Source organism: Talpa occidentalis, unplaced genomic scaffold (genome assembly GCF_014898055.3).
Source record: "Talpa occidentalis isolate TD23 unplaced genomic scaffold, MPIMG_talOcc4v2.1 talOcc4.8, whole genome shotgun sequence".
Lineage (NCBI taxonomy): Eukaryota > Metazoa > Chordata > Mammalia > Eulipotyphla > Talpidae > Talpa > Talpa occidentalis.
Genome location: NW_023605194.1, coordinates 65,664,986 through 65,737,074, shown reverse-complemented (window position 1 = coordinate 65,737,074; position 72,089 = coordinate 65,664,986). Strand labels below are relative to the sequence as shown.

General features: G+C 42.1%; 2 protein-coding genes, 1 non-coding gene and 1 pseudogene across 3 annotated transcripts in view; 3 read left to right on the top strand and 1 right to left on the bottom strand.

Annotated features, from left to right (window-relative positions):
* Window positions 1-9,215, top strand: part of SNAP29 (synaptosome associated protein 29) — a 22,224-nt gene extending 13,009 nt beyond the window's left edge. The window contains exons 3-5 of the mRNA XM_037497927.2: window positions 2,157-2,242; window positions 4,808-4,906; window positions 8,981-9,215. Of these exons, the coding sequence (XP_037353824.1) occupies window positions 2,157-2,242; window positions 4,808-4,906; window positions 8,981-9,138 (343 nt within the window). The 3' untranslated portion in view covers window positions 9,139-9,215. The remainder of the gene's footprint in view (window positions 1-2,156; window positions 2,243-4,807; window positions 4,907-8,980) is intronic.
* Window positions 9,216-26,569: 17,354 nt separating this feature from the next.
* On the top strand, window positions 26,570-28,543 carry LOC119234678 (RNA-binding motif protein, X chromosome-like; annotated as a pseudogene).
* A 9,411-nt stretch (window positions 28,544-37,954) lies between these two features.
* On the top strand, window positions 37,955-66,349 carry CRKL (CRK like proto-oncogene, adaptor protein). The gene is made up of 3 exons (XM_037497926.2): window positions 37,955-38,788; window positions 46,362-46,827; window positions 61,399-66,349. The coding sequence occupies exons 1-3, from the start codon at window positions 38,478-38,480 to the stop codon at window positions 61,531-61,533; spliced, it is 912 nt and encodes a 303-aa protein (XP_037353823.1). The 5' UTR covers window positions 37,955-38,477; the 3' UTR covers window positions 61,534-66,349.
* A 2,286-nt stretch (window positions 66,350-68,635) lies between these two features.
* LOC119234982 (U2 spliceosomal RNA) lies at window positions 68,636-68,828 on the bottom strand. The gene has a single exon (XR_005122749.1). It is a non-coding gene; the product is annotated as a U2 spliceosomal RNA (small nuclear RNA).
* Between the last annotated feature and the right edge of the window lie 3,261 nt (window positions 68,829-72,089).

Sequence of the window (72,089 nt, the reverse complement as noted above, 5' to 3'; positions counted from 1 at the left end):
TAACCTGTGAGTTCTTAAATACCTAAATTTGCAAAAATCATTGTAATGTATAATTCTATAAAATACAGCAAATTGTAAGTAAAATTTTTGTGACCCCATCATAGTCTTTAATCCATAAATACAGGAATGTTATTTCAAAGCTTTTAAAGTAAGTTTCTCCTAGTCAAACTTCTGTTTAGTCATTCATTTCCTGTGTGCATCCTTATCTCACAAGCCCTTTGGCCCTCTCTGAAGTTTTATTTGTCCCGTGATAAGCTATTTTTTCTTGCTGACAAAGTATCATAAGCTGCTTGTTCTAATTTCCATTAGGCTCATGATCATTGATTTAACCATCCCAAAATTTGAAACTCTCTATCTTAATCAAGACTTATTCTGACCAAAAACTACCCTTCCATTAGACTTTTTCCTTTTCTTATCACTTCTATCTTGTCTCTAAAATTAGCTTTTTTTGGGGGGAAGCCATTTTCCATAAACCAAATTTTTCTGCTTAAAGTATTGCCAGTGTGTACATAAGAGCACATGGGAAATCAGCCTTGGGCTGTGCAGGCTGCGTGGTCGTGGCCAGGCAGGCTCGAAAATCACAGATCTCCCTCTTATAGCCAACCCAACAACCTGTAGGCTCACAGTCATGCTTGGAGAAACCAGCTGTGCTCAGAAACAGCAGATCTCCCTCTTCTAGCTAACCCAGCAACATGTGGGCTTACAGTCATGCTTGGAAAAACCAGTTGTGCTTTACAGAACTTCATTTGCTGCTTCTGAGTAACACAATCCTGTTACCAGTTACCAGGCTCACCATGGAGCAGGCTCACCATGGAGCTGGAACCTGCAAAACCTTTAGCCTAAAAGAGTCCAGGCTTTCTCTTAATGGACAAGGAGAGATACATGTCATGATAATGTTAGAAAGATGCCCAGCAACCATGGAGGGCAGGAAGGGTAAAGGTTGGAGAGGTTAGGGGTTTATTCCTGTAAGAATAGAGTGGCATAACACAAGGAAGGGCTGTATTTCTAGGATCCATGGGGAATCAAGAAGGCATTTGGGGGCCTCCCCGGTGGCGCAGCGGTTGAGCGCTGGGTTGCGAAGCTGCCCGCGGCCTCTGCAGCGCCGGTTCGATCCCCGGCTGCTCCCCGGCCACCACAGGAGGGTCCCACATGGCGCGCAGACCTCTCCTGCCGCCCGCTGCTCCCCTCAGCAGTGTACTTCGGTCCTTCTGCCTGCTCTGCTCCCCGCTCTGGCTCTGGTGAATTCTCTCACCCTCCCGCGCTTCTGACTGTACCCAGTGCATGTATAAACAAAACAAACAAACAAACAAATAAATAAATAAAGCATGCCTCTATTAAAAAAAAAATATTAAAAAAAAAAAAGAAGGCATTTGGATTGTGGGAGTGGAGCTATACAGAGGGAGGGAGGGGAAAAAATAGAGAATTGTGAATCCCAGCTTGGTTGATAAGTGTGCAGGCTGCTTTTCAGTGAAGGTGAAGCAAAGCAGACTGTGTAGGAGTCTCAACTCAGGGATGGGGGCTGAGGGATTTAATGGAATGTCAGGTGCAATCTGAGCTTCTCTGGGTTGCTGAGAAACCACTGACTACAGCTAGAGCTGACAAACTTTGTGGGCCAGGAAGCAAAATCAAAGATAATTTGTGGGGACTTATCTATCAAGAGGGGAAAAAAAGTGGCAAAATTCAAAATATGAAAATAATAACAATTTGGGTACAATTTTTTTGATATTATTGAGAAGAAAAAACTCATTGAGGCTAAAAGTTAGTGTTCCTGTCATCTAATCTGTTGCCGTCTATAAAGGCCATTCTCTGCCCACAGTCATATGAAGTCAAGTGGTGGGCAGGATCTGGCCCTCATGTCACAGTTTGCTGGCCCTGGTCTAACTTACCCATTTGATCACATAATGCCTCCCTTCCACTTGGTCTTCTAAAGGGAGGGCCACTAACTAGATTGTATTCTTATAAAGCAGATGTCTTGGAAGTTTGTTGCTGTATGACTGCGGGGCTCATCTCCCAGGAGGTGCTGATGAAATTCCTGCTTGGGTCACAGGAGCTTTGCACAGAAGAGGCATTTGATTTCAACAGCTAGGCACTGCTCGTGTGGGCGTAGGTGTTTTTCCTTTTTAAAACGTTCCTTTTTTCTTAACTTTTGTCCAAAGATTGAAAGAAGCCATAAGTACAAGTAAAGAACATGAGGCAGAGTACCAGGCCAGTCATCCAAATCTCAGGAAGCTGAATGACTCAGGTCAGTGGGGACCCTGTGCTCCCAGCCACATTTGGATTCTCCGGGGAGACCTCTGGATTTAGTGTTAGCCCTGAATAGTGGGAGTTTGGAGGGGATCCACAGGCTAGGTAAAGGATTAGGAACCCAAAGCTGCTCTCAGGAACTGAAGTTGTGCTTCACAATGTCTCATCCCTCACTCTCCCATGGAGAGTAGAATGAGGAAGTGGGGGCCTACATCCCATTGAAAATGAACCTCCCTGCCACTGGTTCCTGCCCAATGTCTATCTAGATCTAAGTTAATATATACCATACCAGTTAAAGTCCCCTTAATTTCTTAAAAATCATATCTTCCAGGCTCAGGGTTATACTTCTTTAGGTTATGAGAAGCCTGGGTTTTACCCTGGGCTTTATATATTTTTTGTTTCTCCCATTTCTGTGGTTTTGCTTTTCCAGGCTCTCCTGGCACTATAAAGGCAAATGCAACAAAATTCCTGTGGTGGGTAGACTAATGACCTCTTCCCAGCAAGGAAGTCCACTCTCTAATCCCTGTGCGCCATGAATATGTTAGGTTACATAGCTAAAAGAGAAATTGTGTTTATAGAGGGAATCACACTTGCTGATCAGCTGACCTTGAGATGCTGACATTATCCTGGATTATTAGTTGAGCGCAGTATAATTGCAAGGTCCTTTTTTTTTTTTAAGATTTATTTAGTTATACAATACCCGAGGTATGGGTCAGATGTGCAGGAGGGTGAGGGGATTCCCCAGAGACAGAGTGGGGAACAGAACAGGCAGACTGACGAAATACACTGCTGAGGGGAGCAGCGGGCGAAACAGGAGAGGTCTGTCGTGCCATGTGGGTATCTCCCCAGCTGGCAGGGATTGAACCCGTGTTGCAGAGGCTGCAGACAGCTTCACAGTGCGGCGCTCAACCGCCTGTGCCACCAGGGAGGCCCGCAAGATCCTTTATAAGAGGAAAGGAAAGCAGAAAAACATCAGAATCAGAAGAAGGTTTGAAGATGCTATCGTGTTGACTTTGAAGATGGAAGAAGGGACCACCCCCTAAGGAATGCATGTGATCTTTAGAAGCTAGAAAAAGAAGCCTCCCTAGTTGGCGCAAGGGATTAAGAAGCAACCTATGAAGCTACCCACAGCCACTGCAGCATGAGCTACCCACATAGAGAGGGAGCTACCCACATAGAGCAGCAGACCTCTCCTGACTCGCCTGCTGCTCCCCTTAGCGGTTGTATTTCAGTTAGTCTGCCTGCTGTATTCCCCATTCTGTCTCTGGTGAAACTTCTCACTCCCTACACCTCTGGCCTGCACCCCAGTCCTTGTATGAAATAAGTAAATCTTTCAAAAAAAAAAAAAGGCTAGAAAAGGCTAGGACTCAAATTCTCAAGAAGCTCCAAAAGAAGCGCAACTCTGTTGACACCGGTTCATTATCCCAATCAGACCCAAATTAGACCTTCAACCATAAGTTTGTGGTAGTGGTAGCAAGCCTGAGCAGGTGGAGAAGCAGTGTGGACAAGGTATATGCGATAGAATGTGTTTTGTGTCAGATGCTCCCATTCATATGAATAATAGGTCCAGAAATCTCCCTTATCTGGAAAGGAATGTGTGCCTCCTGAGGGCATGTTGGAATGATGCGAAAAGCCACATGCTTGCTGTGCCATCTTAAAGGCAAGTAGAACCTCCCACTGCCTTGGTAAACACAGCTAAGGATACCACTGATGGTGGAGCAGGTTCAGGGGAGACGGAGCCTCCATACAGCTCTTGAGTCTGGAAAAACAAAACCACACAAGAGGGAGAAACAAAAAACAAAGCACAGGGAATAACCCAGGCTCCTCATAACCCAAAGAAATATAATTCTGAGCTTGAAAGATGTGATTTTTAAGAAATTAAGGGGAGTTTTAATTGGTATGGTGTATATTAACTTAGGAGAATAAAGAAAAAAATACAGTACTTCTATGTAGGGTGACTTAGCTAGGTTGTACTGAAGGAAAGACACTAGGTCTAGAAAAAGGTGTTTCCCCAAAAGATGTAAGCCCAGACAACAGGACTTTTCTGTGTGTTTAGAATCAACTTCAAGTTAGATTTCTTGGGGGGCAATGTGCATTATTTAACCTTTTCCCCCTTGTTTGTTTTGTGTGAATAGAAAGACGGCATAGAAATAGATTTAAAAAAAAAAAATCACGGTCATCCTATTTCCATAACTAGATTTTGAAAACCTTGGCTTCAGACCTTGTCCCCCAGCCTATCAGTTTCAGATCATTGCAGTTCTGCTGCCTTCATGTTGCTTGTATGAATCTCTTTTTCTCTAGCTTGGGTGCCAGAGTCTTACCAAGTGACCTTAAGTTGAAGGTCTTTGATCTCCAAAGAGCTGCCTGCCCCCACCCTCCAGGAAATAGCTCTCCCTGCCCAAGTCTCCCTCCTTCTGCATGTTATCCCTTCCCACACTCTTTGAACAGCCTCACAATTAACCATTTTGTTCCTTCAACCCATTTTCCAAATTAAGATTAATTTTGTAAACAATTTCAAGAGATGTCTGCTAACTGATCTCCTGCTATTTCTTTCTAAACTCAGACTCCATCCCTGGAGGGGCTGGTTCTGCTATGAGTACCGAGGCTTACCCAAAGAACACATACCTTCGAGCCTACCACCAGAAGATCGACAGCAATCTAGGTAAAACTAGAAACTGCACCAACCTCCACCACTCACATTTGGAACACTTAGCTTCCAGACAGCTTGAGCCTAGCCCAGCCTGTGCATCAATGGCCACATAGTTTCTCAGGACTTCAACCTGATATCTGCCTCTCCCTCACTGTATGTCAAATTCCACCTGACTCTTCATCTCACCCTCTTACTCTCTCTGAAGTTTGTTTACTTCTCTCCATCCCCATCTCTCCTTTGAATCATGACAGCAAGCAGGGTCCAGGATCCCAGAATAACTCCCATGTGAATCAGGCACCAAAACAGAAGCCATCCACTGAAGAAGTCTTTGGCCACATTTTCTAGCTACATTACTAGAAATGGGATTGCAGAGTCAAGGAATAGAATCTGCCTTTTAACCATTAAAAGAAATCTTTTGAAAAATGAGACAGTGATTGTAGAGAATAAATTAAAGCAAGGAAAAGAAATTAAAAACCTGTAATTGTACTACCCACAGCTTATCACTGCTCCCCTCAATGTAAATGTCAACAGTAGACCTGTATGGCCAGTGTCCACTGGCAGCAGGGCAGAGGGCCCATCTCAGCACTCTCCATACATGGGCAAGCCTCCACCCAAACTCTTAACTGCCCTTTGCCCCCGGAGCCCAGGGAAACCCCAGGCAACCACCCCTTGCTTCTGTCCTCTGAACTCTGCCCTGGAGCCAAAGACTTCTCAGGCAAAAGGTACATCTGCTAGGATTGTACCATTTAAGAGACATACAAAAAGGACTTGAATGACCTCTGGCCTCCCCATCATAGGGTTTCCCTATGAAGAAGAGGTATCAGTGGCACCTGCTTGGAGTGAACAGAAGCACAGCCTACCACTAGGGGCTGCAGGTGGTTGGCTTGAGGCTTGGCAGTTAGGGAGTCAGCAGCATGCAGAGTGGTGTGGAGGAGGCCTGGGGTAGAACACAGAAGACTCCACCAGAGAGTCACCAAAGGGCATGCTCAGAGGCTAGTCCATCTGCTCTTGGCACATTAATGCTTCTCTTTTTACACCTCCTCCCCTATTTGAGGAGCTGGTAAAAGCCCCCCTCTGACATCAGTAAAGGCTTGACTTTATGTCTTTTTATCTCAGTGTAGCTATTTGCTTATTCTTTGTTGTCCAGATTGCCAACAAGCTTCCTGAGGCCTGGGGTGACATAACAGATTTTACTCTCTGGAATACAAGATTATAGATTTCAATAAACTCAAGTATAGAACTGTTTTTTTAAATAATCTGATCCTGCTTAGATTTATGATGCCAGTGCCAAGTATTTATGTAGTCTGACTTTTTAAATCTATGATTAAATCTATGTTTTAATCTTATGATTTAGCAATAGGAAGACTTAGAAAAAGCACTGTTTCTTCTCTTCCCTCTGGCTTTCTCCTATGCTGCTATTTCTAGTAAAGAAACAAAGTGTCTCTGGGCATGCCCCCACTGTACTTGCTGTGCACATGTGCTTACACACACATACACACAGAGGAACCTGGGGAAACAGTCTTAGTGCTCACCCTGGTTGTCTCTCCACACCCCCCCCCCACTAATTCTTACTTCTCTTTATGTCTCTGTGCTGAGTACTCCTAAGGCTGACCATGTCCTTATAGAAGTCTTCTTAAAAACAAATATCAGATTGAGTTTTACAACTTTTTAAACATAAGGAAAATATTTATTATAAACAGAAAAGTGTAGGAGGGAAATAGAATGAGTTCAGAAGAAAACTGGCGCCAGAGTGATTTGTTATGACGAGGCTGCTCCCAGAGGCTTTCCTCTTGCAGGGGGCTCCGGGACCTGCCTCTCAAACATGGCTCCTCTTATTTTTCTACTCCGGATCCATACTTGATTTAATTTTAGGGAACCAGAAATGGAAGGAAAGTGGGCACTGTAAAGTGCTGACAACCAACATGGGAATTTTGCCTAAAGAGCAGGCCAGCGGGTCTATTAGGGACCAGCACACCTCTCCCCCTCGTACTTCCTGTTTTCCAGGTCTCTGCTTCTCTTTGCCTTAGGCATTCACTATCTTGCAATATACAGCAACCCACTAGAAGGTTAAAAGGCAGCTGAAAAATTATGTATATCTTATATACATTTTTAAAGATACTAGAAGGACGAACACCATTTTTGTTAACAGTGGTTAAGCACATATTGCTTTTTATTGAATAAACAGATCAGATTTTTAATTTTTTAACATTTTTTTTATTGAACTACCGTTATTTTATATCCTTGTTCATTTTTTCACAATAAAGAATTTCTCCACTCAGGTGTGTCCACCATAGTTCTTCCACCTCCAGGTAACCCATAATTCTCCACCACAGTTTTGTTTTTTTTTTTTTTAATTTTATTTATTTATGTGTAGAAGAACTGGGGTATAGGCCCCAGGTAAAGTGGGGTAAAAGAATTCACCAGAGACAGTAGGGAACTAAACAGGTGGATTTACTGAAATACACTGCTAAGGAAAGCAGGTGGCAAGACAAGTGCGATCTGCTGTGCCATAGGTGGGATAGCTCCTGGCCAAGGATTGAACTCCAGCCAAAGTGGTAATAGTGCTGAGTCTTAACCCCTAGCCACCAGGAAGGCCCCAGTTTTATTAAATTTTTATTGGAGTAATACTCGCTTATTACACTGTATCAGTTTAAAGTGTATAGCAGGGGCCTTCCTGGTGGCACAGCGGTTGAGCCCTGGGTTGCGAAGCTGCCTGTAGCCTTTGCAGCGCTGGTTCGATCCCTGGCTGCTCCCCGGCCACCGGAGGAGGGTCCCACATGGCGCACAGACCTCTCCTGCCGCCCGCTGCTCCCCTCAGCAGTGTACTTCACTCCTTCTGCCTGTTCTGCTACCTGCTCTGGCTCTGGTGAATTCTCTCATCCTCCCGCGCTTCTGACTGTACCCAGTGCTTGTATAAATAAATAAATAAATCTTTAAAAAAAAAAAAAAAGTTATTTTAAAAAAAAAAAAAAAAAAATAAAGTGTATAGCATTATAAGTCAACATCTGTCTATACTACATTATAGTCTAGTTTCCATCAGTCATCATACAATTGCTCCCCTTTACCTGATTTTCCACCACCACTCCCTCTCCCCATCTGGTTATTACCACTTATTTGTTTTTATAACCTAAGAATTTGGTTTAGTTTTATTGTTGGTTTTGTTTTTGCTTTCCCGTTTTTAAGTTTCAGGTGTACAGCTTACTAGCTCAATACCTGTAATACTATACTATCACCACCAAAAGTCTAGTTCACATCCACCACTGTACAATTGATTTCTTTTACCTACTTTACCTGCTCTGCCCCCTATCCTGCCCCTCTACTAACCACCATTCTGTTGTCAGAGCTAAGGTTTTGCTTTTATTGTTTCTTTTTTTTTTTTAAAGATTTATTTATTCATGCATACAAGAACAGGGGTATAGGCCAGATGTACAGGAGGGTGAGAGGATTCACTAGAGACAGAGAGGAAAACAGAACAGGCAGACTGACCGAAACACACTGCTGAGGGGAGCAGTGGGCGAGACAGGAGAGGTCTGCCACACCATGTGGGTATCTCCCTGGCCAGCTGGGATCAAACCCACGCTGCAGAGGTTGCAGACAGCTTCACAGCACTGCGCTCAACTGCCTGCACCACCAGGGAGATCCTACTTTGTTTATTTTCCACATGAGTGAGAGATCATTTGGTATCTTATTTTGTTGTTCTTGTCTGAATTATTTTATTTAGCATAAACCCCTCAAGGTCCATCCATGTTGTTGCAAGTAGCAAGATTTCATCTTTTTTTGTTACTGAGGTAGTTTTCCATTGTGTGTATATATACACCACATCTTTATCCACTTATTCATCAGTGGGACCTTATAGATAATTTCCATATCCTGGCCACAGTGAACATAGGGGTGCATTTAGCTTTCAAATTAGTATTTAAACAGATTTTATTTTCATTTAAATGTATTTTAGAAAATGATTTTAGAAAGCCATAGAGTTTAACCTATCTCATGAGAAAAAGAATTGAATTACGTAAATGTTGCTGAGCTATGCAGTTCCTGATGCTCTGTTTGCTCAAACCTGTATGTCCTTTCCCTCTCCCACAGATGAGCTGTCCATGGGGCTAGGCCGACTGAAGGACATAGCCCTGGGGATGCAGACAGAAATTGAGGAACAAGATGACATTCTTGACCGCCTCACAAATAAAGTGGACAAGTTAGATGTCAATATAAAAAGCACAGAAAGAAAAGTTCGACAACTTTAAAGACAGAAAGATTTCCACTCCCTTGTGATGAAGATTCACAAGATTCTTTAAACTCCTAAGAAATTTCATGTGTTATTTTAGTATTTAATTTAATACATGTTTGCAAATGTCATAAAAGAGTGGGTCTTAAGAGATGTTGTGATGAGGAAATGTGTGTCCCACTTTTTGTTTGAATTGAATGCTTCGTGTTTTAGTATGACCATAGTGGCCTGGCCCTGAGTATCTTGGACCTTTGATTACCATGCTAGAATGAGAAGAACAAGTTACATTTCTTATTTCAATGAGTATATGAAAAGTTGTGAGCAGAATTTCAATGTTAGAACCACCAATCTCTGTTTCTCCATTGGCTGTGTTTCTCATTTGTAGACCTGCAAGCCAAAGTGCTTAGGGATTCCATGTGCCAGATTTTTTATAGGGCAGCTCCCTCCTACACCTTGGTTAGCAGTCATCATCCCACAAACACATATACTGAGCATATTGTGAATTCTCTTAATGCCTCAGAAAAGGGTCAGTGTTAGATTCAGTAAAAGAGGTGTTGGCATTGTTTGCTATTCTGTTGGCAGATGTCACCTCATGATGGGCATTTTAGTAGGAGTTACTTTGACTAACACTATTCCCTGTGACATCTGGGAATGTAAAGAATTGGATAAGCCTTTCTTCCCCACATGTCCTCATCTCGCTCTGCCTATGGTTAGGAATAGATTCCCTACTGACTCAGGACTGCCTGGCTGATCAACTAAGGGCTTTCTGAATTGGGAATACAGCTTCACACAGATGTGGCCTTCCTCCACAGAGCTCCACCCAAGACCTCTCCAGGGATCATCTGGACCAAGTTACAGGTACCTGGAGTCTTGGCCTATCTCTTCTTGCACTTCTAGCAAGGTGATTTTACTCACTTGGTTCTCTGACACCCAATTTTAGGACTATTGTGCCACAAGTGATACTGACTTTGTATAGAAAGGTTTAAGACCAAAAAAAATTTCACACACACAAATGTATATACACATATACATACACACACACAAACACACAAATAATCATTTTAACTGACCCAGCTTGTTCAACTGCTCTCCTTTCACTTAACAAAAGACTAATTAAAAGCATTATTTTCTGTGATTAAGTGAATTTCTTTGTGTTGGCACCTCAAACAAAATAAATGAAGCCACAAGACTCTTGTTTCTTTAAAAAGCAAATTAATTAGAATATTTTGAAGCCATGAAAGGAAGTGATTCTAGTAAGATAGGTTAGTCCAGAAACTTGAAACAGGACATTTCACTTTGAAATAGGGTGAAGAAAGGCACTTTGTGACCTTTGCTACTTTGATTTTCTGGCCCATTAAACAAAGTCTCCCAAAGCAAAGGAAAACTCTTTAACATGCTACAACAATGGATCAGTATTTATGTAGCAATTTGTTTGTGAGAGTCCCATCCTATAATGCATGACCTCCCTAAAAGTACCGACAGCCTTCATTGGCAGACACAACTTTCTGTCATGTATCGACCACCTCAGGGAATCTGATCCATCTGTGTTATTATGCATGCCCCTGAATGTTAGGACATGATTAATGATCATCAAGTTTAGACATTTATCAAGTGAGCTTGTCATGACTTTTCATGATAACTGGCAAAAGGAAACATTTTAAATAGATACCCAACTAACACTAAACAAGGTCACAGAACTTTCAGCAAGAAGACTGCTCAAAGGCATGAAGCCAAAATAAAGAACAGTTCTATATACATTTCCACTCCTAATTTTTCTAGGTTTTACCTCTCTTAACACCTTCCTCCATGTAGGTTATAATATAACTGTTTCTGTTTATTGTTGTTATGCATGGAGTGTCATACCTCAGACCTAAACTTACTTTTTCAAATAAATATATGTAAAGGCCACTGCCAAACATTCTCTTGAGAGGCCATCCCCTGTGTACATTGGGATTAGTGATTTAACTGACTTGAAGCGAAGTAGCATTTATTGTATATACTTTCCCTGTCTGTTGTTAGATTAATGGAGTCAACCAGCCCCCTCTTTTTTTTTAACCCTAAGCATATGGAGTGAGATTTCCCTCACATTTCTAGGAATTTGTCTTCCTCTGAAATATATTTCATTCTGTTATTTGAACATTTTAGGACCTTTGCCAGGATGTTTTCCATCATAAACTACATGCTAAACAGCAGCTTTTTTCTGCTGGATCCACATCCCTGCTCCCATGACCAAAAGGAACTGGTTGTTGATGCTACTTTATAAATCAAAGTTGTTCACATCTTCAGAGAACAAAGGAAGGCCTGAGGTGCCTTTAGAATCTTTGCACTTGATGATTATGATCAAAAAAAAAATTCTATTCTCTAGACTGGACATGTCTCATGTAGATGCCCGGAGGGGCCAGGGCTGAGGTTGGCTTTGGACTTTGGCATCATAGACAAGACCTGTGAACTCATCCTTCCCAGAGGGATCCCTAAGACAGATTTCTGTTTGCATAGTAAAGTTGGAAACAAACTGTGCCTTCAAAAAAAGTGACTTTTTAACTTTATGTTGGGTATATGTTAAGTGTGCTACTAAATTAGTAAGTGCATTCTCTTTCAGAGAAAATTATTTCTAACATCTAGTGATTTTTAGCTTAAAATTAATAGGGTTGCCTTGTGTATCTTTTTCAAAATCTGTTGGAACGAGGACCTGAATTTATCAGGTGGCAAGAAAAAATACACAAGTGTATTTTAATTTCTCTAACCTTTTTTCTGTGAGTATATAATTTTAAGTGTACACTATACCAATTTAATAAAAATCTACTTTATATAGGCCTTTACTGCAGAATTTTTAAAGTTACCAATGTTAGCATCTTCAGCTCTAATGAATGAAATGTCTGTACATAATTATGAACTAGTCATTACTAGTTCATGGGGTGTGGAGGGGAGAGGCAGAATTTTTGTTCAGAGTCTGTATCAGAACAATTCTTAACGTTCTATGCCTTCAATTCAACAAATGACCACAGTCCATAAAATAAAATGCAAAGTTCTTTTTTAATAAAATTCTGTTTCCTTATGGTCATTTTCAGAGTTATGGTCATTTTGGAGCGCTTCCTCCTTGTAGTAATTGTATGCAGGACCGTATGTATTTGATCCTCACTGCCACATTTAGCCCCCAAAACGAGCTTCCTTCTTGATATCCTCTCATCTCCTCTGTTGGAGTGCTCTTCCAGTCTGTCTCCTACCTCCCTACCCACTTTTCAGCATTCTCAAAATCAGTGGTTGGCAAACTGTAAAGGACCAGAGAGTAAATGTTCTAGGCTCACGAGGCAAATGATCTGTTAAAACTACTCTACCACTGTAGCACAAAAGCCAAAGACAATTTGTAAATAAGCAAGAGTGTGCGAACAAAACTATTTAGGGACACTGAAATTTGAATTTCATATAATTTTTACAGTCACAAAATACTATTCCTTAAGACTTTGAAATCACTTAAAAATGTAGGGGACTCCCTGGTGGCTCAAGGGGTGAGACGCAGCACTATGAAGCTATCCGCAGCCACTGCAGCATGAGTTCAATCCCCAGCCAGGGAGGTGACCCACATGGCGCAACAGACCTGTCCTGTCTGCCCGCTGCTTCCCTCAGCAGTGTATTTCAGTAGATCTGCCTGTTCTGTTCCCCACTCTGTCTCTGGTGAATCCTCTCATCCCTCCGCACCTCTGGCCTGTACCCCAGTTCTTGTATGCATAAATCTTAAAAAAAAAAAATTTTTTAAATGTAACAAATCACAGGATGTACAAAACAGTTGGTGGGCTGTGTTGGGCCCATGAGCCATACATAGTTTGCCACACCCTGTCCAGACTGCCAAAAGGGATTCCTGCAGATGAAGAGATAAAGAATAACTGGCTACTTTACAAGTGATTTCCCCCTCAGAGCTCCTGACCTGGGTAACACTACAGCCCCCAAGCAAGGCTAGCCTTGTCTCCACCATCCAGCCTCCCTTTTCATCTAGGCTGACCACAGACCTAGGAATTGCTTCTGGGTCTGAAAGTTCTGAGAAAGAACCTGTAGACTGGATTAGCTCACTTTAGAATTATCTGTTAATGGGTAATAGATAATTATAATAATAGTGGATAATAGATAATTCAGCGCTTGTGTCCCAAAAACCATCCCAGGAGGCATCATAAATAAGGAATGATGAGTTCTGTTTTTTTTTTAAGTTTCAATTCTCTGAGACAAGCTAAGGCTAATCATGTCATTCTACTGCTTAAAAGCGTCTGTTGGTTCCCACTGTGGTGGTGACACAAGTGTCATTTAGGAGAGCCAGAGTTGATGCAGCACATGACAACCTCCACACTCTCAAATGTGGTAACCAGGACCATAGACCCAGAGGCAGCTAGATTCTTGCAGATACTAGCTGATACAGGGCAGCAAGGGACACTAAAACTGGCCACGGACACTGCCCAAATAGTTTACCAGTCACTGTCTGAGTTCTTTACCGGAGCGCACAATTGCAAGACTGCTTAGGCTCAGAAAACAACAACAAAGGAATTTATTTAGCAAACCAGGGAAAAACAAAGAGTTACTGAGGCCAATAATGGCCTTTACCTTAGCCAGAGCCATGTCCAGCATTACTCAGTCCTGTACAAAAGCAGTTAAAATGGTGTCTTTTCGCCACTGAGGACGCAGAGCTCCTCACCCAAACAATGGGCCATGTGTCCAAGAGGGCCCCTTCCTGCAAGTATGGACATGCGGCAGCCAGACTCAGGTTCCGACTCACGAAGACAACAAAAGACACAACAGGAGATGCTCCATGAGCTGCTGGGATGCCCCAGCACAAAACCCGCCAAGCATGACACTCAAAACAATAGCAGCTAAAACAATAGCAGCCAAATGACTCAACAAGTGGCCACACTCACTCATCACAGCAAAATGCCTGGCTCCAGGTCTTTGCCTTTTCCTCCAGTCCGCAGCTTTGTAAGATGCCAGGCTCCCGGGTATTCCCTTTTCCTCCAGGCCACAGCTCAATAAGACACCTGGCTCCAGGTCTCGGCCTTCTCTGCCAGGCCGCTGCTCAGTAAGACAGCTGGCTCCAGGGTCTTCCCCTTCTCCACAAGGCCGCCACAACAGCAAAACCAGAAACCATTTCAGTTGCTCGACTACTTGCAAAGCCCTAAAAAACGGCCACACTCAAGCATCTGAGTAAAAGGCCTGTCTCTGGGTCTCTGTCTTCTTCGCCAGGCCACAAGAGTCTTCTGTGCTAAATTATGAAGATTGATTGCCCCCCCCCCACTCCACCACCACCACCCCCACCCACTGCCCTTCTACAACCACTTATACTACTTCTCAGCCACTCCACCCCACTTTTTAGCATTTTCCCTGGGGCTATCTAGCCTCACCAGCAACTCCCCTCCAAGGGGCACCACCTGTAACAGTCTCAGCCTCCATGGCCTCAAATGTGGTAACCAGGGCCATAGACCCAGAGGCAGCTAGATTCTTACAGATACTAACCAAAGTCACCATCAATTTTAAAATGAGAAGGAAGGCCATAATTATTCATTTATAACAATATAATTACCAAATAAACAATTTAAACAAATATAAACTCTCTGAAGATTGTACTCTAGTACATTGTGCCTAGCACAGAGTAGGCCTTCAATAGGTTTTTATAGAATGCATGGTCAAAAAGGAAATAGGAAAATTGATAGAAAGCAAAAAAGTGAAATTCTCGTCACAACTGAAAAACCCATTCTCTTTTTATAGGATGGCTAAACAAGGAGACAGACTGAAATCAGAAAATCAATTAGTGCTAATTTCACCACTAGACTGAATGCCACCAGACAAGGTCACACTGATGCTTGGTACATATGTGCTAAGTGTATTAATTAACCACCTAAATGTCCATTATCTCAGGATCCTGGGAAGGAATTCTTTTTCTGAATCCCAGTAAGATAAAGTTTTAATTCACATTTGCTTGAGTGTCTATCAGGAGTCATTTTTCTACTTCCCAGTGACCAAACCACAGTCTTGTTTGGTCTCAGTTGGACATGGGTGGCACCATCTTGCCAGTGCGTGTTTTAGGAATGGGCATGTTACCTATGGAGTAGAAAAGGGTAGGAGAATCTCTCAGGTTTCTGGAGGAAGTGCTCTTTGCTCTTAAGAAGAGACAGAGTCCTCTCGACACTGTCATGACTGAATGTAAAGCCGAAGATGACTCCAGCCATTTAGCCACCAACCTTAAGATGAGACCAAAATCTAAAGGTAGTTAGAACCAAGGAAGTTACAGAGAAGTAAACCCAGGGTCTGGATATTTATAATGTGCTGCTCTATTATAGACTTAGTGCTTAGGGAAATGACAAACTATGCTTAAAATATGTTGAATCAGGGTGTCTAGTTATTGCAGCAGAAAGCTTGCCTAGTTAAGATGATTATACCATGACTCAATGATGAGTAAACTTTTGTAAGATCACTGAGTCACTCTGGTGTTGCAGGTATAGACAGAGCTTGATTGCCTAATCCTAAAAGGGTTAGTCCCTGACCTAGGTCATGACTACTTTTTGCACTAGGAATTGAGTGGGAGGCTCCTAGGTGACTTGGGGGTTTAAATAAAAACAAGGATGTCATTTTCAGAATGCAAGATATCCAGAGGGACTGCTATTATGATGGGTGGAAAATAAAAATGTAGAAACAAAGACCTGAGTGAAAAAGAAGTGTTCATGTTTTTGAGGTTTTTGTCTTGCGCTGGGAAAGGGGAACTTGGGATTGAAGTCTTCCTTTTGCTGTCTTCACCATCAGAAGGAGAGTTCACCCTTAAAGAGATACGATTACAATGAAGAACAATTATAAAATAATTTCTCCCTCAAATACAGATGGTGATCACAGGGATTGAAACAAGATTCTTAACACATCAGAATCAAGTTTTGGTTGTTTTTAGACAAAGATTCTAGTTCTCGCTCCATTACAGAAGGATCACCCTGCTTCCTGTCATAGTATGTAAGTTACATAGCATGAATTCTACGGTTGCAGAAAGCAAGTTATTTTATGATGAGAACAAACTATGACTATTATTTAAAAGGCAGGGTCTCAACTATAGGGCAAGTCTCTTGGAGTCAGTCATGAAGGGGAAAAGATGTTTCTCTCCCATGGAAGATCTAAGAAAGCTGGAGTGCAAGTCTGATTGCACATTAGAATTAGCCAAAAGCTTTTAAAAATATTGATAATGGCCCTGAAACACAGGAAAAGGAGTTTCCTTCACTCCTAATAAGAGAAATGCAAAATAAAACTACTTTGAACATTCTTTTTACCTTTCAGAGTGGCAATAATCTAAAAGTTGGATGTATAATTTTTCATCAATATCTGATTCTCTTCTGAGAACTCGGCGGTTATAATTTTATGCTCCTGTTTAATTTATGTTTGGCATGTGACTTATTCTAGTCTATAAAATGGGAGTAGAATTAACATATTTCCTCAGGGCTAATGCATTTAATAGCTTGTGCTATTCAACTAAATCAACTACCCAGTTTTGTTCACTTCAACTACCAAGGGAGAAGGTCAAGTGTGCCACTTGACATAGCCTCAAGATGATGAAGCTTCCACCAGCCTGGATTGCTGAGTCACTGCACAGAACATTACCCTGTATTATTCAGAAATAAACCTTTGTTGTATTAAGCCTCAGCTGCATTAGCCCAACATTCTAAGACACACTGTTGATGAGGCTGTGGGGAAAGAGGCATTCTCTTATATTATTGCTGAAGTACAAAAATGGCACAAACTTTAGGCAGGACAGCCAAATCATATCCATAGATATGCATTTGCCCTTTAAGCTGCAGCCCCACTTCTAGAAAATGATTCTATAGGAATACCTGCAATTATAGGTTGTATGTGTGTGTCCCCCCCAAAAATGCATATGTTAAAACCTAATCCTCAATGTGATAGCATTTGGAAGTGAGGCCTCCGGAAGCTGATTAGGTCATAAAGTTAAAGATATCAAAAATGAGATGCCCTTTCAAGATATACTCCAGAAAAACAAAACGAGAGAGTGTGAGACAGAGCAACCTCAGAGATCTCCCTTCTCCTCTTCTGCCATGTGAGGACATAGAAATCAGAAAGTGGTCCCTAACCAGACACTGAATATATCTGTCTTGCTCCTATACTTCCCAGTTGCCAGAACTGTGAGAAATAAATTTATAAGCCACCCAGGCTATGGTAGCGGCCCATCATAGAAGCCCAAATAGGCCAAGGTACCTGCATACATGTGAATGACATATGCACAAAGTTAGACATGTGGCACTGTTTGTAATGGCAAGAATTTGGAAATAACTTAAATATCTACTTATGAATACTGGTTAAACTACTATACTTCTTCACAATGGAGTAGGGCATAAATGTAAAAAACAAAGAAGTTCTCTACATACCCATATAGGAAATTTCTAGGATATATTAGATTTTTAAAAAGCAAGATGCAGAAGAGTGGACAAAATATTTTCCCATAGTGTAAGAAAGGGAGAAAATGATAATATGATTTATTTTTACTTGCATAAATAATTGTGTAACACACACGAGAAGTATAAAAGTGGTAAACTAGGGCCTCCCCTGGTGGCACAGCAGTTGAGCACTGGGGCTGCAAAGCTGCCCACAGCCTCTGCAGTGCTGGTTCAATCCCCAGCCGCCGGCAAGGGTCCCATATGGCACGCAGACCTCTCCTGCCGTGCCTGCTGCTCCCCTCAGCAGTGTATTTCGTCAGTCTGCCTGTTCTGTTCCCCGCTCTGGCTCTGGTGAATTCTCTCACCCTCCCGTGCTTCTGACTGTACCCAATGCTAGTATGAATAGATAAATAAATCTTCTAAAAAAAAATTTTAAAAAAAGTTGTAAACTATAGGGGCCTCTGAGATAGATGAAGTGGGACTAAGACTTCTCAATGAATATCATTTGTATCATTATTTTATTTGAACCATATGAAAGCAGTACTTTTTTTTTTAAATGTAGTACTCAATTCTCCCCAGTTTGTTAAGTGAATCTATTTTTCATGCTGCCCAGATGAACAAATGTTCAGCAAGGATTAAAAATCATGGCTTTGTGGGCCTCCCTGGAGGCGCAAGGGTTTAAGACTCAACCTATGAAGCAATTCACAGCCACTGCAGCACGAGTTCAATCCCTGGCCAGGGAGCTACCCACATGGCAAAGCAAACCTCTCCTGACTCGCCCGCTGCTCCCTTCACCAGTGTATTTCAGTCAGTCTGCCTGTTCTGTTCCCCACTCTGTCTCTGCATACATGTGAATGACATATGCACAAAGTCATATGCACCACTCTGTCTCTGGTGAATCCTCTCATCCCCCACACCTCTGACCTGTACCCCAGTTCTTGTATGCATAAATAAATAAATCTTTAAAAAAAAAAAATCATTGCTCTGTGCCCCAATCTCAGATGAAACAAAGAACCAGTGTTGTGGGTGTAGTATTAGACCTTTGCTCAAGGAACACATTATGGATAGAATATATACCTAGACGAGGGAGCTCCATCTGGGACAAATGTTGATAATGCTGTGGGATGTTACAGCAGATCATCTACTGAGCTGTCTGGGGCTGAATAGTGTGAAACAGAGAATTGGCCAGGCATAGTGATGGAGTGAAATACAAACCAATGTTGGATTTTCCAGGGCCGTATGATTGTCATCAGGGGCCTTTTTCAGGAAAGAAGTCTATTTGTGGTAGCAACCCTAAAAAGTCCTGGGTGAAGAGATCTGGAAGATGGCAGCAGAGTGAAGATGCCTGACTCACCTCTTCCAAACAATCACAACTAATTTGAAGTAAAACAAAAGCCAAAACCGCTGACAATGAAAGAACCAACCAGGAGCAACTGTTTGGTGGAAAGGGGCAGGAAAAACTTTTTGTGAACTTTCTTGTAGTGATAAAAGAGCAGTACAACCCACAAGAGGGAGTGGCAGCTGCTATGCAGAGTCCCTTATAGTTGTTGACTAGGGCACATGCCAAGAGCACAGACTCCCAGGACCCAGCACTGCACTGCCTAAAGGGGTGTATGAGGTGGCATACAGCACAGAGGGTGCATTGTTGGAGAGTGGCATGGTGTATGGCAGAGCAAGGAACAGTGGCTTGACTCTGCACCTCCGAATATATAACAGATGGAGCTTGACTTGTCAGGGAGAAGCAGGTCAAAGCACCTACGTCTCCTCATAGACAAGGATATCATTCAGCCAAGCCTGGGCCATTTAAAACACCTAGCACCCTGCAACAGCCCAATATTAAAACCAAACCAAAGGAATGCTTGAACAAATTAGAGCTCAAGCACCTGTCAATGAACAGGAGCAAACATCAAGGATTAAGGATCTGTGCTGGAAAAAAAAAAACTCCCAGCCTGTGACCCCTTATCACCTACATCCATGCCCAGTGCTGCATCTAGTGCTTAAAATTAGACTAGAGTGTACACAAGACTCTAAGAAACAATAAAACTGAGGAGCTGACCTAAAAAAAAGCAATTGCTGTGGATCCCTACCACACAACTCTAGCGCCCACAGTGCAAAAGGAAGTTTGAATGCCTGAGTTTCCTGGAGATGACCCTTTGGCTCCCTACTGCCCTAGTCCTCCTTTAGACCTATTACCCCTTGCCCATACCAGTCCTAAGATTACTTCACCTGGTGTGAAGACTGCAGTCTGAAAATCTATTCCTGTTACAAGCCTTACAAAATTTAAAATGGCACCACGAATGCCAGAGCAAAAACACCCTGAGAGGAGCCCCAACCCAGCAGACCTGAACAACATGGCAGAAGGGGGGTTCAAGGTGACAGTTCTAACAATGCATATGGTAATCAAAAAAAAAAAAAAACAGGCTATAAAGCAACAGAGTAAGTTAAAGAAAATATGCAGCAGCTACTATAGCTGACTTTTGAAAAATACCATTGAAAGCCTCAACTGCAGACAAACGGAAGCAATGGAAAGAACTAGTGAACTCAAACAAAGTTGTTTGGGACAACTTCAAGAGAATGTCCAAATCATGGGAGTTGCAGAAGAAGAAAAAGGCATAAATTTCATTTAAAGAAATAATTGCTGAAAAATCATCTCAATCTGGGAAAAAAACAGATATGACCCAACAGACCCAAATACCTCCAAACAAAATACCAGACAGACATACATTAAGACACATTATGATAAAGCTGTTGAAAACCAATGACAAGGACAGAATATTTAAAAACATCAAGAGAAAAAGGACCAGTCAGACTGTCAGCAGACTTTTTAGGAAAAACATTATAGGCACAAAGGGTCTGGAAGGAGTTATTTAAATTACTTATAGAAAAAGATTCTACTCAATAAGATTAACATTCAAGACAGAAGGAAGAGTAAAGCACATCACTGAAAAGCAAAACTAAAAGAATTTATCAACACCAAGCCTCGCATGAAACAAAATCTAGGACAGTAATTATTATAGAGCAACAGAACAGCAAATATCAAGGCTACAGATAACCTAAGTAAGTTAACATAGAAGGGGGAAGAAGGGGAGGAGATGGAAGGGAAGATGGAGATGGGGAGAAGGGGAGAAGAACAATGTGGTCCATCAGAAAAAGTCAGAGACCAGAAAATCTAACAGGTCATTCAAATAACCCATCCTAGACTAACCTCAGTAGAAACTGAAACAAAAATTAATAACAGTAACACATGAAACAGAGGAAATGAACACACAAAAAATATAATAAGAGTCCTCAAAAAATAAAAAAAGATAAGACAAAACAAGAAAACAAAAAAATAACAAAATGAAAATGAGTACTTGAGTCTCAATAACGTTAAATGTAAAAGACCTGAATTCACCGTCAAAAGATGTAGAGATGCAGAGTGGCTGGATGAATTTCAAAACAAACGTAAACCTTCTGTTGTTTACAAGAAACCCATCTTACCAACAAAGAAGAGCAGAGACTTAGAGTAAAAGCCTGGAAGACAGCTATACAAGCAAATTACAACCAAAATAAAAAACCAAAACAGCTATACAGTCCATTTTATTTGATAAAATAGACTTCCAATTAAGAAAGTAAATAAGAGCTCGAGGTGGATATATTATGATTAAGGGTCTAACACATGAAAAAATATCACTCATATATATATGTATGTATGTATATGTATATATACAAAAGATCATATATATATATATATATATATATATGACTGAATGAAGGAACACCAAGATACATAGACAATAACAGAACTTAAGAGAGATAGTGATAACAAAATAATACAAGGAGACTTTAATACCCCAATTCAGCTATGGACAGATCAACAAGACAAAGAATAAATAAGGAAACAATAGCCTTAAATGAGGAATTAGACCAAATAGGTCTAGCAGAAATCTACAGAACACTGCAACCAAAAGCCACTGCATACACATTTTGTACAAGTACACATGGAACATTTTCAGGAATAGATCATATCTTAGGGCACAAGCCAATTTTAAACAAAACTGTAAAGATCAAAACTATACCAATTGTTTTCTCTGACTATAATGCCATAAAGTTCGAAATCAATACAAGGGGAAAAAAGGGAAATGAATACATGGAAACTAAACAAATGCTGTTTAATCGCTATTGGTTAAAAAAGGAAATCAAAGCAGAAATTTAAAAATACCTTTAGACAAACAAGCTACCAGAATCTGTGGAATACAGTAAAAACAGTTTTAAGGGAGAAGATAACTGCAATACAGGCCCACATAAAGCAGCAACAAAAATCCTAAATCAACAATCTAATGTACACCTAAAGCAACTTGAAAAGGGGGAATAAACAAGACCCACAGTTAGAAGGAAGGAAATAATAAAAATAAGAGTAGAAATAAATGAAAAAGATTTTTTTAAATGATGATAACAACAAAATCAATGAAATTAAGAATTGGTTCTCTAAGAAGATAAATAGATAAACCTCTAGCAAAGCTAACAAAAAAAAAGACAGAGGGTCTCCCTGGTGGTGCAGGGGTTAGGGACAGCGCTATCAAGCTGTTGCCAACCACTGCAGCACGAGTTCCATCCCCAGCCAGCCAGGGAGCAACCCACATGGCACAGCAGACCTCTCCTGCCTTGGCCACTGCTCCCCTCAGCAGTGTATCTCAGTCAGTCTGCCTGTTCTGTTCCCCACTCAGTCTCTGGTGAATCCTCTCACCCCCATCCCTCGCACCTCTGGCTTACACCCTAGTTCTGTTATGCATAAATAAATAAATCTTAAAGAAAAAGAGAGAGAGAGCATTAATAAACACAATCACAAATGAAAGAGAAATTACTAGGAACAAATATATGCCAATAAACTCAACAAAAAATAAATGTACAAATTTCTAGATCAATATAATCTACCAAGACTAACCCAGGAAGAAATAGATCAACTTAACAGACAGGTCAAAAGCATAGAAATTCAAATGGTAATTTATTTTTTTTTTATAGAGGCATGTTTTATTTATTTGTTTGTTTGTTTTGTTTATACATGCACTGGGTACAATCAGAAGCGCGGGAGGGTGAGAGAATTCACCAGAGTCAGAGCAGGGAGCAGAGCAGGCAGAAGGACCGAAGTACACTGCTGAGGGGAGCAGCAGGTGGCAGGAGAGGTCTGCGCGCCATGTGGGACCCTCCTCTGGTGGCCGGGGAGCAGCCGGGGATCAAACCGGCACTGCAGAGGCCATGGGCAGCTTCGCAACCCAGCGCTCAACCGCTGCGCCACCAGGGAGGCCCTCAAATAGTAATTTAAAAAAATCTTCAAAAAAAAAAAGACCAGAAGAGATGGCTTTAACATATGATTTTTATCAAACCTTTAAAGATGAATTAATACCCATCTTGCTCAAATTGCTTTTTTTCCCAAAGATTTATTTATTTATGCATACAAGAACTGGTGCAGGCCAGAGGTGCGAGGGGTAAGAGGATCACCAGACACAGAGTAGGGAGCAGAACAGGCAGACTGACTGAAATACACTGCTGAGGGGAGCAGCCGGCGGCAGGAGAGGTCTGCGCGCCATGTGGGACCCTCACCCAGCGGCTGGGGATCGAACCGGCGCTGCAGAACTTTGCAGCCCAGCGCTCAACGCTGCGCCACCAGAGAGGCCCTCAGCAGTGTATTTCAGTCAATCCGTCTGTTCTGCTGCCCACTCTGTCTCTGGTGAATCCTCTCACCCACCCCCCACCCGATTCCTCTGGCCTACATCCCAGTTCTTGAATGCATAAATAAATAAAATAAATCTTTTTTAAAAAATTCTGGGTCAGGGGCCTCCCCGGTGGCTCAGCGGGTTGAGTGCAGCACTGTGAAGCTGTCCACAGCCTCTGCAGTGAGGGTTCGATCCCAGGTCAGCCAGGGAGCTACCCACATGGCACGGCAGACCTCTCCTGTCTCACCCACTGCTCCCCTCAGCAATGTCTTCTGTCCGTCTTCCTGTTCTGTTTCCTGCTCTGTCTCTGGTGAATCCTCTCACCCTCCCACGCTTCTGGCTTGTACCCAGTTCTTGTATAAATAAATACATCTTAAAAAAAAATTCTGGGTCTCAATGGTGCAAGACAAAAGAAACACATTCAGTAAGACTTTGGGTCTGTAGACAACAATAGCCCATGAATCAAATCCAGCCCACTGATGGTTTTTGTATTACTCATGAACAAAAAAACGATGCTTTTTTCATTTATTTAAATGGTTGGGGGTAAGATCAAAAGAAAAAATATTTTTGACAAATGGAAATTAAATGAAATTCAAATTTAGTTTCCATAAATGAAGCTTTATTGGCTAAAGCTTCACTCACACCCACTGGAATCAGGACATATCTTGTTTATGGCTGCTTCCACTATAATGGCAGAGTCCAGTAGTGGTGAGAGACTGTATGTGATGCTCATCCCTTTGCACGATGCTTAGCTTGGTGCATATAAGTTACAGTGATGCAGATATAATGCAATAGTGTTTTGAATACCATCTTTTGTCACTGTACCAGAATATCTTTTTTTGTCTTTATTGTCAGTGCACATGCATTATGAAAAGAAGAAAAGTAAACCTTAAATATCACATTTCAAGGCAAAATGGAGTGTAGATTATTTTGTTCTGAAATTGGATGACAAAACATTGTGTTTTTTTAATGCAATGACACTATATCTGTACTAAAAGAACACATTATATATCAATTTAGACTAAGCAGATAGTATTCACAACTGCCAGGAAAGCAGTAGTTAGAAATATTAAAAATCTCAAATGGACTATCTCACCAGAATTTCTTCACAAAAACAAAAACTGAAAGAAAAAAAAAACTGAAAAAGAGGTTACAAATAAAGTAAGTTTCCAAGTGACTCATCTGTTAGTCAAACAAAGAAAGATGCTACTGATGCTGAGTTAATGAGACTGTATTTGGTTGCAACAGCTGAAGGAATGATCCCAGAGAAAATAAACATATTTTAGACTATTAGTCAGTCACTGAGAATAGTTATTCAAAGATATGATGATCTTGGTACTATATCAGGAGTCAATTAAAAAAAAGGATAAATAATTTTGAGTGATTTTCCCTGGTTCTAGACATCTCTACTGCTCAGTTGCTGATATTTATTTGAGGTGCCAGTGCTAGACATCACTAAAGACTTCAACAATAGACAACAATATTTCCAAAAAATTTGAGAAAACACTAATTAGATGCAACCTGAAGGGAGATCCACTAAGATGTGTTACACTTAATGGAGGTAAAATGTATGAAGTAGGAAAAAGGTTTAGTTAGACAAGTTGCTAAAACTCTAGAAAATGTAAGGCATTTAGAGTCTATGCTTACTGATTGCATTCAAATTACTCATGAAGAGCTAATTTGCATGAAATGCTTCAATCTATCATGTGTAATTGAATATTGAATAATCATCAGGTCTAGGAATTTTTGTGAAAAGTAGAAGCAGAAAATACTTCACTTGCCCTATTACATAGCATTCTGATGACTTAGCAGTGGCTTTGTTGCTTTTATTTTTTCAGTTCAAAGACAAGACTGAAATTTTTTGAAATAGGAAACCATACTAAACCATTATTCCTACGTAATTAATGGCCTTGGAAATTATTTTTTCCTATAGACTTAATACTTCATGATAAATTCAACCTAAGATGACCCAGCAAATAATGCTTATATGTGAAATGTATACTACAGCAGTCAGTTTGACAGCATTACATTTTTAATTTCATTTTTTAAGTTACAGAAAATGTGTTTTCTCTTGTTATTCAAGTGCCTACAAAATTTAATTTTCCTTGTGGCCTTCAAAGTCTGAAATATACATTATCTGGCCCTTTAGAGAAAAATTTCATGGCTTCAGGTCTAAAATGTATAACACTGAACCATTTAAACCTAATTAGTGTCCCCCATTGGAAAGACCATACTATTTAGCATCTTACTAATGACACTCTAGAGTGCTTAGATGTCCAGGGAAACAAGAACATTTGCCTTTCATCCCAAAACAGCTAAGTGACAAGGAAGTAGACATATAAAACAGGTAACAGAGCAATTAAAATTACATTTTAAAAAATGGATGTTAGAAAATAGCAAAGGGTTTACATAACCACCCCTTAAAACCTGGAATAACAAATACCAGATGAGTTCACAAAATTAAAGCAAAACAACCCCTAGAAATCTAACTGTAGAACTGTATATATTTGAAATTTTTCATAATGAAAAATTTTAAGAGTACTTTTCCATTGTTCTTTCCTAGCACAACTGAAATATTAGAATTTTTTTCAAAAAATATTCCCAGGGGCCTCCCTGGTGGCACAAGAGGTTAACTCTCAGCACTATGAAGCTATCCACAGCCACTGCAGCAGGAGTTCCATCCCCAGGCAGGGAGCTAACCAACATGGTACAGCAGACCTCTCCTGTCTCACCCACTGCTTCCCTCAGCTGTGTATTTCAGCAGATCTGTCTGTTCTGCTCCCCACTATCTCTGGTGAATTCTCTCATCACCACCCCCACACCTCTGGTTTATACCCCAGCTTTTGTATGCATAAATAAATAAAATAAAATAATTTTTAAAAAGAAAAAGATAACTGTTGAGAACCATCTCAATCTGGAAGATAAAAAAAGACATGTTGATCCAAGAGGCCCAAAGAATTCCAAACAAAATATTACCAGACTTACACACTCCAAGACACATTATATTAAAACATTTGACAGTCAATGACAAAAACAGAATATTACAGCAGCGAGGGAAAGAAGAGTAACCTGTCTCCTACACAGGACTCCTTTTAGACTGCCTGTGAACTCTATGGCAGAAACCTTAAAAGCAAGAAGTAAATGATAGGAGAGCAAAATAAAGAAAAAAGATTTCTAGCCTAGAATCCTTTATCCTGGATTATCATTCAAGATAGAAGGAACGGTAAGGAGCATCACTGAAAAACAAAAATTAAAAGAATATATCAACACTAAATTGGACATGAAGGAAGTACTAAGGGGACTATATAAAGCAACAAAACAAAAATGTAGAACACATACACCTAAATTATACAATATGGAGGAAGAGGAGAGTATAAATGTGGCCCTTCAAAATGAGTTTGAAATCAAAACACAAATATAGTCCATCAAAGCAATCTCAGCAGGACCTTCAGAAAAAGTCAATGGAAGTAACACATAAAAAATGGAAATAGAACCTTTAAAAAAAGTCAAAAAAAGAAAAAGACTAACTGAAAAATAAAAATGGCCAAAAAACACTTATGTTTCAATAATGACCTTAAATGTAAAAGACTTGAATTCATGAACTGAAAGGTATAAAGTGGTTGAGTGGATTACAAACTAAAGTCAAACTTTCTCCTGTTTACAGGAAATTCATCTTACCCTAAAGACAAGCACAGGCTAATCCTATAAGCAAATGGAATCTAGAAAGGAATCAATTATTAAATGAATTAAATAGAGATATTGACAGCAATACCATAATATTAGGTGATTTTAATGCTCCACTTACTATTATGGACAGATCAACAAGATGAAAAGTAAATAAGGAAACAATGCCTTAATTCAGGAGCTAGAACAAATAAGTTAGCAGGTATCTATAGAACACTCCACCCAAAAACCAGTGTATAGACATTCTTTTCAAGTGCACATGGAATATTTTCAAGAACAGACCATGTGTTAAGGCATAAATCATTGTCAATAAAACTACAAAGATTGACATCATACCAATTAGTCTTTTTGATCACAATGTCATAAAACTGGAAATCAACTATAAACAAGCAAACAAAAAAGGACAATTCTCTTTAAGCTTCCCCTTTCTGCCCTGGCACCAAGCAGCACTCTTGCCTGCTGAGATGCTAGAAAATGCCCCTGCCATGAGCTGTGGGAGCATGACATCTCCTCTCGCCCTTATGACTCATGGGGGGAAATCATTGAAGCAGATGGCCCAGGAAAGCTTCTCATTGGTGGGCTCAATATAGAAAGAAAGAGGAAGTCCTTAAAGCAGTATTTGGCAAATAGTGGAAGTAGACTTGATGAAAGATCATGAAAACAACAAATCAAGAGGATTTGCTTCTATCACCTCTGAGAGCCCAGCAGATGCTAAGGATGCTAAAAACATGAATGGAAAGTCCCTAGATGGGAAAGCCATCAAGGGAGAATAAGCTACTAAACCATCATCTGAAAATGGGAGATGTGTACCGTCTCCATCTTCAAGAAGCACAGTCCCTCCAAGAGGAAGTGGAGCACCCAGGGAACCTCCCTTACATGGAGGGCACATGGATGATGGTGGATATTAATTAGTTCTTCCAGGGCACCATTTCCAGTAAAAAGGGGACTCTGAAGTCAGGGTCCTTTTCCCAAAAGATCTGTCCTCTTAGCACCAGTTTGAAGCAGCAGTGGAATGGGAGGAAGAGCTCCTGTCCTGTGGAAGAGACAGTTATGGAAACCTGGTAGGAACACCTGCCTTCTTGAAGAGATGTTTATTTGTCCCCAAGAAATGAAAAATATTCAACTAAAGACAGCTATTCAAGCAGACATTACCCAAGTTATCATGACACAAGAGATTATGCACCACTACCAACAGATTATGCCTATCATGATTATGGTCATTCTAGTTCATGTGAGGACTATCTATCCATCAAGTGATCATGACTATTCAGATCATACAAGTGGAGGTTCCTATAGAGATTCATATGAGAGTTATGGTAACACTCTAGTGCCCCACCCAGGTGAACCACCCCCATCCCCACCATCTTATGGTGGGAGCAGTGGCTATGATGATTACAGCAGCTCACATGATGGATATAGTGGAAGTTGAGACAGTTACTCAAGTACCCTTAATAATCTCTAGTCAAATGGTTATGATTGGGTTGGCAGACAAGACAGAGGGCTTCCCCCTTTTATGGTAGATTCTGACAGCAGTTCAAGGCGTGGAGCACCAAGAGGTGGTAGCCATGGAGAAAGCAGATTTGATAGAGAGGGAGGAAGAAGTAAATACTAAAAACAAACAAAACTTTGAACCAAAATACCTGTTAAAGTGGAACCTATTCTGTCAAATTACCCAAGGACTGCTAAAAGAAAAAATTTTGTTACCATTTTTAAATTTTTGGTTAAGTTCCCCTCCATAATTGTCATGTTCTTGTGAGGAAAATAGTAAAGCATGCTTAATTTTATTTGATCTTATGACATTCCTTTCAACAAACAAATGTTTAATGTGTTAAGACTTGACTTGTGTACTAGTGTTGTAATTTTCCAAGTAAAAGTGTCCTGAAGGCTTCTTTCTGATTTTTACTAGTAAATAAGGCAAGCAATTCTAAGAACTTCCACAAACATCCAGCCATCTAAAATGGAGAGATGAATCCTTCTTCCTATACAAACAAGCTAGCTACTGGAGGGTGGTTGGAATACGCTATTTTTAGGATTTTAAAATGTCTTCAAACTGAAATCTCAAAGTTCTCACTATGAAAAACCTGTGATGAAATACTTATGTAAGGGAAAAGTGCTATATGCTCAGTAACCATCCCCCAAAATGGATAATTCTTGCCATATTTCCCTTTCTGACATTTCCTTGAGAACCTGCAAGAACCTCCTTCTCTCCCTCTCCTCCAATAAGACCATTTAAGTGTGTGTTAAGCAACTACAGATTATTAAATAAAAAGTTTGGACAACCATCCATTCCCCGCCCCACAAAAAAAGAAAACTATAAATATAGGGAGACTAAACAATGTTTTTTAGTAGCCATTAAATTAAAAGGAAATTACAGCAGAAATAAAAAACTACTCAAGACAAATGAAAATAAGGATACGAAGTTATTATTACAGCAAAGTGGCATTAAGATGGAAGATGACTGCAGTAGAGGCCCAAATTAAGAAGCAAGAAAAAATTCCAAATATTACACCTGAAGCAACTTGTAGAAGAGGAACAGATAAGACTCAAAGTCAGTAGAAGGAAGGAATTTGTAAAAAATAAGGGTGGAGATAAACGAACGATCATATGAAAGATCAATGAAACTAACAGTTATTTGAAAATATAAACAAAATACATAAACCTCTAGCTAGGTTAACCAAAAAAAAAAAAAAGGTAATAAACAATAAATAGAATTAGAAATGGAAGCAATAAGATTACCACAGATGGCAAAGAAGTACAAAGCATCGTAGAGAATTACTGTAAACTATACATGATAAATTTGATAGCCTTGAAGAAAGGGACAATTGCTAGAAAAATATTGCTTACCAGGATTAAAGCAGGAAGAAACAGAAGAATTGGATAAATTAATTACAATTATGGAAATTGAAACAATCAAAAATCTCCCCAAAACAAAAGTTCAGGGTCAGATGGCCTTAGAAGAGAATTCTATCCAACTTTTAAAGAACTTAGGCATTTTCACTGGAATTATTTCTAAAAGTGCAAGAAAAGTGTAAGCCCCCTAATATATATTATGATATCAACACTATTCTAACACCAAAACGCAGATAAAGACAGCACAAGAAAAGAAAAACAGACCAATATTCCTGATGAAACCTGATGTGAAAATTTTCTTTTTTTTTTTTTTAAAAGATTTATTTATTTATTTATGCAAACACTGGGTATAGTCATTCACCAGAGCCAGAGCGGGGAGCAGAGCAGGCAGAAGGACCAAAGTACACTGCTGAGGGGAGCAGCGGGCGGCAGGAGAGGTCTGCACACCATGTGGGACCCTCCTCCAGTGGCCGGGGAGCAGCTGGGGATTGAACCGGCGACACAGAGGCTGTGGGCAGCCCCGCAACCCAGCGCTCAACCGCTGCGCCAGCGGGGAGGCCCCTGATGTGAAAATTTTCAACAAAATAATAGCAAATTGAATTCAACAATAAATTACAAAGAATATACATCAAGTGCATCCCAGGGATGCAAGGATGGTTTAATATACATTAATCAATAAATGGAAAATATTACATCAACAAAAGATAAAAATCCTATACTAGAAATAGATTCACAGAAAGCATTTGATAAGATTCAGCATTCATTTATAATAAAAACTATAAACAAGATGGGAATAGAATGAATGTATCTCAACTTAATAAGGCCCATTTATCACAAACCTACAGTCAATATGGCGAAAATTTGCCCTTTAAAATCAATATCAAGGGGGCCTCCCCAGTGGCGCAGGGGGTTAAGGCACACCATTATGGAACAATGTGTGGCTTCTGCAGCACGAGTTGAATCCCCAGCCAGCCAGGGAGCTAACCCACATGGTGCAGCGACCTCTCCTGTGTTGCGCACTGCTCCCCTCAGCAGTGTGTTTCAGTACATCCACCTGTTCTGCTCCCTACTCTGTCTCTGGTGAATCGTCTCACCCCCTGCACCCAGATCTTGTATGCATAGATAAATAAATCTTTTAAAAAAATCAATATCAAGACAAAGCAGTCCACTGTATCCACTTCTGTTTAATTTAGTTATAGCTAGAGCAATCAGAAAACAACATGAACTAAAAGGAATCCAGAAAAGTGAAACTATGGTCTGATACTATGGATAAAATACTCAAAAGACTTCATCAAAAAGCTATTTGAAATAATGAGTATAGCAAATTGGCAGGTTACAAAATCAATACACGAAAATGTTTCATTTTTATATACAGTGAACTAGAAGTGAAAGAAAGAAAGAGAATAATTTCATTCAACAATTGCTTCAAAAAGAATCATATATCTTCCTGGGGTTATGTTCAATTTTGCTTCCAGTGTATTTTCTCTCTTTTGTTTAGGTTGGATAATTTCCATTGTTCTAGTTTCAAGTTGATCAGTTCTTTCTCTGTCTAATTCATTCAGTTGTAGAGCCCATCCATTGGTTTTTATATTGCAGTTGTATTTCTAATTCTAAAATTTATGATTTTCATGTCTTTTTTTTAACTGAAAATATCTCTTTGCTGAGACTTTGTATTTCTGTACTGAGTTTTGTATTTATTTTTTTAAAAATTTATTTATTTATGCATATAAGAGCTGGGGTACAGGCCAGAGATGCAGGGGGGGTGAGAGGATCCACCAGAGACAGAGCGGGGACAGAACAGGCAGACTGACTGAAACACACACTGCTGAGGGGAGCAGCGGGCGAGACAGGAGAGGCCTGCCGTGCTATGTAGGTAGCTCCCTGGCCAGCCAGGAAATCGAACTCGTGCTGCAGAGGCTATGGATTGCTTCACAGTGCGGTGCTTAACCCCTGTGCCACCAGGGAGGTCCCAAGATTTCTATTTCTTTCAAGCATTTTCATATTTGCCCACTGAAGCATTTTTATGATGGCTGCTATAAAATCCTGGTCAGATTAAAAAAATCAAATATCTAGGAACTAACCTAACCAAGGAGGTTAGGGACTTGTACAATGAAAACTAAAATATGTTATTAAAAGATATAGGTCATGGTATAAGAAAATGGAAGGAGATCCCATGTACAAGGATGTGGAGAATGAAAATAGTCAAAGTGACAATTCTACCAAAAGTTTTATATAAATTCAATGCAATTCCTATAAAACTACCAACAATATACTTCAAAGAAATTGAATAAAAATATTAAAATATATGCAGAATCATAAAATGCCTCAAATAGCAAAAGTAATCCTAAGAGTAGAAATGGAGGCACTGTGTTTCCTGACTTAAAACCATTCTATAAAGCAACAGTAATTAAAACAATATGGTTTTGCAATAAAAATAGACACAAGGATAAATGGGACAGAATCAAAATAAATCCACAAATAAATCCATGTATATATTAATACTTAATTAATGATAAAGGAGTTGATACAGAAAGGGAGATGCCGTTTTCCTTGCCCCCACTTACATGCAGGCACCTTACACTATAAGTGCTAGTATGCCATGAACCAGACTTCCCGAACAGGAGCGCTACTGGAAACTAGGGACAGAGCTGAGTGCTAGGAGGATCTGTATAACATGGAAGGCAGGTGAATCTGCTTTCTTGGTTCTCTGGCTTTGACTTTCATGTAGGGACTTGGAGGAGACAGGTGGAGGAGTGACATTAGAGACACATGGAAGAGACACTTGGAAGAGATACATGGATGAGAGACATGTGGTGAGGCTGCTTCTGGTCTTTGGTAGAGATATTGGCAGCTGTTATCTTGTGCTATATTTTGCATTTTCTCTCTCTCTCCTTCTGTCCCTGATCTCTGGGACCTGCTTTTTTTTTTTTTTTTTTTTTTTTTTTTTCCAAGAATTATTTATTTATTTATTTATTTATTTTTCAAAGATTTGTTTATTTATTCATACAAGCACTGGATACAGTCAGAAGCGCGGGAAGGTGAGAGAATTCACCAAAGCCAAAGCGGAGAGCAGAGAGCAAAACAGGCAGAGTGACAAAGTACATGCTGAGGGGAGCAGCAGGCGGCAGGAGAGGTCTGCGTGCCATGTGGGACCCTCCCGCGGAGGCTGGGGATCGAACCTGTGCTTCCTGAGGCTGTGTGAAGCTTCGCAGGCCAGCGCTCAACCGCTGAGCCCCCAGGAGAGGCCCGTCTGGGACCTGCTTAACACCTTTCTTATGGTTCCCTCCCAGAATGCACCTTAGGCTTGCGGCAGACTTTTAGGTTTCAGGCTAAGCCTTTAAAAAAAAAAAAAGATTTTTTTTTTTTTTTTTATGCATACAAGAGCTGGGGTACAGGCCAGCAGTGTAGGGGGTGAGAGAACTCACCAGAGGCAGAGCAGGGAATAGAACAGGCAGATCGACAGAAGTACACTGCTGAGGGGAGCAGTGGGCAAGGCAGGAGAGGTCTGCTGCCCCATGTGGGTTGCTCCCTGGCAGGCTGGGGATCGAACTCGAGCTGCAGTGGCTGGAGATAGCGTGATAGCTCTGTCCTTACCCTGTGCCACTAGGGAGGCCCCCAGTCTAAGCCTTTTGTTTGGGCATTTACCCACAAAAGGATGGATAATTTTCAGTTATATCAGGAATAACCTTTCTCCTATTTGCTTTCTCTGCACACTAATTCTATCAAAAATATATCACATGGATCCTGGGTCAGTGTAGCCATGGTGGCTCGTGTCCTTTGAGCCTGTGTCTGACGACTACCCGCGCCCTTCGCGCCACTGCCTCGTGTCCCCATGCTGGCCACCGCCCGGCCCCTCAGCACACAGAAAAGTTAATGTGTCCACAAGAAATAGTAGATTACATTGCAGATAAAAAGGATGTATATGAATAAGATAGCAGACCCCCTTTCTCCACTGAGAGAAGATTCAGAAGATGCTGGCAAGTGTCTGCAAGTGAGAACACATTTGGCATCATCGCTGACTTTGACAGAGTAATTCTGTTTTGACTTGTATTTAAATTGTCTAAGTGTTTTTTCCCTTTGAAAAAAATCTATAAAACCAAAAAAATATATATCACATGAAGAGTCTGCTTCCTTTGTCCTTGTGCATATGGATGGCAGGACCCCTTTTAAAGCATGTACCCCTAAATAGTTTGGGGTCCCTGGGTACCCCATCACACACTAACAGATTCATGAACATACAGTGGGGGAAGGAGAGCCTCATTAACAAGCAGTACTGGGAAACTCAACAGTCACATGTACTGTGACGCCATGCACAAAAGCAAATTCTAAATAGATTGAAGACTCAGATATAAGACTTTCAACAATAGAATACATAGAAGAAAACACTGGTGATATGATCATGACATCCATAATGAAGATGTTTTTGGAGATGACTCCTATGGCAAGGGAAATAAAAGCAAAAATAAAGAATTGGGATTACCTCAAATTTAAAAGCTTTCATACAGCAAAGGAAAATATAAGTAGACTAAAAAAACATCCTACTGAATGGGAAAACATATTCCACACATCAGATAAGGGGTTAATATACAAAATATACTAAAATATTGTACAATTTATCAATTTTTAAAAGCCCAATTTATTAGGCCTCCCTGGTGGCGCAAGGGGTTAAGCACCATGCTATGAGGTAGTCCACAGCCTCTGCAGCACGAGTTCGATCCCCTGCAGGCCAAGGAGCAACCCACATGGCAAAGCAGACCTCTCCTATCTCGCCGTTGCTCCCCTCAGCAGTGTATTTCAGTCAATCTGCCTGTTCTTTTTCCCACTCCGTCTCTGGTGAACCCTCTCATTCCCCCCCATCTACCCCCCCCACCCCGCCACCGACCCCACATCTCTGGCCTATGCCCCAGCTCTTGTATGCATAAATAAATAAATAAATAAATAAATCTTTTTTTAAAAAAAAGCCCAATTAATTAATGGGCAGCAGATCTGAACAGACAATTCACCAAAGAGGATATCTAGAAAGCCAAATAGACACGTGGAAAAAAAGTTCATGATAACTTTTAATAATTGAGATGCAGGTCAAAACCACAGTGCATTATCACTCACACTAGTGAGCATGGCACTTATTAAAAGGACCCCCAGCAACAAGTGCTGGAGAGTATTCAGAAAAAGTGAAACCCTATTATATTGGCGGGAATGTAAACTAGTGCAGCCATTTTGAAAAGTGATCAGCTTTACCTTAAAAAACTAAAACGGAAATACCATATGATTCAGCCATCCCACTCCATCTGCATCTGTATGAAGAATATGAAACCATCAATGCCAAAATTATATTCTATATAATGTTTACTGTAGCATTATTTATAATAGGATACGGAAGCAACCCAAGTGTCCACTGATCAGAGGTTTGGTATAACCACACCATGGGATACTATACAGCCAGAAGGAAAGATGAAATGCTGAAATTTACAGGAAAACTGAAGGAATTATGTGTAGTAAAGCAAATCAAAGCAGACAAAAACAAATACTGGGTGTTTACATAGAAGACAATTTGACAAAGCAAAATACTTATTAAAACTAGAAAACAGTAACAAAACAAGGCTTCTAAGGCTGAGGGAGGACTGGGGGAGAAAGGGTCAAAGGGGTATAAGGGACTTTGCTGGGGAAAAAAGTGAAAGAACTGGTTTAAGAGTGACAGCTCTGACTCTTGCAAATTATGTAAAACATAAGTAAGTCTCTCAGCTTCTCTATACTGGATTAATTACAAATGTGTACTTCATGGGATTTGGGTTGAATTATGTAAAACAATTGTGTGAAGTTTTATGAATTGAAATTTTTTGAATTGGGGATGTACTACATAAATTAATATTACTATTGAGTTCTTCAATTCAGTAAAAGATGACTCAGATTTGAGTTTGTGAATTAGGAAAACAATGATGCTATTGAAAGAGAAAAGGAAACTCAAAAGCAAAGTTTAATCCAAATGGAAGATTAAACAAAGGCAATATAGGGCTGAAATTTTTCGGTTCAAATATCTATTTTAAATACATTTATTATGCTTATAATAAAAAACAATTACACAATCTCCTTACCTTCCCTAAAATAAATTTTCGCTTTTCTTTGGTTTCTTTCCATCTTTATCCACCTACGTTCAAAATCATTTACTAAATATATATTATATGCTGGGCACTGCGCTAGGACACTGGGAATACAAAAATAATACTACAGGTTGGTTCGAGGATGCTCAGATTAGGAAGGGAGAGATACTTATAATTATAATAGAATGTGATAAGAATTAATTTAGGCTTCCACCATGTGTTTGCACAGTAATTATAAGGTGTGGCTAGTTTTTGTTCCACTTTTAGAATATATAGGTTTTAGAGTCATCAACAGAGAGGTGACCCCCTAATGCCTTTATAATGACCAGCCAACCGAAGGAGAAAATGTAGTGAGGTTAAAGACTGAGCTTCTACGCTTAAAGTTTGAAGACAAAAGTGCTATAGAAAGAAATTGAAGAAGTATACACAGAAGTGGAAGAAAGTATGTTAGAGTGCTAGGAGTTAAAAAAAAGTTGTTCCAAAAAATATTTTTCAATAAAAACACATAGGGCCCAATAGATCAAGGAAAATGATAGGGTCTTTGGAAATCACTGATGTTCTCCAAAGGCCAGCTTCAGTCAAAGGATGGAGGACAGACGAAAAAGGCTAGAGTGATAATGAAGTGGTAAAATCTGGCAGTGAAAAGTAACTATTTCCTCCCCAACTTTATTCACTAGTTGAGAGATCTGCATGGTTTTAGGTTCTGGAGATAGAAAACCCAGGAAAAGATTGAATGATGATAAAGAAAAACTCTTATATGATGATACTGTCAGGCAGTAATCTAAACATTTTACCTATATTCGCTTGTTTAATATATGAGGCATTTGATAATTAAGAAACTGGCCCAAGGTCACCCAATTAGTCATTCCACTCAGCCAGGTTTCCAGCCCAAGCAATCAGCTTCAAATTATGTGCTATTCAACTTGTACTTGCAACTAATGTAACATCTTTGGGGAAGATGAAAACCTGCTTATGTTGAGTAACAAAAGGCACTAGACCATGGCATTTCCCTTTAGCTCACCCTAGCATGGATATTACTGACCATCGCCTTAAAATTTAAGATATATTCAACCTGGATGAGTGCAAAACAACCAAAATGAAATTCTGTTGACAGTGGAATCTAAGTATGGTTTTGTGCTGCCCCCATGTCTCCCTTTTTGGACATGCTTTCTTGTCTGTCCAGTTCCAGGGTTGGTGCCACCAATAATCAAGCCTTAGTAGCCTGGTGGTCATTAATTCAACAAATATTTGAGCACTAACTTGGGATGAGACATTGCACTAGACCCAGAAATGAACAAGATAGACAAGATCTTCCCCTACCACCACCTCTTAAATTTTACATTCTAGTTGGGGGAGAAGAGGTTAGTGATTGGGGCAGACTAGGAGGTCAAAGCTGGAAATGGATAAACAAGGGGGAATGGGAGGACCTAGATTAACTCCGCAGAAGCAAGGTGAATATGGAGCAGCAGACAGGCCCTCAGACCACGCCCGAGAAGTATTTGCATTTTACTTGCATCAATTCACAGCCTACAGACGACCAGGTTTTATCAATAGATACCCTAGGCTACCTAATCCTGCCACTTCAACGTCATCCCCCCATTCTTGCCTGACAGGTCGCCCGGCCCCTTGGGTCACTTAGCTTATCCACCTCGACCCTATCTAGTCATCTCCTTTGAGAGCCACATGGGCCCATCCGGCTCTGTCCGCCAGTGGATCTCCTTCAAAGCGGCCTCCTCGGGCCCCCAGGCTGGCCAGGTGACCACAGTGCCACGCCTCCCTGACCGGAGATTTGGCCCGCACGTTATGCTTTGTTCCTACAGCAGGTTTTCAAAAAGGCGCTCCCTCTCGGCTCCAGCTGTTTCCCTGCCAGCGCGGGTAGACTAGACAGCTGCAGCGCCCCCGGCGGGACACCTCCGCCCCGGCAGGGCGTGTCCGCCGCCGCCACAGCCCGCCTACTCCGCCTACTCCCCGAAGGCGGGAGCAGGCCAGAGTGGCGCACGCCCCGACCGTCACGATCGCGCTCCTGATTGGCTGCACCGCGCGACGTCCCAAGGACGGCCCGGACGGCGGCTGGGGTGGGGGGGGCGTGTACGGTGGTCCGCGCGTGCGCAGTCTGAGTGCTCTGAGCGGAGGGGGAGGTGGCTGGGTGCTTCTCCCGCGTCCGCCATTTTGTTGCTGTGGCTCTTGGGAACGGGTTAGATAAAACCGCACCGGAGACGCGACGCTCTTTGGATTCTGGTGCTTGGCGGGGCAGCAGGATTCGCTGCAGAGCCGTGGGGGACGCGCTCCAGACTAGGAGTCCCTAGAGGTACCCTCCCTGGTACTCAGGGCAGCCCGTGAACCCCTGGCCGGCCTCCACTGCGGCTCGGCTTCGCCCGCCCTGACCTCGGGCTCTGCCCGCACCCTCCGGGCGGGTTCCCTCCGTGAGGCGGCCCCGGCGCAAGCGGGCGGCGGCGGAGGATGCTGCGATCCCGGAACCGAGAGGAAGGTGCTGGCTCGGCCCTCTAAGCGCGTCTCGAGGTGTTCCGAGAGGCCCTTCTTTGGCCCTAGAGCCGTTTATTGGGCAAAGGAGTCCATAGCAGGCGAGAGCAGCTGCTGCCCCGGCCCGCCACAGAGCCCCGGCCCAGCATCATGTCCTCCGCCAGGTTCGACTCCTCAGACCGCTCGGCCTGGTACATGGGACCGGTGTCTCGCCAGGAGGCGCAGACCCGGCTTCAGGGCCAGCGCCACGGCATGTTCCTAGTCCGCGACTCCTCCACCTGCCCCGGGGACTACGTGCTGTCGGTGTCCGAGAACTCGCGAGTCTCCCACTATATCATCAACTCGCTGCCCAATCGCCGTTTTAAGATCGGGGACCAGGAGTTTGAGCACTTACCGGCTTTGCTGGAGTTCTACAAGATCCATTACCTGGACACCACCACCCTAATCGAGCCCGCGCCCAGGTAGGTGAGCGCCCGCTCTTCTGCGGCGCGCATCCCTCCTTGAATTCGCAGGAGGGTCGAGAATGGCCGGGCTGGTTCGCTTGGATAAAATCGGGGACAGAGTCAGACCGGGGCGGGGGGAGGAGGGTGAAGGAGGGGGTTGTTGAACCCATTTCCCTCTATTCTGAACCAAATTATTTTTCAGAAGGCATTCCGAACGGAAGACTAGTGTCGGATATGGGTCACTGTGAATGTGGGGAAGCTTTTCATTAAAGTGTACGCTTTTTGCCTTTCGTCACGTTCTCCATTTGATTTCCTCACTGAAGCAGGGTTTTGGTTGTTTTTTTTTTTTTTTAAACCTTTTTATTTTTTTGGTTCTCCTTCCCCTGAAAATGCAGAGACATACAAGTTTGCACAACATTCAAGGTTCTGGGCTCCCTGCATATCTCTGAATTACAGGTTTAAGAACTCCTAGTCTGCAACCTTCGAGACAATGGACAAATGAAAACGTTCTAACGTTTAGAAACAAAAGCCTTTAACTCAAATGTCAAAACTATATATTGATTACCCTGGTGCCTGGTTTGAAATGAACCAGATGTTTTCTTTTTTTAAAAGTGGTTCGTTAGCGTTTTGTTTGCAATTTTATATTGTAGTTTTCCTCCAGGTTCCACCATGAATAGGCTGGAAATCCATTTGGTTAAATTACAAGGAAGAAGACTAGAATGTTACTAAAGGAAATTTTGAATGACACATTTTATTCCTATTCTAGTTTAAGATCTATTTTCAAGTTAAGAACCCAAAGTGACACTGAACATTAAGTCTCCTCTTCTTCAAGTAAAATGTTTTATTTGATTTTCCTTAATCACTATTTTACTAGAGATTTATTTAAATTATACTACTTATGCGATGAAGAAATTGTGTAGAATTTTAAAAAATAAAAGGTATTTTACTGCCCACTTTTTCTTGAAATGTCTACTTTAGAAGGACAGGGTGCTAATACAAATTTTTCAGGATGAGCTGTTTCTATTATTTGCTAAAAGATTATGAGCTTTAAACATTAAGAGCTATTGAAATTAATTAAGGAGGACCTAGTAGATGCCTAAATGCTTCTGTGTAATAGAGAAGAAACATGGCAGAGTAAGGTTAACTTCTGAACTAAATGAACTTTAAAAGCTGGGAGAAAGTGACAATAAATCAAATACCGGAAAACAAAGACCTAGATACCAAGAATCTGATTGGTGAAACCTCCAGATCCCCAAAGAAGCTGGTAATTGGAGGCAACTTCCAGCATAATATAATTACAATTTAAGAAGTTGGAGAGACCCGCTGCCATGAGATTTTTTATGTTAGGACCCACTGCAATGAGGTTTTTTAATATGTTTAAGTAAATTCCTTAATAGCATAGGTGAATTTTCATTAATTTCAGGCATTAAGCCATGTGATGTGCAAAGCATTATGCTACTTGAAGTGACAGGTATTATAAATAGTTATTTCAAAAGTGTCAGTTAAGAGCTTAATATTACCCTTTTTGGAGAGGGGAAAAGGAATATTATGCTGAGATTTCCCACTGCGTGCAAAACAACTCCAAATTTTTGGTATAGGTGTCTTCTCAGACACCAAATGAAACTGTCCTTGATGCTTGTCCTTTTCTGTTCTTATTTCTCCTTTAGTGCAGCCCACAGGGCTGCTTGCTCACTTCCTGGTAGCTGCCCCAACACACCTACTCAACTTTTGTACCTTTGCTTAGGCTGTTGGCCCTTCACTAAATCACCTAGCCCCACCCGTTTCTCACCAATTGAAATTTTGCCTGTTGCTTCAATACCATCAAATAATAGGCCCTCTCCAGTGAACTTCCCCCTCATATTCAACTTTAATTGTTTCCTTCTCTATGCCCTCTGCCCGAGGTATGTAGCTATAACTTAGTTTTTAATTTTTCTTGGTATCTTGGATCTAGTTATACTGAATATTTGGATTGCCTCTCTCAAGCCTGAAATTCACAGATTTGGTTTGATATGTTAGATTTTTTTTTTTTTTAGTGTAGAAGTTTCTTTCTTTCTTTTCTTTTCTTTTTTTTTTTTTTTTTTTTTAAGATTTATTTATTTATTTATACAAGCACTGGGTACAGTCAGAAGCGCGGGAGGGTGAGAGAATTCACTAGAGCCAGAGCGGGGAGCAGAGCAGGCAGAAGGACCGAAGTACACTGCTGAGGGGAGCAGCGGGCGCAGAAGAGGTATGCGTGCCATGTGGGACCCTCCTCTGGTGGCCGGGGAGCAGCCGGGGATCGAACCAGTGCTGCAGAGGCTGCGGGCAGCTTCACAACCCAGCGCTCAACCGCTGCGCCACCAGGGAGGCCCGATATGTTGTTAGATGTTATTAGCATAGGTAGAACTTAGTAAAACCTTGACCAGTGCAAAACTAGTATAAGTGGTTTAGCTCCTTAGGCCTCAAAATTGACCTCTTAAAGCTAGGATTTCATGCCCTTTGGCTAATAGTTCTTTTTTGTTTGTTTTGCTTAGCTAGAGGTCATCACTATAGTGACTTACACAGAGTTTAAGGACTTTGTTCTAGTCTGATCTTTTTTATTGGAATGTTCCTTAACCTTTAATTTTATATTTTTATTCAAATATTTATAAGATAATTATATTGCAGTGATAGATACTAGGAAAGATGGGTTACAGACATAGTTTCTTCATGAAACTTACGTATTATACTTTAGACAGACTGAAAAGTAGAAAAATACTCGTAAGATAAATAGATGCTAAAAATATAAAAGATAAAAAAGAGCTGTGATGGAAAAAAAACCTAGGCTGAAGGAATGTAACAGGGGACCTACCTGGAATAGTATACTGAGAGAAAGCGTGAAACTGAGGATAGAGAAGAAGCATTGTAAAGACTTGAGTTAAGTGGAAGGAAAGGGCCTTCCAGCCCTTGGGAAGGGCTTCCACAGAGGTCCTGAGAAAGTTGGCCAGGACCTTTGTGGCTCTTGAAGAAAAAAAGGGTCACATAAGAGTTTGGAGATACAATGGCCAAAGTAAGGAAACTGTGTTTTGTATAAAGTACAATGGGTGCCATGGAAGGCATTTGAAGCAGGAGAGTTAACGGGGGATGTTACTATAATATGGTGCAAAATGATGGTGACTGATGATATACCTGGGTCATACTAGACATCATATAGACTGATATAGTAAGCTATGGCTTAGACATCTTTTTTGGAAATAAAATTGATGTTGCTGGTAAGGAGACAGATGGGGGAATAGAAAGGAAGAAACAAAGATGGCTTGGTATTTCAAATAACTTTGTATACTCTAGGTTTATCTTACTGTTTTTTTATTTATGGTATTCCTATTGTGGATTTTAAATTTAACCCCCTGAAAGATATTTCCTGCGTGGCTTTTTAGTAATCGTAAAAGATTCTCTTTCTGCACATGAGTGTGATTTCTATATTAAAAATTGTTTGATAAACAAAAATCTGGTGGTGGTTTTCACCTGCATTTTATTAAAGCATAAACATTTTCAAGAGGCTGTTTATTAAATTACAGTTAGAATTTAAGTAGGTGGAATGTTTATATAAATGTGTTTCTAGTATAACAACATTTTAGAAAGTTTCAAGTGGATTGTTCAGATATGAAATACATTTTAGAAATTTGAAGATGTGTTTTGCATTGTTTGCTTTGCTTATAAAATTTTCCACTTCTAGATTATTTGAAGGCTAGGGGAAAAATCATGAAAAGTAAAAATTTTAAAGTGAGGTAGGTTGATCTTTAGAAAAAATCTTATTTGTACTCAACAGACACTGCACATAACATATAGCTGGTAATGTGGCACCAACATAGAATTGGACATTCCCTGTCATGCTCATGAGGGAGTTACTGGTCTCTGAGATTTTTTAAAAAGACCACATCCAAGCTGCCTAATATGGTAAAATAGCTGTGGGAGACCCAAGAAAGGATGCTGAACTGAGTGCTCAAAAGAGGATTGTTACACATGTAAAGCAGAACCCATGGACTGAAGGATACCATAGGCAACACAGTCGTTGCCTTCCCCCACATTCCCTCTTGTGGAGTTCTAAAATTAGGAGTAAGGGAGAAGGATTTGACTTTTAAACAAATCAGATGATACCAGGGCTTTATGTGTTGTGGTAATACAACTCTTAACTGGGCAAGCTTTCATTCCCAGCATAATGACAGTGTTCTTGTATCTCACCTGAGTAAGATTTAGATGCTTCGAATTTCTGGTAAGAAGAAACACAAAGGTTTTTTCATGGTGCCACATTCTATGTTGATCAACATTACTGGGAATATAAAGTAATCGACACTTCACTGGGCAATTGTATGTAGAAGTGAGAGGAGAGATAGGCCTTCAGGAATGATTGAATGTATCATTATTTGAGAAGATAGAAGAGAAGGGATCAGAGTAAAGGGTTGGTTCTTCCCCCTTCCCCCAGCAAGAAGAACCGATTTTTGAGATGCCTGCTAGAAGCAAAGTGATATTTAGCAATGTGATGGGTTTGTAATTGAAAAGCGGAGGCTAAATATTATATAGATTTTGGAGTCTTAAGGTTAGTTGGAATCACCCCTAATGAACAGGGGAAAAACTGGAAGAGGTAGAGTAGCAGCCACAGGCATAGGAGGGCCATTTGTGTGAATGCCCAAGGGTGGAAGGTCCTCAGTATTCAGTGCCACTGAGTGGTAAAGAGCTAAAGCAGTCTCATTATAGAAATATCTAGCTATTTTAGTGTTTTTCTGATGCAGAAGCAAAATGTGAGGTGTCAGTCACCACTTTATATTCTCAATGCATTTGATCTTAGCTCTGCTTCTCATTGTCCCATCTTTAACAGAATCTTTTAACTTAAGCTTTTGGTTCATCACCTTCGTTTGTATTCTGATTTTAGCAGAAGTCACTCCTTCCTTGAGTGTTCCTTGACCATATCAACTTCTGTTGTGACACACATTAATTATACTTTGTGCTCTTGTTTTCCTTCCAGTCTCTCACTACTAAATTGGCAGTCTTTTTGAGAGCAGAAATTTGGTTTTAGTTCATTGTTTGTCCTCCAAGTTCTCAGCACAGAGGAAGGCCAGTGGTTACCTAGATAAATGAATTCTTAGTGAATTAATTGCTAAAGCCAAAATAATGTCCTCATGACCTGTGTTTTAGAACTAACTGCTCTTTTTTAGCTGTACAAATAAAATACCCATGGATGGCTTCTGAAATGGAACAGTATCTGAGAAATTTGTAGTACTCTAAAGTTTTCACAGAATCTGTGGACTTTGAATTAGGTACAGGGTGTACTTTAACGGGGGGGGGGGGGGGGGAGTGGGAAGCTAATGTGAATGTTTCATACACATGACATTCATTCTCATGCACCTGGAAGAGGTAAGATTTATCCCTGAGGCTACTAGCTTAGGGGTTATGAGTGAGCTGATCTGTAAAATGGGGATAATAACCTACCTCACAGAATTGCTCTGGGGTATCAATGATTTAATGTCTACAAAGAGTGCAAACAATACCTGGGTAGGTATTAAGTGTCAACTCATTACTGTTGCTGCTTCTACTGCTGTCTCTTTTTGAGATTTACTGATTATAAGTACTTTGCTCCTTAGTTAAGGGCTTGTTAATATGTAATAAGGTCTTCAAGGTTTTACAGCAAGTTCCTAATCACTGTAGTATTCTGACTACTGTGAAGCTAATCATTTACATTAAAAAAGATAAATGTTTTACCACATCGTTAATGTCTTTTTGGGAAGTAATGTGGCAGTATATATCAAAGGTCATGAAAATGTTCATGTTCTTTAATCTGGGAACTGGGCTTAACAAACAAATAAAATATATACTCAAAATTTTAGTTTGTGACAGTGATGATTAAGTAGGGAGTAAATGAAAACTTTAAATACCCAGAAACTTTAAATACCCAGTAAATACCCAGAAACACAGGGATGCCTCATTGTATCATGCTCACAAAATGAAACATTACTCTGCCATAAAGTGATCATGAAGAAGACAGAGTGGTGTGGGGAAATGCTAGAGCTGTGATACTAGATCACAAAAACTGCCCACAGCCTTATACAAAATTCTTTCTTTTTTCTTTTCTTAAGATTTATTTATGCATACAAGAAATGGGGTACAGGCCAGAGGTGAGGGGTGGTGAGAAGATCCACCGGAGACTGTGGGAAACAGAACAGGTGGATTGACTGAAATACACTGCTTAGGGGAGCAGCAGGTGAGACAGGAGAGGTGTAATTGCACCATGTGGGTCACCTCCCTGGTCGGGGATTGAATTCATGCTGCAGAGGCTGCGTGGACAGCTTCATAGTGCTGTGTCTTAACCCTTTGCGCCACCATGGAGGCCCCCTGCAAGATTCTATTTTAAGAAAGCCATGTACTCGGTCACTTGGAGTAGACAAGGATAATTGTAGCTACTTTAGAGCAAGAACTGTGGTGTTTTTTTCCTTTTGCTTTTCTTAATGTTGCAATATGATGACTTTCTATAAAGGAAACTTTTATTAAAGTTTCACTAAAGATCAGCATTGGAGATCATGTTATGAAATAACTTTTAGATTATTTGGGAAAAGAAAGGAAGAAAATGGCCATGATCCCATGAAAAATAAAACAAATTGGAAGCCACAGTCAGTGGTTAGTGCTAGGATTTACTCTCGGGGCTGTTCTAGAACTGAGATCTAGTGATGGTCCTCTAGGTAAAGTTAGCTCCTAAAGAGGTACAGAATCATTGGGCAGAACCCTCGGTTTGTTACTCCGACATAGATTCTCTGAAGCAAAAAAGTACGCTGGGAGCAGGGAAGAGAATTGATCAAATATTCCAAAACTTGCTGTATTTGCAACTTTTCAGAACATTTTTAAGTGAAGAGAAATCTATGTTACTGTTGCAGAAGGGGCGAAGGGGCACTATTGATGGGTTGTTGCTGTAAAGTGGAAATGTACTTTTATACCAACTCTGGAAGTACATTCTACATTATATTTGGTAAATACACGAAATATACTGATGTTTACTTGAGAGCTCTTGCCTGTGAGGTTTTTTGTTTTTGTTTTTGGTGAAAACTTCACATTTTCATTTTGGTGTTCAGATGTTGATTTCCTATACAAGATGCAATGTGGCTTTTTTTTTTTTTTTTTTTTTTTAAGTTTGGCAAGTATATAAACCCCTTCCTGGTTTTTGTATTTTGAGGAACATGGAGATGGAGGCCTTTGTCATTCCTCCGTGGGTCCAAGGAAGTGTTCAGAATGCATGCCATAGATTAGAACCAGGAGGAAGGGTATGTGGTAGTTGTGATAGGGTCCTAAAAATGGCAGCTACTGAACTTAATGGAGATTTAAAAAATAAATTTAGACCAAGAGTTTTTATGTGTAAACAAAAGGTATCTGTAAAACACATACATACTTGACATGTGACGTTATAAGATATATTCAGGATATTAACTTCTTTTGCAATATAAACTACAAAAAGTAAAGCAGTGACATAGTTTTCCTAACTACTGAGACTATAGAGAGGGAAATAATTTATAGAGGAGAATGGCTTACTAAAAAGTTTAAACACTGGTGCAGAATAAAATTTCTCTTAGTAATTTTCTTCTCTTTTAAGGTATCCGAACCCACCGATGGGATCTGTTTCAGCACCCAATCTGCCTATGGCAGAAGAAAATCTGGAATATGTACGGACTCTTTATGATTTTCCTGGGAATGATGCTGAAGACCTGCCCTTTAAAAAGGGTGAGATCTTGGTGATAATAGAGAAGCCTGAAGAACAGTGGTGGAGTGCCCGGAACAAAGATGGCCGGGTTGGGATGATTCCTGTCCCTTATGTTGAAAAGCTTGTGAGATCTTCACCACACGGAAAGCATGGAAATAGGAATTCCAACAGTTATGGGATCCCAGAGCCTGCTCATGCATATGCTCAACCTCAGACCGCAACTCCTCTACCTGCAGTTTCCAGTACTCCTGGGGCAGCGATCAACCCCTTGCCATCTACACAGAATGGACCTGTCTTTGCAAAAGCAATCCAGAAAAGAGTACCCTGTGCTTATGACAAGACTGCCTTGGCATTAGAGGTAAAATATGCTAAGGCTGATTTTTTGGGTCCTTTGACATTTGGTTTTAAATTTTAACTTCATTTCTGCAAAATAATGGCTGCTCGTTTAAAGTTATATTCACAGGAATAAGATAATTGGGTGATTTTTGAAGAGCCACTATGTTTCACTTGATGCTTTTGTCCTTTCCTATTCCTTATTTCTCCCAAGTTCTCACCCTGCTTGCTCTCTCTCCTGGTCATGAAACCTCATAGATTTATTCTCATAATTGTTGACTTTCTTTCCATTAAGGAAAGATGGTGGTTAACGAAGACCCAAGACCTAGAGATGAAATCATCAGCGAGGCACACTGCCACTTGTTCACTTACATATTTCTAACTTTGATTCGTGGACAAATATGAGTAAATGTCTTAGAATTCCTCTTTAGGCAGAGGAATAATCTTAAAATATCTCTCACCTTATTTATTAGAGAACTTATAAATCATAGTAGTGTGAAATACAGTCATGTTGCTGCAGAACAAAGTATTTGTCAATAGTAGACCACATATACCATGGTATTCCCAAAATTCCTGTTGCCTGATGATATAGTAGCCATCATGATGATTCTCTAGTGTTTTTTGCTGGCAGTGACCTCATGTAGCCCATGTTTACTGTGTCTCTTGATAACATGATTTTCCCTTGCGTTTGATTTAAATTTGTATTTTTTTTTCCTTTATCTTTGCTCCTAAGTGTACAAAATGCACTGGTTCTGTTGCATTTGAACAATAACAAAAATTGCTCGATGATGTGTTTCTCAGAAAGTATCTCCTTCGTTGAGTGACACATGACTATAGAACTTGAACATTTTAATTACCAAGTCATATGTGTCTAACTGAACTTTAACTGTTTTTTTAAAAAGTCTCTTGCAAAAAGTTTAGCATATTAATGTGGCTTGCCAAAAGACACAAAACTCCTAAAGATAATGTTGATGAGCCTTGGGGGTCAGTAAAACTGTGTATCTCAGAAGGTAGAAATTGGATGAGACATCTGACAAGCCTATATGAACCCAAACCCCATGTTGTGCCTGGGGTGAGAGAAAGCAAGAAGGATCTGAAAAATACTTTTTTTTTTAAGATTTATTTATTTATGCATACAAGAACTGGGGTACGTGCCAGAGGTACTGGGGGTGAGAGGATTCACCAGGGAAGAGTGGGGAACAGAACAGGCAGATTGACTGAAATACACCGCTGAGGGGAACAGTAGGCGAGACTGGAGAGGTCTGTTGTGCCATGAGGGTTAGTTCCCTGGCTGGGGATCGAACTTATGCTGCAGTGGCTGCGGATAGCTTCATAGTGCTGACACTTAACCCCTTGTGCCATCACGGGGGGCCCTGAAAAACACATTTTAAAATTTTCTGTGTTTTTTCCTTAAGATTTTATTTATTATGCATACATGAACTAGGGTACAGGCCAGAGGTGTGGGGGGGTGAGAGGATCCATCGGAGACAGAGTGGGGAACAGAACAGGCAGCTTGACTGAAATACACTGCTGAGGGGAGCAGCAGGCGAGTCAGGAGTGGTCTGCTGTGCCATGTGGGTAGCTTCCTGGCCGGGGATTGAACTCATACTGCAGAGGCTGCAGATAGCTTCATAGGTTGCGTCTTAACCCCTTGTGCCACAAGGGAGGCCCCCAAAATTTCTGTTTTTAAAAGGATGGATACATATTTTGTTATTTTTACTGAGGTATAAAATACATACAAAGAGGTGGACCCTAAATATTATTGTATCAGAAGATAGGATTTGGTGTACAAATCCTAGCTCTTTTCCTTTATTGGTAATTCATGAAAATGCTTTGAATCACAAACTGCAATCTATGTTTCATAATAATATGATTACACTTGAACACTGAGTTTTACCAAATTGCATATATGTTAGAGAAACTCTGAGATTTAATTTAGTGATTGTTCTGTGTATTCTCCCCAAGGTCAAAATAGGGCAGGGTTAGAAGATGGGCCCAGGTACATGGCAGAAAGATGAAATAATGGAGCCTATTGCTTAAAAAAGTAAAATAACCCATAAAACAGATAAACGTTAGCTGTAATTTATTTTGTATGTATTTCCCCATGGTTATCCTTAATTTTCTCTGGATCAGAAATAATATTCAAGTGAACTATACCTTAAAGTTCGTTTCAGAGACACTGACTACTTCTGTCTTTCATGTTGACTATAAGGAAAGAATGAGTGAAGGAGGCTTATAGCTGGGGGGCAGGGAGCAGGGGAATTGTGTAATTAGGTTCTTTTATATGTCACAGTGAAGGAAGAGAAAAGAAACCAGAGAAAACTGCTTCCTCAAAGCTGCCATAGAGCGTGTCCTAACTAATTATCCTTGAGATTCTCACTCCCACACAGACCTGCCCATATACAGGTACATGGCCTAGTCCATACCTCAGTGCCCTCAAATAACTTGGGGTATTCTGAGTTCTAAATACATTTCAGTTTGCATAGTGGTTTCAGCCTTTTGAGGTGTTTTTACATCTGTCGTCTCACCATAGGGGTAGGAAGTTAGGATTCAGAGAGTAGGTATGATTTGCTGGGTCAGGCAAGCTGAATGTTGGCATACCACAGTGAGAACCATGGAGGGGCGAAGGATCCCCATCAGAACTCCAAACCTATAAAAGAAGTAGGTTCTTACCTGAGCAAGGATTTAAAACCCCGCTGCATTTAGGACTCCTGTCTGTTGATCTTGGACTCTAAGATGTGCATGTGTTTTAGAAATCCCTGTCTTAGTACGTATTGCTTAGTGTGTACAAGGGAGGTGGTAGAGGGGATTTTAGAGCATGGTGGATTTTAGAGCATGGTACATAGGCAGGTGCCTGATAGAGGCCAGGATGATGAGAATGAGCCCAATTAATGATGTGTATTTTAAGATAACCCATATATTTGACCGTTATACAGCTCTCCTAATCTCTCAGGCCTTAGGGAGCAGTCTCCACACCTGAGCCTCATTTTAACACTATTAGCAGCTTTGTAAGCCTTGTCAAAGTCTCCTTTTAGTGTGTTGCCAAAAGAACGTGTAAATAGGACCTGAGAAATAAATAGACCTTTACAAAATTCCACTTAATGACATTTCTCATTCTGTGTATTTAAATGAGACTCTTGGCATAGCATAGTAAATATTTCTATGAATTATCTTTTAAAACTATTAGAATAGTCTGATCTTGTTTAAAACAACTCTCTTGGGACTGTTGCAATTAGGTTACCAGAAAAAGTATTAAAGTTAAAATGAGAAAGGTGAGAGAGTAGGACAAAATGTACCAGTATTTGAAACTTCCTTATTCCCTTGATATTATTACAAGAGAACTGTGATGGTTTAGATGAACTTTTTTTTCATGAATTGTTTTACAGGCTTTTTTTCCCCTCATTAAACTTGGTTTTCGAAAGCATGTCCCTAAAAGTAAAGAGATATTTTAAAACAGGTCTTCATATCGTCATTTTTCTTGCTTGCTCATCTCTTTTCAAGAAGCAAGTTGATCCCTGGGATTTGATTTAAAAGGGAACTCTTGGTGCCTGTGTCAGGTGAAATCTCACAGTAGCTTCCCCCTTTGTGACATTAGCAGAACTCTACCATGCTGGAAGACCTGAAAGGGCTTTTAGAAAGCAGGTTACACTAATAAGAACATTCTTAGGTTGAAGAAGCAATGTAATCCTTTGCAGAAGTAGATTATTGACCAGAAGAGAACGTTTGGCGCAAGGGTGCTGTTATTGTTATAAAATATTAAGTCTTAGCACTATTAAGCTATTGCCAGCCACGCAATATGAGTTCAATTCCCGGCCAGGGAGCTATCCCACATGACACAGCAAACCTCTCCTGTCTTGCCCACTACTCCCCTCAGCAGTGTGTTTCAGTAGATCTGCCTGTTATGCTCCCCACTCTGTTTGGTGAATTCTCTCACCCCCCACATCTCTGGCCTACACCCCAGTTCCTGTATGCATAAATAAATAAAATAAAATCTTTTTTTTTTTAAGATTTATTTATACAAGCACTGGGTACAGTCAGAAGCACGGGAGGGTGAGAGAATTCACCAGAGCGCGGGAGGGTGAGAGAATTCACCAGAATTCGCCAGAGCGGGGAACAGAGCAGGCAGACTGACGAAATACACTGCTGAGGGGAGCAGCGGGCGGCAGGAGAGGTCTGCGCGCCATGTGGGACCCTCCCCAGAGGCCCGGGATCGAATCGGCGCTGCAGAGGCGCGGGCAGCTTTGCAGCCCAGCGCTCAACCACTGCACCACCAGGGGAGGCCCAGGAGTTCTTTTTATAAAGAAGTCTGGATGTTAAGCTAGCAGATAGGATTTCCTAAACCCCCCCCGCCCCCATTTTATACCTTCTCTTTTTAGTTTCTTGATAGTAAACTATAGTATAGTAAACTAACATTCTCATTTTTGAAGAAATCAAACTTACCATTTCTTTCTTGCTGCTTGCACTTTTAAGTATGCTTTGCAAATTCAGGATCGTGAAGATTTCCCCCTCGTTTTACGTCTTAAATTTAAGTCCTTGATCTAGCCCAGTTTAAACTTTATATATGATTACATGTAGGGATCCACATTTTTTCATTTGCATGTAGAAATAGTTGTACCAGCACCGTTGTTCTTTCTCCATTGAATGGACTTAAGGTCGCAATATAGCACCCTTCTCAAAAATCATTTGGCCATAGTTTATTTCTGAACTCACAGTTCTATTCCATTGGCCTATATGTCTAGCTATGTGCCAGTAGCACACTATAGCTTTGTGTAGTAGTAGTTAAAGTCAACCAGATTCTTTTTCAGAGGCCTTGTAATTGCATAAGAACTTGAGGATCAGCTTTTCCATTTCTGCAAAAAATGACTTAGAATTTTGATAGGGATTCATTGATTTGTGGGTCAGGGTAGGTAGTATTGATATCTTGACTAGGTCTTCTCTCTGTGAACACAGTGTGTTTTTCCGTTTATTTGTCATCTTTATTTTAGCGATGTTTGGTATTTTCATTGTAAAGGTCTTGCACCTCAGTTAAATATATTCCCAGTTAATTGTATTCTTTTAGATGCTATTGTAAATGGAATTGCATTCTTAGTTGTTCATTACTGGCAAATAGAAACACCACTGATAGATTTGTGGTTTGGACTTGTGCCCTACAACTTTACTGACTATTTGCTGTAATAGCTTTTTTGTGGTATATTTGAAAATTTCTTTATGTAGTATCATTCTTTTTGTGCTGTTAAAAAGTCTGTCCTGGGCCTCCCCTGGTGGCGCAATGGTTGAGCACGGGGCTGTGAGGCTGCCCGCAGCCTCTGCAGCGCTGGTTCGATCCCCAGGCACTGGCGAGGGTCCCACATGGCGTGACAGACCGCTCTAGCAGTGTATTTCGTCAGTCTGCCTGTTCTGTTCCCCGCTCTGGCTCTGGTGAACTGTACTCAGTGCTTGTATAAATAAATAAATAAATCTTTAAAAAAAAAAAAAAAAAAGTCTGCCCTCTACTGTCCTGAGACTCCTGTATCTGCCATTTTTATCCTCCAGATAAAAATGCTTCTTTGTTCAGCCATTTCTCGCTAGCCATGTCTCTCTAGGGACATCAGCCTAGGGACAGTTTTTACTCTTTCCCGTGATTCTGCAGATGTCTCTAGAAAGTAGTTTACAAGAGACCTGTAACATGAAGTACAAACTGAACAAAGCAAGTCTCCTTCAGAGAGAGCTGTATGGTGGTGTGTGTGTGTACTGGAGGGGACTGGAGAGGAGCAGAGAATGGGGTCTCCTTGGGCAAGAATACCAGAATACTGGAGGACAAGGCACCTGACCCTGACCTCAAGGAAACTTTCCACAATTGCCAAATGGGAGCACCCACCTGGCAGGGTTATTTTACAGAAACCACAAAAAGGGGCATAGGGCCAACAGGGAGTGAGGAGGATGGGTAAGGTTTTCACTTCAAGTGCCATAAAGCATCATAGGTAGAAAACTAAACTTGGGCCATGAGGAGGTCCTTGGTGCAATGATGGGAGCAATAGTTAGAGTCTAGTAGTAGATTTTGACTACAGGAGAGGAGGGTGATGAGGAGTTGGACTAATGGGGCTTGGGTAACAAAATGATCAAAGGTAACTCAGGACTGGTCTGATAGAGCCAAATAGTGAGAAACCTGGGGGGAAACAGAGGTGAGCGAAATAGCAGGATGTCAAAGCACATTCATAGTCCCCAAACTGGGGGGATGAGCTCATCCAAGATATGGGAGAGTACTGGGGGCAAGGTTTTTGGGAAGGTGAAATTTTGTTCTCTTCCACATTTATCAGACATCAGCTAAAACAGACTAAGTGTACAAACTTTAGGCAAAGTGTGCTTTCTGAGCATCTGGTCTAGTTCAAGATAGAGAAGGTATAGATAAAGGACAAAATTCCAAAGTAGTTTTCCATAGGACATCGAATGAGTGTGACAAACAAAATAGCAGTCTCAGAGGAATCACTGATTTCCCAACATATGCCTATAGCACCCATCAGCCCCACACTGCATACCTTGCTTGCTTTGTTTCCTTTTAGTCTTAGCTCCTTCTTGCCCTCGCCTTTTTTAAAAACATCTTGTCAGAATCAGATTTGGCACTGAATCATGATCTACCTACAGATGCCCAGGTATCCTAAGGTCATTGTCCCTTCCATACTGCACAGAGTCATCTGGATGTTTGCTCACCTGGGTATTTGGCCCCCTTTTTCTCCACCACACCCTCCTTATATATACCCATATGCCCTTGCCTTTATACACAAACACATCTTTGCCTTTTTGTCTGTTTTATTAATGTGTAAGTTATATTAACTGGGTTATTAACAATAAATAGAAGTTAATTTGGGGGCCCCCCTGGTGGCTCAAGGGTTAAGATGCAACCTATGAAGCTATCCGCAGCCACTGCAGTGCAGTACGAGTTCGATTCCCGGCCAGCCAGGCGAGGGTCCCACATGGCTCGGCAGACCTCTCCTGACTCACCTGCTGCTCTCCTCAGCAGTGTATTTGAGTCATTCTGCCTATTCTGTTCCCCACTCAGTCTCTGGTGAATTCTCTCACCCCCCGCACCTCTGGCCTGTACCCCAGCTCTTGTATGCATAAATAAATAAATCTTTAAAAAAAGAAAAGTTAATTTGGAATAGCAGTAGTTTTCTATTCATGAATTGCATTCTTTTTTCCTTATTAATTTAAAAATAGGGACAAAAAATACAATTCGGTTTCTTAGTTGCAAAGGAAATGAGGGGAAAATATGGTAATATGTTAAAAGAGAAAGGCTCACAGTGAAGTTTGTCTCCTTGATGACCTCATTGTACTCCAAACATGAGACAGCAGGTTCCCACACTAAAAGGCTCAAAGAAGGTAAGGGTCTCTGGACAGGTAGTGCAGAGTTCAAGAAATTAGGGAGGTACTCTAGTCCAGCTGCAAGGGCTTGGATTTGTGGCATCCCAATAACTATTCACCTAGATCCAAATTTAGTTTGTGTTTTAAATAAGTATCATTATGTCTTACATTTGTGTTTTAAGTATGTTTGTGTTTTAAGTACATATCATTATGTCTTATGTTTGTGTTTTATTCTTTTGTTTTAAATGAAATAAGATGACTACATTAGCTATAACTCATGATTTCAGATTCCCATAAACTTCACCTTCCAGCTACATAATTTCTACAATGTCTCTAACTCAAGGTTCTCATTTGCAGTAGAACTTGCTTTAAATGCAGATCCATAAAATAGCTCAATAGAAACAGAAATGTAATCATTATCAGAATTTTCCTGTTTTATGATTTTTGTACAATAGAAAAAGAAGACAAGACAGATTTTAAAATAAAATCCTTGTTCGACCTAATGTAATTTTTTCTATAATTAATCAAAAACATTCGTGTCATTATCCAAGTTATAAAAAGACAGACCCTTTGCTTTCTTCCACCTACAAATAAAAACATTGTTACTTGGAGAAAGTGAGCAATACTTGACCTCCAAGCACTAATCTTAAAATAGTTGGCATTTCAGAAGTCATTAGCAAAGTATGCCCCAAATACTTAAAAGATTTTATTTATTTATGCATGCAAGGACTGGGGTTTAGGCCAGAGGCACAGGGGGTGAGAGGATTCGCCATAGACAGAGTGGGGAACAGAATAGGCAGACTGACTGAAATACACTGCTGAGGGGAGCAAAAGGCAAGGCAGGAGAGGTCTGCTGCACCATGTGGGTAGCTGCCTGGCCGGCCGGGGATCAGGATTGAACTCGTGATGCAAAGGCTTTCAATAGTTTCATAGTGCTGTGCTTACCCCTTGCACCACAAGGGAGGCCCTGTCCCAAATACTTTAAAGCTTAGTTTTTAAATCTGTTTACTCTCTAACCCAAATTTTTATTTCCTTTTAAAAGCCATTTTAGTTGTAATCATTTTTTTTTTTCCATTCAGGTATTTTTTACCTTAATTTTTGATACAACCCCCAAAGAAAGAATTCTTAGTTGTTAACCTTCCTTTTTTTTTTAAATTAGGATATTGACATATAACATCATATGTTCAGCATAGTGGCTCTATATTTGTATATACAATAGCATCTGCCCATTATCCTCTGGGGTGTGGTCCAAGATCCCCAGTAAACTCACAGCTAGTAGCAAACCCTGTATAGTCATGTACAGCACAGTGACATTTTAGTAACAGTGGCCTACATCTGCAACGGTGGTCCCATTATTCCTATTGCCTCGTCACACCTTAGCCACTGTTGTGGCTGCTTGAGGCAACAAACAGCCTCATCTCGTGTTTACTGTATCTCTTGACAGCCACACACCTACCTTGTATTTGATTTAATCCTGTGTTCATATTATTCATCGTAGCCCCTGAATGTTTAAAATCTACTGGTTATATGGTTCATTCATGCAATGATGAAATAGTCTAATGACACATTAATCAGAATGTATCCCTGTTGGAGAAGCAGGTGCAACTCCATGAAGCCAAGTTTGAAAGCCATGGCAAGTGAATTGTGGGAATAGTGGGCTGCCCCAGTGGACAAAAAGACCCAGAGCAAGGAAGCTAAAGAGCAGTGATAGACGGAGGCCTACCTGGAGTTTAAGAAATCCTGCTTTGGCACATATGCAGCTCTGCTTTGGTTGAAGCTGAAGGCACAATAAAGAGTTGGGTGCAGTAGAGGCAGCACTGGCCCAGGCTGGGTGCACAGAGAGTGGACTCCTCCATCCCCCTATAGCCCAGAACCTCCAGCCAACCCTAAACTCATTGTCACAGCTCACAGTCTCAGGCAATGGACAGCAGAAGCCCTGAGTTGAAATGGGGGAATGAGGTAGTATCTGCTGGGCACCTGCAAGGCACTGTCCTGTTTGAGCCCAAGACAGTCTCACATCACCCAGGAGGACCCCTTAGCCCAGGATCCAGCTGTGCTGGATGCAGTGTCCAGGGCAGGGCTAGAGCTTGGGTCTCAGGAGCCTAGTCTAAAGACCTCTTCATGAGATATCCCCTTTTTGTGATAAGTGTTACACTTTTTTATACAGGTGGTTGAGATGGAGTCACTTAGGACCCCTGAACTTTTGACACTTTGAGGGTGAGGGGACTAATGACATTCCCATTTTCTGCTGAGGCCACCCCCACCCTGACAATTTTCCCCTTCCGTCCTGGGACCTAGCTCAGTCAGAGGCTAGGATTTGGGGCTCTTCCCTCCTCTGAGTGCTCTCCAGGTGAAGGATCCATGCTAAGGCCCTGTGTACTGACCAGGGCTGCAGAGCTTTCATTTTCCTCCCTCACTGGGTCCACCTTTTGTATAGTTTCCACATGTACTAAAACCACTTGGGACTTGCCAGAAAAATAAAGATGCTTCTGTTAATTGGCACGTGACTCTATACAATGTTTTTTTCCTATATGTATCTATAATAAGGTTTAAATAGTAAGATAGGCATGGTAATAGATTAACAACAATAATAAAATATCAATTACAACAATTTAATAGAAATTGTTATAATAGAAGTTATATGAATCTTCTGCCCTCCCCCTCTCTCCCCCAAATAGCTTATTTTACCTAATACTTATTTTCAGATTGTTGTTGATCACAGGTAGCTAGAAACTACAGAAAGCCAAACTGGATAAGGAGAGGACTACTATAATGCAAAATGACCACTACAATAAGTCTAGTTAACGTCCGTCTCCATATATATTTATAAAATCTTTTCTTGTAATGACATGAGATACTCAATTTTTCTTCTGTGTAGAAGAACTGGGATGTAGGTCAGAAACTTGGGATTAAGAGGACTCACCAGAAACAAAATGAGGAGCAGAACAGGTGGATTTACTGAAATATACTGCTAAGGGGAACAGCGGGATAGACAGGAGAGGTCTACAGCACCATATGTGGGTTAGCTCTTTGGCCAGGGATCAAACCCAGGCCTAGCTGTGATAGCACTGAGACTTAACCACTAGGCCACCAGGGAGGCCCAAGATCGAGTCAGTTTTTAATTAAAATAATTTAATTCATAAATACATGCAATTAATAGTTGACTTTCTCATAAACAGATCTCAAACAGTATTTGACTGCATAAATCTGAACACTAAAATATATTTAATTTTTATCTTAGACCTTTTGTTGTATAAAATCTAGTTATTAATTAACAGGTTAACTCTTTACCAGCCATCCTTCAGTTGAGTTGAACTATGGTTCTAAATGAAAGGAGTCTGAGTCAGAATTTAGACAGGGACTCAGACCAAAACAAATTATATTTAACCTGAATTTATATTGTGTTCTAACCAGGGAGCCCTTGACAGTCAAAAAAATTTTTTCTCCATTTTCATTTTGGCAAGTGCTCAAAAGGAGCCAGTTTCCCACAAGGCAAGAAGTTCCATTTGGTAATAGTGCTGTTTTCTGTGTAAATGCTGGCACTGCATCCATTTCTGAGTAGACTTGGGGTATTACAAGTAGTTCTATATGGCCGGGTCCTGTACATCCCAGTGAGAGTAGAATCGTAACAATTAAGAACGGAGGATGGGGCCTCCCCGGTGGCGCAGCGGTTGAGCGCTGGGTTGCAAAGCTGCCCGCAGTCTCTGCAGTGCCAGTTCGATCCCCGGCCACTGGGCGAGGGTCCCACATGGCACGCAGACCTCTCCCGCTGGCCCCTGTTCCCCTCAGCAGTGTACTTCGTCACTGCTGTTCTGTGATGTCTGCCTGTTCTGCTCCCCGCTCTGGCTCTGGTGAATTCTCTCACCCTCCTGCGCTTCTGATTGTACCCAGTGCTTGCATAAATAAATAAATAAATCTTTAAAAAAAGAAAAAGAATGGAGGATGAAAAGGTAGAAAACTCGTAGCAGCCAGTCTTTATTCACAGGGGCAGTTACAAAGATAGGACATTGAAGGCAGAGGGTGACTTAGAGAGAAGAGTCCAAGAAGAGAGATCGAATGGTCCAGGTCCAGGTGTACAGGACTGAGAACTCCCTTGCTTTGTACCTTTGCTTCATGACAGACCGCCCTGTAACCTTGGGGAGGGCCTTACCTTTTATGGGTGTGTTACCCTGCCTACCTTACAGGTGGATTTATGTGAAAGATCAAGGGTAATAACATGTCCAAAAGAGAACCTGAAGGTAGAAACTGCTCTTAAAGCTAGGGCCACAGGTTGGTTTCTTGATGTGCAGTGTTTCCCACAGGGGTTCTTTTTCCTTCTCCATCTTTCTTGTCCTTTCCCCCAGCTCTTTGCAGTGTGAGTTGTTAGCTTTCTGGTGGCATGTATTGAGGTAGTCAGAATCACCTAAGCAACAAATCTCCAAACCCTTTTATCACCCCTTTAGGTGATTCCTTGAAAATGGCTGACCTGTTTGGACCATGAGTTAAGTGTTAGAGTCTAGAGCTTATCTAATCTTGAGGTTTTTCATCATCTTAAACCTTATATTTAAACAATATTACTGGGTTATGTTGTTTCTACCTGAGTCCTTCACAGCTTATAAAATAAATGAATCTGCTTCAAAAAACAGTTGCTCTCTGGGCCTCCCCGGTGGCGCAGCAGTTGAGCGCTGGGTTGCGAAGCTGCCCGCGGCCTCTGCAGCGCCGGTTTGATCCCCAGTTGCTCCCCTGCCACCGGAGGAGGGTCCCACATGGCGCGCAGACCTGTCCTGCCGCCTGCTGCTCCCCTTAGCAGTGTACTTTGGTCCTTCTGCCTGCTCTGCTCCCCGCTCTGGCTCTGGTGAGTTCTCTCACCCTCCCGCGCTTCTGACTGTACCCAGTGCATGTATAAACAAAACAAACAAACAAACAAACAAATAAATAAATAAATAAATAACATGCCTCTATTAAAAAAAAAAAACAGTTGCTCTCTGGATTCACCTCAAAAAAACATTCCTCCTTTAGTAACCAGGAATGGCAGATGACTCTGCCCAAGGCTTGTGAACACTGAGGATTTGGGACAAGGGATGATGTGGCTTCACACTGATGGTGGTGGCCTGCATGAGCAGAACTGTGTGCTGGTGGACTTCTAAAGTTGCCTGTCTTTTCCTCCCTGACTGTTAGGACATTATGACCAACTAACCACTTTTCGGCAGAAACAAATGGTTATTGATGTCCTTCACTCTGGGAATGCAAACAGTACCTAAGACAAAAATTTGTGGAAAAAAATAGCTAAAATGTACAAGACTACTCCAGATGTCATCTTTGTATTTAGAGCCCATGTTGATAAGACAACTGATAGTGGCATGATTTACAATTCCTTGGATTACACAAAGAAGAATGAACCCAAACAAGACATGGCCTGTATATGAGAAAAGGCCTCAAGAAAACAGTGAAAGGAACACAATAACAAAATGAAGAAAGTTGGGGGTCCTGCAAGGCCAATGTTGGTGCTGGCAAAGAGAAGTAAAAGATTCCGCAATGACTATGTGGTGGCTGTACAGATTTTTCATGAGAAGATTAATAAAACTTTTTTTTTTTAATTATTTATGTATATAAGAACTGGGGTATAGCCAGAGGTGTGGGTGGTGAGAGGATTCACCAGAGAGAGTGGGGAGCAGAACAGGCAGACACCTACTAAAATACACTGCTGAGGGGAGCAGCGGGCAAGGCAGGTCTGCTGTGCCATGTAGGTTGGTCCCTCGCTGGCTGGGGGTCGAAGTCGTGGTGCAGTGGTTGGGGATAGCTTGATAGCGCTTTTACCCATGCCACCAGGGCGTCCCTAAAACTTCTTTTTAAAATAAAGTTGCCTTATCAGCTTTGAGATCCTAGACCAGTAGCTTTAATGGAAAACCCATTTTCCCCCCAAAGAAAACGTGCATGCACACAGATAAGACAGATAAAAAGTTTTTTATACATACAAATTTTATAAGTTAAGGATTACTTTAAAAGGCAGTTGAGAAGAAAGTTGGCAGTTAAAAAGTGACCCTCAAAATTGCAAATAACATGAGTGATAGCTGTGATCTTATGTCAGCCCCTGCATCCATCTTGTTTCTGAATGTCCTTTGTTTCAGGTGGTGATGGATGTCTTGTAGCCTTTACCTTGCCATTTTTGGGGCAATCTTCAATCAGATGTATATAAGAAATTTCAGTCCAGCAAAGTCTACCTGAAAAGCAGCTGGAAGGGCCATATGTGGCAGTGGCCATAGCATATTTGAAGGATGTTTGTTGGTTTTTTTTTTAATTATGACTTTATAAAATACAAGGTTAAAAGTTGAAATCCCAATCAGGTTTTTTTGTTTGTTTGTTTTTTGTTTTGTTTTTTTTAATTTTTTAAATCTTTCTCCTTTTTTTTTTTTTAGATTTATTTATTTATTTATACAAGCACTGGGTACAGTCAGAAGTGCGGGTGGGTGAGGGAATTCACCAGAGCCAGAGGGGAGAGCAGAGCAGGCAGACTGATGAAGTACACTGCTGAGGGGAGCAGGGGGGTGGCAGGAGAGGTCTGCACGCCATGTGGGACCCTTACCCGGTGGTCCGGGGATCGAACCGGCGCTGCAGAGGCTGCGGGCAGCTTCGCAACCCAGCGCTCAACCGCTGCACCACCGGGGAGGCCCCAATCAGGTATTTGTTGGGCCTTTGTAGCATCTTCCCAGAGCTCTCTGCGAGTCTCCAGAACAAGTTGGAAACCACTTCCAAAATTCCTGCCTTCCTCTTCATGAGCAAAGTAGCCCTTGACTAACTGGTGTCTGTCCTGTGGCAGTAGATAGAATTCCTGCCACCCTCCAGTTGAGACCTAAAAAGATGCTCAGAACTGGGCCTTTTTAGGAACAGGAATGGACAGCTCAGGAAAACAACTCTGCTGCTCAGAGGAGTTGGCAATGGTGAGAGAGATCTTGGTGACAGTAGTTCCAGCCCATGTGGATTAAGGTAGAGGTGGATTTTTTGTGTGTCACATGACATTCTCTAAGAGTCATGTTCACTTCTGTTCTACTGGAATTGGTAACCAATATTTGGGGGGTGAAGGTAGATGGTGCTCAGAAGCTACTTCACAACACTTTCTCACAGCTGAGGAGGAAAACACTGGATTTCTTGGTGTAGTACTTCATGTCTTTGGTACCACTTGATTTTCCTTTGTGTAGAATAGTATGTGTAATTTTATGTAAACTTTTTCTTTAGTTTGGAGAGAAAATGCTGACTCTGTCTTCTTTGTGTATCCTTACAGGTTGGTGACATTGTGAAAGTTACAAGGATGAATATAAATGGCCAGTGGGAAGGCGAGGTGAATGGGCGAAAAGGGCTTTTCCCCTTTACACACGTCAAAATCTTTGACCCTCAAAACCCGGATGAAAATGAGTGATTGCTGTTGCCCCATTTCCTGCTGCTTCGTTGCCACAGTCTCCTTTGAAATGGGAAAGTATTCTAATAGGCAAATTACACTGCATTGCCGGCATCCAGCTTTTTACAGACTGGCCATCTGTCATACACATTTGGAATGCACACAGTGGCTGCCTCGGCATTTGTATCATAGTTGTATTGTCAAAGAGTAGCCGATTGTAGAGTTCTTTGGAGCATAAACTGGAAATACTGGTGGAAGCACACAAGTGGAGAGAAGTTAACAAAGGATCTTCCTTCTCATCACTGCTCTTTGTACTGAGACTGATTCTGTCATGTCCATCAGAGAAAGCTTGAGGCCATGGCAAGACACTGCACATTGCTGTTCCACAAAGCAGTGCCTCGGTCGCCATTTTGTTTTCCTTTGAAGATCAGAAAGTGAACCTTAAAGAAGAGGGAATTTCGTCTTAAACTCCCAAGATCTGAATTTCGTTTTCATATGGTTTTAGAACACCAATTAGAATTTTTGTGTTCTAAACAGTTTTTAAGTAGCAGGTTGGATTTCTGTGATATTACAAGGAATAACACGTGCCTCTTAGCTTCTAAACTGAAGCTGCTCTAACTAAAGGAATATGAAAATCAACTCTGAAGCTGAGGCCTTACTGTCTTGGTTGCCATAGAAAACAACACAAAAAAAGTCCATCAGTCCCAGTGTGCCAGGCTGTGTGCAGTCTCTTGGATTACATTGTCTTCAAAAGCATCCGTTTGTGTGTGTTGGGGGAGGGGGCGGCTTGGGGAAAACCTTTGCTTACCTTGTTTGCCAGTGACAGGGAGTACTTGGCCCATTTTCTGCCCAGTGTGTCAGTGAGTGCACCTCCTTTTAAAGTGCAGGACTATAATTTCTTTAAAAAGTTGAGTTTGTTTATAGACTGAAGCCCATTCCTCCCTGCCTCCGCTCAGACTCACAAGGCTGCCAGAGAAAAGATAGTGATGCTTAATACTGCATCCACAGTGTAGGCATCCACCATGCTTCCAAGCAAAGAAAAAAAATGCAAGTTTTGAAAATTGGTTAATGAAATTGATGTCTGATGTTTTAGTGATAGGGAGACCCATTAACTGATTCACCATTAACCGTTGATCAGTGTGATGTTCAGGTTTCCTTGTCAGCTAAAAAGAGGCCTATTCATACAACTCAGCTGGTACAGATGTGTGACCTGACCCTAATCTGCATGTAGCAGACTAGAATTTTGGAACCTTTATGCATTCTTGTTTCCTTTCTGAACACTGGTGAAAGACAGGCTTCTGCTCAGAATGAATATAGCAGACCTAGAAATGTAGCAACAACCTAATTAGTAACTATCATTTACTGAACATCAAGTTATAAACCATGGTCCTGTCTCCAGAGCCACATAGGTTTTGAGGTTTAGAATGATGTACCATGAAGACAGAAACTGCTCATCAGCTATTTTGGGGGGGGGGTTATCTTTAAATCAGTATTCCATCAGGCAGGTAGCTGCCATATTAAAAAATCTTGATGACAAAATTAATGGTCACTTGAGAAAAAACCACTGTGGCTGCCTGTCTGTGGAAATTTCCTTGGGGCGAAGAAGAAAAAAAATCGGCCCCCTCCTGATCAGTGAAAACTGTAACCACCTTCTGCTCAGACAGTGCCTGTCCATGCATTTGCCTCTTGTTCTGAGTTTGAGCCCAGCCTGCCACCCCCAACATGTGACATTGTGGCAGGTTCCCTGCACTTTGGCTGGAAATGGTGATTACCTAGCGACCAGCGACCTGATGTGGCAGGAGGAGGAATATATATGTGCCATGCTCAAAGAGGGCACAAGCCCTAAGGCCTTTTTAAGCTAAATTCAGCAGAGAGGCTCGCACCTTTTGGTGACAGTGGTTATGAAGGGGTGATTTCAGAGCACAAGAAGTGTATGGCAGACAAGGTTTCCTTTCAGCCTGTTTTCTGACTAGTAGCAAGGTCCACCTCATGTGGAAGACTTCAGAATAAGAACACCCCATAAACCTAGATTTGTCTTCATAAGAAGTCTGCTTATTCCTTCAGCCTGTGTATATGTCTGGGGCTGTCCAAAACGTAGCACAAAATAAAGTGAGTTCTGAACTGTCCAGATATGTGCCAAAAGTAGTACCTTTTTGACTGAGAACCTTAGGTTTTTAATCAGGCTGGGAAATTCTTTTTCACACTAAATATACAAAAAAAAAGGGGGGGAGGGGCTTTATACCTGGGTTCCCCAATGATCTGGAAAGAGATCTGTGCTTCATAAATTGATGTGACTCACCTGAGCTGCCTTCCCTCCTGGGTGGATTCCCATTTCAGATCGTTCATAATTGCTACTTGCTCTGCTCTGCTCTGCTATGTGTGGTTTAAGAAAAATTTGGGTATTAAAATAACTCACTTGGGAAGTGAATGAATTAAGTACTAAAGGGCGCTTGACAGTTTGACTAAAAACCTAGTTACCCTGGGAATGACCTCCATCACAGAAGTCATCCTTGTCACTTCTGTGTGGTGTGGTGCTGCCTGATAACAAGGATTAATGGAGAGGGCACATTGATTGGCTGCCATTTGATGACTGGTTGCCTAGAAGAGGCACCTCTGTATTCATGGTTGGAAAACTCAAAGGAGGGAAGGACAGCTGCCCCCCTTAGAGCTCAAGAATCGCAGGCACTGTGCCAACTTTCTTTTTACAGCTGTTTACAGACAAGGCAGGCCAAGACAGATGGCCACTGCTCTTATGTTTGCTCAGAGGAATATGAACATTTTATTTTTGAAAAGGGATCATGTGTTTTGTGCTAGGTGTTTATAATTTAATCCTAATATTGTGTTCATTAACCTCTTCAAATGAGTCAATTCCTGATTGTTTTAACACAGTACCTAAGACTAATGCTTTCTGTGGACACCACTGAGCTCTGCCTCAAACTTCACCCTCTGGGATCAGACAACTATGTCCCTGGTAACTGCTGTCAGTGTGGACACTGAGCTAGTTATATATTTTAAAGGAGTAGAAAAACAGTTCTCTGAGACAGGGTCGTTGTCTCTGCAGGAAGAACAGTGGCCTTGCTTCTAGACGGTCTTCACTGTGTGTTTTAAAAAAGAACACAAAAACTTTTGACCTGTAACTTAAAGATCTTAAACTTCAGGCAATATTTTCTGTGTAAGCTTTTAAAATTATTTTTGAGGATAATAGCTTGTTTTATTTTGTGCTATAAAAATAACAGTATTAAATGATTTATATTCTTAGAATACATGGAGTGTCTTTTCTTAACAGATTAGTGCCTTTTTATTTTTGTATTCCATTTTATGTTACTGGTCCCAGCATCAGAGCCCTTATTTCCATGGCCTGTTTGTACCTTGTCTCAATAAAACTTGTATCAGCCAGTGGCAGCGGCAGCTTTGCTGTTTTGGTGTCTCCTCAGTGCCTGGAGGCCTTCAGCTCCCACCAGCGAGCAGCTCAACACCAGGTGAAACATGTGTGAGATATTTGCTTCTTTGAGGATGCATCCTGCGACCCAGCCCCAACCACACTGCTGACCACAAAACAGAGTGGGGTCTTGTGTTGACCCTTTCCCACACTCAGGGCTCCCTATGAAAGAGAGACCACTGACTCCCAATGAGCACAGTGGAACTGGTGCATCCACATTCTAAGAATGTGCCAACAGTTGACATGCAGTGTAACGCCGAGGAAAAATTTTCTTCAAGGCACCCATACCGGAAGACTTCTGTTACTTGTTTAGCACAAGCTAGCCAGAGTTGGATGGGTTTCAAGGAGACATGAAAAACAGACTCATCCTGTCAGGATGTGATAGCAAACAGCTCTCTTAAATCTGTCTGTGAATGACCCTCCTGATGAACTCCGGGACCTTCAGGTGGACATCTTAAAGTGGGGAGGCCCACTATCTTCCATGAGGGGCTCACACTGATAGCCCCTCAGCTGCATGTACCCTGTTCCCATACCGATGTGTGTATTGAGAGATTTTGCTGTAACCTCCGAAAAGTGAGTTTTGGGAAGTACACAGATCCATATTTATACAGAACTATGCTGCTAAAAGGCACTTCTTAGCTCCTACTTTGAGGATTCTGCAGAGCTTGTGAGAAAAGTTTGTCTTGAATGAAAATATCAAAGCTGTCAAATCATTCTGGAAGAAACAATGACATACCTATGAAATGCGTTTAAGTTTGAAAAGGTTTATTTTGGTCAGCAATTAGGGCCTGGGTTCCTATTTACTGGGCAAACTCTACAGTGCCCCTGGGTTTGGAGCCTGCCTCCTCTACCTGCTTCCCAGGTTGGTTTTCTGGCAGAGGTCAGGGCCAGGTGTCTTGAAACATCACCTGACATCAGAAACCATGACACTTGGGGGATTTTCACTGAGGCTCTTTCTCACACCCAGCTCCCTCTGGAGACCTGACTTGGCCCTGCTCTTCCCTGCACACCCTGCTTCTCTGGCTCAGCTGTCAGCTGGGAACACAGCTATTGTGGCCTAGCCCAGGAAAGCTCTGGGTATAGACTTGGTGATGTTTACAGCGGTAGGGTGGAAGGTAAGGGTGCGCTGGGTGCGCTGGAGCCCAGGTGGATTCAAGAAGCCACACTAGCAGTCAAGGAAAGGGAAGGGGAAGTAAAAGTAACCCAGGCTAAGGGAGCAGCTCAGGGCAAGGGCTGGGAAGCTCCTGGCTTTGCCTTGGCCGTTCCGCGCTTGCTTCTTACTGGGACTGAGGACTTGCCCGGGAGCCCCTCAGGTGTCATCAGTATCGTCGTCCCCCTCCGCGCTGCACGGGTCCTGCCCCAGGTTCTGACTTAGGAGTTGCTTTGTTAACTCCAGAGGGCTTGATAGGCAGCTTAGTTGGCAAAGAACTGTGCCCGCGAATCCCCTCACGCCCGCGCCGCCAGCCCCTGGGAGCCCTGGACCTAGCAGCTGTTGCTAGTCGTCCGCTTGGTGTTAGAACAAAGCCGGGTCCGTCGGGGTTGGGACCAAAGCCGGTCGCGCGACCCGGGAGCCGAATCCTCGCCTCGCGCGCGGCCCGACCCCCGCGGCTCGCGCTCCCCGCCCCCCCCCTACTGGACGGGGAACCTGCTCCCTCAGGCGCACTGCCGTGGCGCTCACCCGTGCGGCCCAGTCCCCGGCCTCCGGGACCGCCGCTTCGCCGTCCCGCTCCCGCGACGACTGCCTCGGCGCCCGCCGGCAGGACAGCGCCGACTCCCGGTGCTCCAGACCCCGCGCACCTGGCCGGGGCCGTCGGTGGCCGCCCGCGGCGCACCGGGACGGCCGAGGGGGTGAGGGCCGGCACCGCGGAAGGGAGCGGAGGCCCCGCGCGGGGGGGCGATGAGGGACGAGAAGCTCTGCGCTCTCCCGGAGCGCGAGGGAAGCTGTAGCGATCGGGAATGGCGGGCCGAGGGGTCGGGTGGGGTGGGTTGAGGAGCGGGAACCGGGAGACAGGACTGTGGCCCCGGGGCTGTCAGCGCTGCTCTTCTGACGACTCTACCCTTCCAGGGTCTCCGTGGGCTTTGGCTCTAAGTAACCTGCGAGTTTGTAGTTCGGAAGGAAGTGGTAGGAGCACCCCGGCTGGCTAATCGCTAAAGTGGGGGGCGAGTACCGGGGGAGAAGGAAGGCGAAGGGGTGGAGCGAATGGCTAAGGCAGTGGCCCGTGTCCAGAGCCCATGTCAAGAGCAGGGGCCTGGGCCTCCCTGGTGGCACAAGGGGTTAAGACGCAGCCTATGAAGCTGTCCGCAGCCACTGCAGCACGAGTTTCATTCCCCCCCGCCCCGCCACCCCTCCCCCCCACCCCCCACCCCAGCTTCCCACATGGCGCAGCAGACCTCTCCTGACTCCCCCGCTGCTCCCCTCAGCAGTGTACTTCGGTAGATCTGCCTGTTCCCACTCTGTCTCTGGTGAATCCTCTCACCCCCTGCATCTCTGGCCTGTACCCCAGCTCTTGTATGCATAAATAAATATAATCTTAAAAAAAAAAAAGAGAGAGAGAGAGAGGAGGTTCCTGAGCAGGGCTGCGTCAGACTGTGTGACCAGAAAAGAAGAGAAGGAACCAAACCCAATGCCAGCCCTCCGGGAAAGGCGGTTTGCAATCTGCCCTGAGCTACCACCGCCCTACCGCCCCCCACCCCACACACCCCTAGGAGGAGTTTGAGAAATTTAACTTTAGCATCAGAATTGGAGGGGACACATTCATTGGATGCAGTTTGGAAAGATGAAATATCCAATAAAAGGCCTCCCTACACCCAGTGACAGCCCTCTCCAGAATCTCCCTGCTTCCAGCTTATTATATATATTTCCAGAATTATTCTCTAACATAAAAGCAAATCCACCTGTGTTCTTTTACAATGTTTTTCCTACACAAGGGTAGCATAGATTATTTACTGTTCTGCACCTTGATTTATTTCCCCATCTGTTGTTGACCCTCAGACTGGCCCTCAGGGGATCCAAGTGTCAATCCCAATATTAGATATTGCAATAGTCTCACCTTCTGACCTATAAAAGAGATTGTTATGAATCAGCATGTTGAGTCCTTGTTCTTTTCACTGCTGTATGTATTCATGTGGTGGATGTACTGTCATTCATTTAACAATCTAGTGTTGATAGGCATGTAGGTCCTTTCCAAGCTCAGGTGGTCAGGTACATTAAAATGAGTTCCTGAGGGCCTCACTGGTGGTGCAAGGGGTTAAGTCTCAGCACAATGAAACTATGGGCAGCCACTGCAGCATGAGTTTGATCCCCAGCCAGGGAGCTAACCCACAATGCACAGCAGACCTCTCCTGTCTTGCCTGCTGCTCCCCTCAGTAGTGTATTTCAGTCAATCTGCCTGTTCTGTTCCCCACTCTGCCCTTGGTGGGTCCTCTCACACATACCCCCCCCCACACACACACACCTCTAGCCTATGCTCCAGTTCTTGGATGCATAAATAAAATAAACCTTAAAAAAAGGGGGAGGGGTGGAGACATTATAGGCTTAAAAAAAAAACAACATAAAATGAGTTCCTGAGTGAAATTGCTGAATCACAGGCTTTGGGCATTTGCACTTATGAATGCTGTTGACAAATGGCCTTCTGTAGGGACTGCCTCGATTTCCACTTACTTTTTATTTTTTTAATTCCCTCAGTGAGGTACATCATTCCAGGAGCTGCTGCGATACCAGGTCAATGTGTACAATGAACATAGCTAGCTTCTATTCCATCTCCCTGCTTCAAAAATTGATTTAATGTACTGTCCTTGAAGAGAGGATGTATTATAGATATTAAACTGATAAGAACATAATACTATCCTGGATCTTAGCCAAAGGCCACATAGCAATCAGTTTATACTTTCACCAGTGATTTATAAGAAAAATTTTATAACATTTGTGCAAACATCCAATAGATACCTTTTTGTGGCTGAACAATATTCTACTCTCTGGCTAAGGTAGCTTATGCTAGCCCATCTGTCACTGGGGGTGAAAGTTATTGCCAATCTCTCTTTTTCTTAGATTTTATTTATTTTTGTGTAGAAGAACTGGGGTATAGGCCAGAGTTGCGGGAGGTGAGAGGATTCACCAGAGACAGAGTAGGGAACAAAGCAGGCAGATTGACTGAGATACACTGCTGAGGGGAACAGCGGGCGAGACTGGAGAGGTCGGTGCACCATATGTGGGTTAGCTCCCTGGCCAGGGATCGAAGTCAGGCCGGCCTTGGTGGTGACAGCGCTGAGACTTAACCCCTAGGCCATGAAGGAGGCCCTATTGCTAATCTTTAGATGACAGAAAATCCTTATGTCTAAGGGTCGCCGGATATCCTCCAACCTTGGGTTAACTCTGGCTCAGTCCTCAGCCCAGGTTTCTCCTGATTTCCTGGCCCCTTCTGGCCTTTCCACTCCAAATGCCAGTTTTAGTTGCTGTTTTCTGTTTTGTTTTTTGGCCAGATACTTGCAGCGAAAAAGTTCCTCCTTGATATCCCTCCTTGCTAGGCCACTGCTGAGAACCTTGCACTCAAGCCAGATTGGGCTGGTACCTCTGAGTTCCAGAATTGACCATCTTACCACTTTACCTTTGCCCATACATTCCTTCTGCCTGACTTCCCTTCTCTGGTGAACTCCTACAGAGCTGTCCTCTACTCCAGCCACCTAGTAAAGCCCCCCTGACCTTTCCATTCCTCCATGAGGATTGGAATTAGAACTGGTTTCCTCAAAGCCTGGTAACTGGACAGTGCTGGCAGAAAACCATCATATTAGAGGCCTATGGCTGAGCTGTAGATGTAGCCAGGAGCTGGAGCTGGTCTCTGAAGAGTGGGGGAATTCCAGACAGCCCAGAGGGTATTGAAGACACAGTGGTCAGGTTGTGTCAAACAAGCTAGGTTGGGGAGATGCTGGGTTGCAATAGCCAGAAGGAAGTCAGGGATGAGGTGGGAGGTGGGAGACTCAGCCCATGCGCCCTAACCTGGAGATACTCCAACCTCTTCTTCCAATATATTCAATAAATAAATCATCAGGTAGTTGTTGGCACCTCTCCTCTCTTCTCCCTTAGCTCATCTGATCTCCATTCAGGTATTGGCTGTGCTGTATCATCCCCCCAAACATTTCCTGGGGATTACTTGGTTAAACTTAGGTCTCCCTATTTGAAAATCTACCTAAACCTAGCAGGGAAGACGTCCCCATTCTCAACCCCCGCTCTCAACCCAAAAACTCAGAGAAGACCCTGCTGATCCTCACACTAGCCGCCAGAGGGCCCCAGTGTCAATCCCAATGTTACATATTACCAGGTCTCACATTCTGACCTTAAAAAAAAAAAAAATCTATGGAGACTCTAGGCTAAGGGAAGAGGGGAACAGGGGAAACTGACAAGAGGGTAGATGTGAGGAGGACAGGGAAAGGCTTACTGCATGATGGAGATGTTCCAGAACTGGGCATACCCAGGCATCAGTCCCTCTCTTCAGCCATACACTTGCTTCTCAGATGTTGGCAACCCTCTCCCTGCCTTTAGGGTATCTGCTGGAGCTAGGGAGCTCTCAGCCACCCCTGTTCAAAGTAGGATAGGATTTGCCTCTTTGCTATTTTGCTATCACCCCATTTGGTATTGTTAAAGCATTTGGGATGGGTGCTATTACCTTTCCGGAATCATCCTTAGGACAATACCAAGACCTCAGATTGCCCAAGGTTCAGAACCCTCCTGGGTCTCCCTATATTTCCTTGTTCACATGCATCACCCCCAAATATGAGGGCCATCAGCATTCCTAGCCTTCCATTGGTTTTAGGTTTTGCTCCTTGAGGATCTTGCAATTTCAGCCCCACTATGGAGCAGCAGGCGCTTGGAACCCAGTCCCCAGGGGCAAGAGTGCCACAAAATATTTACCTATGATAGGGCTACACTGGCCCTGTGCCAGGGTGTCTCCCCAGATCACTGAACTCTTTACAACCCCCACACTGTCCTGTCCCACATCTCATCTCTGGCACCCCAAGGCCAATAGACCCACACTACATCCTGACTGTTCTCCACGTCCCATGTATGGTTCTGCACAGTCATGGTGAAACAGAGGTGATAGGGGCAGGATACCAGGATAGGCCAGAATGACTATCCATCTGCCCAGGTTCTAAGACAAAAGAGTCACCAAACAGCCCCTCACCCGTGCACACAATTGTAAGAGAGCTCAAGCCCTGGGAACAACAACTATGGGGTTTATTTTACATACAGGGGAAACAAAGAGCTTACTGTAGCCACAAATGGCCGGCTCTCTCACCCAGATAATGTCCACCAGAAGTATAAGCAGAGGACTAGTCACCTGTCACCAGGAGTGCCGACAGCACTGGCCAGTAGTGATGGTCACTACTGGTCCCCCTGAGGAGGTGTCAGAGACACCAAGTGTTAACAGCTTTTTGTGACACCAGACCGGCAGCCTTTGATGCCCCTTTCAGCTCATATTAGAGACAGGACTGGAGGCCAGTCAAGGGCTTCTCTGGTCTTTGGCTTCTCTTCCCTCCTCGGAGGTTGGCTACTGGATGTTGGCTTCTGGTCCTTCTTATTTCCTCTTTCCTCAGAGGCCAGGAACAGAGTTTGGAGGCTGGAACAGAGTTTGGAGACTGGAACAGAGAGTCTGGAGGCTGGAACAGAATCCTCCCCAGCTCCCTCTAATGCTGACTTACATCCTCTTTCAGGGTGCCACACCCACAAGTCTGATTGGACCATTTTTCAATCCTGTGGCTGCTGGACCATTTAGCACCAATCAACTCATAGCTCACACCTGAATGGTCCTTTCCCTGATGGAAGTAAGAATAAAAGGGCTATTGCATAAAAAAGGGGGTTGCTGGGTTGAGGGTTGGGGGGTAGGGGCTTGAGGACCAACTGCCACAACTGACTTGTGGTGGAGCAGCAGGGCGAGAGAACACTGCTGCTGCTGGCTCCCGCTGCTGAAGTGGCTGGTTTCCAGTAACAATGGTATCCTGGGGGTGGCCTCAGGGTGGGCACTGCAGTTATCCCCACTTGTCCCAAGAAACCTGGGACAATGAAATTCACTGACTGTGGGTCAGAGAATAGGACCGGAACTCTCACTGGGGAACCCGCGGCATTGGCTGAGCCTGGCACACCTCA

Excerpts from the sequence above, each read along its gene's own strand:
- CRKL (XM_037497926.2), top strand. The coding sequence starts at position 38,478 with ATGTCCTCCGCCAGGTTCGACTCCTCAGACCGCTCGGCCTGGTACATG. Across the intron at positions 38,789-46,361 it reads CTAATCGAGCCCGCGCCCAG|GTATCCGAACCCACCGATGG; the intron begins GTAGGTGAGCGC and ends TTCTCTTTTAAG. Across the intron at positions 46,828-61,398 it reads AGACTGCCTTGGCATTAGAG|GTTGGTGACATTGTGAAAGT; the intron begins GTAAAATATGCT and ends GTATCCTTACAG.